The following is a 72,089-nucleotide window of genomic DNA, read 5'->3' as shown; positions in this document are numbered from 1 at the left end:
ATATGTAGATCTCTTGGACTTCCACTTTACATTACATTGATTACAAAAAGTATGGCCCATAGTGATGATGTGGTCGAGACGACTCATGAAACAACTCGACATGACACTACTGACATGTATTGGTTGACTGTGGTGTCCGTGTTGAGCTTCTATACTGCTGAGTGATGGTGTGCCCTTGGTGTAACATGTCTTCACCTCCACATGGAAAAGTGTGTGGGGTCTTCGATGGTCTTGGTCTTTGCTTGATGGTGCATGTGCATGTGTCCCTTTCGCTTACTGCTAAATGTTTTTCGTGCGCTCGTTCAACTACGAGCAAGCCTTCTAACATGCGATCCTTCTTCATCTCGTTCATTGTCACACCATGTTTCATCAATGTACCTATTCTTGCAATCACTCATGATGAGATGACATCAAAAATATCCTAGTCTAACACGATGCCTTGTTTTCTGTTTCAGTGCAGGTGACTGGGAGAGGGATAGGGCACTAAATCTACGTAGAGCACATCTCAGGAAAGGATGTTAGGCTCGAGAAAATTATCGAGAAAAACTATGCAGATGTCACTGGGAGGCAGATTTGTGTAATCTAAGAGAGCAGTGACAGCTATAGGGTAAAACTCAGCTGGGAAGTAGAATTTCACATTTTCCGGGAGGAAGACTGGGTAAGGTGTTGGGGAACTATTGGGCCAATCTACGCAATGTGTTAAGGGGAGCATTGGGTAGATCATCTAGCTGGGATATGCATAGTTTATCCGGGGAAGACAAAGTAGGTAGTAGGAGGCACTGGTAGGAAAATATGCACATTTTTCAAGAGGAGGACAGGATCAGGCCACAAGAGTTGTTGATTAGGACTACGCATTTCTAAGACACAATGATGGGAAGTCATTTCTGTGCAGTTTCTGGGATGAGTGCAGAGCTGGGCAGCAGAGAGGTTGCGAGTCAAAATCTGTGCAATTATTAGGAACAGTGCAGTGATAGGTAGTAGAGGCATGACTCACAAGCTCTACGCAATTTCTACAAACAGTGTAGGGCAAGCAGTTGGGAAACTTCTGTGTAGTTTTGGGAAATAGTGCAACCCCGAGGGACAATGTAGTTCAGATTTCCAGAAGACCAGAGGGAGATTGGATGAGAGATGTTGCAGGAAGTGTAGAGAGGATCAGACTCTAGGAAAATTTCTACGCTGTCCTGTGAGACAGTCAACTGGCTTATTTCCTGAATTGTGCAGTGCAGGCTTTCCAAAGGATAACCTTAAGTTATGCATAGTTCTGGTCAGTAGCACAGGGTCACTGAGAGCTGAGATTGCACAGTGCAACTCATTTGAGGTCCGGTTGAAGGAGGTTTGTTCGGTCGATAGATTTTCAGGAAAAAAATCGGTGTGGGAGCAAGTGAACTTGTGCATACATGACCTTGTGATAACACACTTAACATGACTCGATGACAAGACACCTGAAACCGACAAGACAAACATGTGCTCTATGAGACTGTCTGAAGGTTAAGAGAGATAAGTGTGACACTTGAGATATATCATTGAATGACTATGACAACACTTGCACGACAGTCCTTACAACTTTGTGTTTGAGTGTGGCGGTTGTTCGCATAGCTAAGATAACCCAAACACCCAAAGACAAACCTTTGATATTACCAGAACTAGGTCACAAGCATGAAATAGAGTCAACATGCCAAATACGACAGTTGGTCAAACAAGCAAAAAGGAAGCAAGACATGTACAGGAAACACATGAAATAACTTTGTGCTTGCAAACATGCATGTTATTGACGATAGAATGATATGAAAATTACAAGTCGTCATTCAAGCTATGCTAAGAGATGTACTTCAAAATATATTCTTTAATTACCATACTTACCCTCAAGATAATATGCATCCGACGAAGTTTGAATGAGGTCCCTATCTCTTGTCATAACTCGGTTACTTTGTCTTTCTCCTCAAATTATTAAGAGTAATTTAGCATGTCATCTTTCATTGTGGTCATTGAGAGATAGATCTGCACAGTTTCATTGGAGAGTGACTGTTGTTGGGATGATCTATGTAGATTTCCAGAGCAAGGCTAGGTTTCCTATTCTGTGCAATTTCTAGGAGAAGGGTTACTGGCCTGCTCTATGCAGTTTTCTAGAGCAAGGTTGGTTGCCTCCTCTGAGCAATTTTTGAGAACAAGGCAGATTGGATAGCTAGGAAAACACTGCACATTTTTTAGATGCAGGACACTACTACGAGATGGGGTCTTGGGAGGACTCCTCTGCACAGTTTCTAGATGAAGTGCAGCCTGGGAAACTAAGAGGAAATACTGTGCAGTTTCTCAATGCAAGGCACTACTACAGGATGGGTCTCGAGAGGACACATTTGTGTAGTTTCAGGTTGCAAGACAGACTGAGTAGTTGAGGGGCAATACTGCACAGTTTCTGATGATAGTGGGTTCCAACTAGGAAAGGACACTAGAGGAAATCATTGCACAGTTTTGGATGCCAAGGGAGGCTGGGGTCTCTGTGCATTGCATAACCCTAATAGGCAAGGGAAAAAGCTTGAGGGTTTTAGAAGAAAAGTGTGCAGTTTCGAAAAGCTAGGTGAGGCTAGGTTGCTCAAGAAACTGGCTAAGTGTGCAGTCAGTGAAAATGATGTAAACAACAATAGGACTTGACGATGATCACACACGAACACTTAATGATACAAAATAGACCATCTAGAATGTATAAAACATACTTTTCTCGATACAACAACCTTTGTGACAAGAGTGCATGAAGTGAGTGTGAAACATGCCTCTGTGATGAGAACAACCATATGCAGAAAGATTCCCCTTACAACATAACGTCATCTCCTTTGCATGACAAACAATAATCCCTATACCCAAAGATGACACATACTGCATGAGATGAGAACATGAAAAAATATTAAGATCAAGTAGGGGCGCTTGAGATCATCAACTTACCAACAAGTGACCAAGGAACGATCATTCACAAGATCCAAGGTAGGCTCAAAAATTTGCATGCGAGCCAAAATTTTGGAGGGTGGTTGTAGTCGGTACAACAAGTCCACAATGATAAGTCTCATAGAGATTATGGTGTAGATGTATAACTTCTCATGAATTTTTAATCAAAAACACAAGACATAAACCTACACTACTGCTTTGCGGAAGTTCATTCACAATTTAGAACAAAAAATTCATACATGCAATAAGAAATAAAACACATGCACACAATATTTTTCCTGGGGATAGAAATCTGCTAAAATCCCCAATGTCTACTTGCATTAATATGATGAATAGAGATGCATTACATTTGCTTTACTCAACTGAGCACAACTTGCAAGTGAATGACCTATCTCTCTGCTCACCGAGAAGTTCTAACCCAGACTTAGTCAATTTTTTCCTCTACTTGAGCCCCTATTTACTTGGGAAATTTCTTGAGGAATTAAGCCTCTATTATTTAGGAATTTATCCAAAATGGATTACGCGATTGCCAAGGATGATCATTTGACTGCATGCAACACCTATACACTCAAGACTAGTCTACAACCGATTTTACACTGCCTTAGAATCTCCACCACAGTCGGGGAACTCATATTATTTGCATGCACTGGCTACTTTCCACTGATTAATTAGTGAATGAATTCCCATTGTACAACTAACCTTCCACTAGTTCCTCCAATAGTTGGAAATAGTTTAACCAAAAATAACTTAAGATAACTGACCTTGATTGCTACAAATTAGAAATAACACATGCTTAAGTGAACTCTAACTCTTCCAACTCGAATTTACTAAGTAAACTAGGTGACACAAGCCATGTCACACAAGTTAACTACATCTTTGTTTTCTGTTGATGTGGTAATTTGAATTTTATCAATTTAATCAAGGAAAAATCAAATTGAAAATTTCTTGCTTCATTTTTCAACACCTCTCAATAAGAAAGGGATTATCAACCACCCCTATCTTGAACTTGTGGAACTTGAACATACCTATTGACACAACATTTGTCAAAATGTCAACATATAGTTCCTTTGTCAGAATATATTGTAGCAACATTAATAGCTTCTGCACACAATCTCGTAAATGGACATACCAGATATTTATATGCTTGTATCGATCGTGAAATACAAGATTCTTAGATAGCTTGATGCAACTATGATTATCACAGTTGGATCCATCATCTGACAATATAGTCCAACAAGTATCTTTCTCATCCAGATCACCTCACATGTTGCTTGAATTGCAATAATGTATTATGCTTATGCTGAGTTAAGTGCCACAAATCTTTGCTTCCTGTTGTACCAGAAAAAAGCAGTGAACCCAACCCTATGTAAATTCCCACCTTACCAACCATCAATAATATAAAAAAGTAAAGGTCACATTGAACACTAATACTCAATACACACACACACACACACACACACACAGATATATAATATGACTAACTTAGTTATCATGTAATCATGCACCTTCATCTATTTCAATATAAGAATATAACATAAGAATTCAGTGCTAACTTTACCCTAAAACCAATTCCAAAACGTCTTTCTCCTCAAGTCTAAAAGAAGATAGCATGTGCTCTTTCCATACTTATATGTGAGCACTAAGTAAGACTGGCAATAAACTCCACCATGATACCATGTGTGAGAATTAAGCTAGATCAACCTATTTGATCTCCTAGATTATTTTAAATAAGTTCCACTTATTGATTTTTGACATCATAACCACAAAAGTATGCCACAAGAACCTAAAATATTATGCTTCTATCACAAAAATCACATATAAGGGTATGAGTATTAACCTACTTGTAACATGATAAATGAAAGAGGAATATGCCTCTCTTAATAAGTAAATCTAATAAATATGATATGTTTATTGATCCATCAATTAAAATTTCAAAGTGGCATTGCTTCAATCATGAGACTCGTATAATGAATGTTGCAGTAGAAAAATCCACTCTTACAAATTCATAAGTATATTATTTTTAAAAAATAGCCAAATAAAATAATGGGCTTGCCAAAATTGGGAACAATAGTTTTCTACAGTCATTAAAGCATAGGACTGTACCCATAAATACATGCATCCTAGATGAAACTTATGATGCTAACTTGCACAATATCCTACAAAATTGATCACTATAAAATTGTTTCCAACAAGAACCCCCCTTTTACATGAAAGCTTCATATAATAAAAGGAGAAACTATCCTATTCTCTATTCACACTTAAACAACTTATTAAATTCATTTTTCCATTCATACAAAAACTTGCAGAAATATGAAGCTACATCCATTAAATAATCTCTTCATAAATTTCTAGTACATGAAATCTACAGTAAGTAAGACATTTAATCTAACAATTTAAATGAAGAAAAGCTACAACCATTGAGGCCTTTTGACAAAAACTTTACAAGCGTGCAATATAAGTCATTAAGCCCTTTTGACAAACAATTTGCAAGCATGAAATCTAAAGTCATTGAGGCATTTTGTCAAACACTTTGCAAGGGTGCAATCTACAGCCATTGAGGCATTTTGTCAAACACTTGGTAGTAATGAATTTGAGATTCTTCTTCAAGTTATTTATCTCATAAAATTCATAAACTAAAATTAAAATGTTGGCATATTAAAACAGGGATTTTCACCCAAAAAAAACTCGGCAACACGCAAACATGGTTGGGAGCAACAATTTGAAAAATTGCTAATATTTACGAATCTATTTCTGAATTTTTTGGAATGAAATCAAGGGTTACATGGCCCAATGGAACGAATACCCCTTGATGTACAACTGAATCACAATAAAAACGCTGAGAGATTCAATTCTTTAAAACAACAAAACTTTGGATCTCATTTACCACTTTTGTCAAACACATAGCATGCAAACTTTCATCTACAACTCTACATGAAGAAAGATAACCCAAAATTATGCTACTATGAGTTGTTCATTGAATTTATGAATTTCTATGTTCATTATATGAATTCTTGATAGAATTAATTAATCAAACATTTTACAACCTGCAAAGCTACTTCCCTTTACATAAGTTGACAAACTTATTGCATCCACTGCTACAATTTTTTTTTGTGTAAGCTTGGGAGTACTTCCCTTTTCTATTAGTTATCTATAATCATTTAACAAAATATATGTCTAATGACCTCAACCTGCCGAAAGGAAACCAGGCTTGTTGGCCATCGATCAGCTTCAAAATTTGTCTAAAATTTAAAGTTTGATCCTTATCGTCCATGCTATGGTGCTATATCTACTATATACTTAATGCTTGTAAAATAAATGTTATTTGTCATAATAAAAAAAATTAACTAATTGTCTCTCTATTTCAGTCATCAGATGATTCAATTGGAGCCGAGTCTTTAGCACTTGACCCAGGCACTTCGCTCTGCAACAGGGTCTGGATCTTCTTTTCCATCCTCTTAAAACAAAGGTTTTGGTGATATTGATGCACTTGTACTGACTGTATTTCCTTCTGAATATATTTTAAACTTGGTTCCTCTTGCCTGTCCCTCTCTGGTTCTTCTCTATCCCTAAATGTTATTATTTCCTAGCTAATAGTTTTTCATCACCCAGTACTGTTGTATGGTCTGCCTGAACAGAGTTTGGCGACCTCTAGTATGGCCCGGGTCGCTGAGTAATGGCTCCCATTCTGCCATTGCTCTTCATTTTCCACATGGGCATTTAACTCTACTTCCCACGATGCTATTATTGCCTTTACTTGTGCTTGGGTGCCTGCATGGTAGGCATGTAGTAAATTCTGCATGCTTTCCTCTCCCATCCTTCGACCCCTTTTTCTCTGTGTTTTCGTCTCTGATGCCTCCGAGCTCTTCATCTTCTGATCTGCCTTCTTTCCTGCTCATCTGCCTCCTTTTCTTCCCTATTTCCCTCCTTCTTTCACCATCTTTTCCTGTTGCAACTTCCTCCATCCCCTCCCCTCCCACAACCTCACCTGTTTTTGGTGCCAGAGCTTCGAAGACAGAAGAAAACTTGAATTAATGTTACCTATAATGTTAAAATGAATGTATTCATTAGAACCAATACGAAATTTTACCATAACAATTTGTCATTCCTTTTTAGTCTGTTTTTCAACATTTGAACTTCTAGTTTTCTTCTCAGCCGCAAAATTTCCCACAAATCGCAACCATTCAATTATCGCTTCTCACCCCCGCTCTATGTCTCCCCAGTTCCCCAGGGTCTCCACAGAGGTCTCCCACGTCTCTTGTAATATAGTTAGCTAAGGGTTAGCTTTCCGACTATAGGGGAGCTGGCCTGATTTTTGCAGTCATTCCGTCACAAGGACAGACCCTCTCAGTTTGCTACACTTCACCCCCTCCTCTTGGCTTTTCAGGGTTGTGCCCTCCTTTGAAGACCATTCTTCATTGATGCCTCTGAGCTATTCATCTTCTGATCTGCCTTCATTCCTGCTCATCTCCCTCCTTTTCTTCCCTTTTTCCCTCCTTCTTTCACCATCATTTCCTATTGCAACTTCCTCCATCCCCTCCCCTCCCACAACCTCAACTGTTTCTGGTGCCATAGCTTCGGAGACAGAAGAAAACTTGAATGAATGTTACCTGTAATGTTAAAATGAACGTATTCATTATAACCAATACGAAATTTTACCATAACATTTTGTCATTCCTTTTTAGTCTGTTTTTCAACATTTGAACTTCTAGTTTTCTTCTCAGCTGCATAATTTCCCACAAGTCGCAACCATTCAATTATCGCTTCTCGCCTCCGCACTATGCCCCCCCTAGTTCCCCGGGGTCTCCACAGAGGTCTCCCACCTCTCTTGTAATCTAATCAGCTAGGGGTTAGCTTTCCGATTATAGGGGAGCTGGCCCGATTTTTGCAGTCATTCCATCACAGGGACAGACCCTCTCAGTTTGCTACGCTTCACCCCCCTCCTCTTGGCTTTTCAAGGTTGTGCCCTCCTTTGAAGACCATTCCTTAATAGAATCATAGAGGTTTGTTTTACCTCCATCCATGCAATGTCCTTCACGTCAAGGATTTTCCCCTCCCTAACCCCCTGAACCTTTTTTCTTCCCCATTGGTGTAAGTATTCCCCCCAAAGCCAAACTATCCTAGCAGGTCCTATTTTCCAACTTCGGTTCCCTCCTCTCTCCCCCCACTTTTTCTGGAGGCAACTGGTTCCATGAAATCTAACAGAATCATCACAGCCTTTTCTCGGCTCTAGTCTGCAGAATTCCCTTGTGGCAGGAAGCATTATCTCCCCCCCAGGTTCTAGCTTCCCTCCAAGCCCTTCACAGGTTTCATATTCCTCCCCCCGCCCTTCATGGAATATAGTTAATTCACACCCTCACTATATTAATAGGAAATTATAATTGAAATCATGAAATGTTTCATCTCTTTCCACAATTACAAGACCAGACATTATATTCTTAAACCATGACCAGCAAATTCCTATTTCATTCAACACCTCTCTCCTTATTTGCCAGACTCTCCTCCAATTGCATGACATTGTTGCCAAATTGACACAGAGGGGATATTTGTTTACATACCAATTTTTGCTGACAAAGTCTAAATCGTGGCTGTCACGCCCTCTCGAGCACTGACTCAGCGTTCACCCACTGCTCCCTTCACTCATTCTCCCTCTATTATTTGCATGCATTCCCCCGGCTGCCTTGCCACCTTTCTTTTTTGTCTACTCACCCACCTGCCTATTCTGTTTACCAATGCGTCACACACTTGTCGCTTTTCCTTGTCCTCCTCCCCTTCCTTCATGTGAGGCCCTCGATAGAGGCACCCACTTCCCCTCTATTTAATGTCCTCTGTCAAGACCATACAATTTCCGGCTGCCTTAATTGTAACCCGTCTTCCCTCTTCGTTATCCTCACCTAGTTGTCTTGCCCACCATCCAGTGCTCCTTCCCATATTACGTCTGGTGCCAATGGCCCTGCACACCCTGATCGGGGGTTTTGACCTTCCTCCCTCTATTTTCTCATAATTTCATTAATGTTATTCATTCCTTCTGTTTGATTTATCTCTTCACCTAGTATGTCTAGGTTTCCTCCCGGTTTTCCACATCCCAGTTTGCTAAGAAGTTTGTTGCCACATTCCCCGATTGACGGACATGTGTCGGGATGAGGTAGTCTATCCCTTGTACCAGGATTCCTATTTCCTAGATGAGTAGTTTCGTTCTCCATATTTTGCTTATCTTTTCCCATTGAGTTCCCTATTGTAGTTTTTTAACTATGTCAATCACTAAAGTAGAGTCACCTTCCACCTCCATCTTCTAGAAATTTTCCCTTCGAGCAATTTCTAGGCCTTGTTTGAGCACATAGAGTTCTTATTCATTGTTTCTCTCTATTCCACAATCCATTTCAAACAGCTGGATTTTTTTTCTGTTGTGGTCTCTGAACACTCCTCATAGGCCTGCTTCTCCCATATTTCCTTTGGTTGCATCGTCAAAGTGTAGTTTTATAAAATCCTCCAGAGGAAAAGCGAATTAGGATAAGGATTTCCGAGGTGTATATTTCATCTTCTAAGTGTTTGGAATCAGTATTCGCGGGCTCATATTTAACATTTCCATTATTCGACTCTCCTGTGATGTGGTTTCCCAGTCTTCTAGGTTCCATTTCTTCGCTAGAATCATCTCCCAGATATTTTGTACTATCATTTCCCATACCTCCATTGCTATCTTTTTTCCCCTTTAAAAATTCTCTGATTCCTCTCTTTCCACACTACCCATAGGAGAAATCCTAAGGAGATGTTCCAGGCTCAATTCAAGATTGGACTCTAGTAGATTTTCTTTCTCCAGTTTTCCATTGTCTTTTTTGTACTTTATTGATCACTCTCTGTATGTCCGAAAATAATTTCATGATTCTGCGATAAGACATTACTGCACGTGCAGATATTCAAAAGGTGTTCCATCATTTCCATTTTTCTTCACATATGAAGCAAAACGGTGATCCCTACACCCCCCTTATCTATAATTGGTCCCATGTTAGGGCGCGGCCATGGAGGACCACCCATAGGAAGAAAGATACTTTCAACCATAGTTTATCCTTCCATATGCATTCCCATATGGGTAACCCTTGCTTTTTTTGGTGTTCTTCTTTCAGGTAATATCCTTCTTGGATAGTAAACATTTCTTTTCTTCTATATCCCCACCTTATAATATATGATCCTTTTGCTATCGCTATTCTTCTGGATTCCATCTCCTTATCATAGGAAGCCCTGAATGCTACAGTCATTAATACTTTCTGTCAATTAATTTGCAATAGAACAACAATAAAAACTTACATACAATAAACTACATCCATTGAGGAGTTTCTTCAAACATTTAGTGTGCAACCCTTTTTTAGAGATCTAAGTTTCAACCAACAACCCAATTCACAAGAAGCAAGAACCATGTATTAAATTGCTAAAAGGGACAATGAAATGTTATCAAACATAGAATATTAGCTTTAGATAATAGACATGACCTGCTATGGACAAAATTTCATTATAAGAAGAATTTGAAATCCTTGGCAACACATTCTTCTTTTAATTCCCTGCATGTAAATTCTCATACATAGCTGCCATGAAATTGTTAACTCATTGTGGGTTAGCTCATAAATAACTTTCTAAATATTTCATAAATATTCATAATTTTGTAATAATTTAAAGTAGCAATAATAAATTTAAAATCTCAACACTTTAAAACTAATAAGAAACCAAAATTTCAAGAGAATTTATAGATATACCTGATAATGTGTGTATATATAACTTGAAAAAGATGAGAGTATGCTCTAGCTCCAATTCCCTTACCAACTCATTGTGAACCATCTAGTTTTCCACCCAACCATATCCTAGGAGAACTTCTTCCCCTAGAAACCCCGAGCTATAAGAGCTTCCAAGCAGTACCAAAATATAGTAGTAGAGAGATATACAAGGAAAACTGAGGAAGATAAGTTTAACTTCCTCTCAATACCACTCATGGACAACTCCACCAATTAGAACTACTTAGTAATTTAGTTTAGGAATTTCATGTTCATTTCAACAACATTTGGCTACTCTCCAAGACTCTCCCTCTCACAATCCTCTTCAAGTCTCTCTAACCATTCATATTACAATGCACCCTCTCCTAATTGAGAATACATGAGACACATATATAGGAGGAGAAACAAATTCTTGTCATAAAGGAGGAGTAATATGCATGAATTGTATGCCATATAGAGGGGTGTAACTCATACCATTAAGAAGAGGTATGCATGCCTTAGTTAAGGAGAGTGTAACTTATGCATTAAAGAAAGCATAAGAGGAATCTTTTATGACATGTCTTTAATGAGTGTAAGAGGAATATGTCATTTTTCATGAGTGCATAAAAGAGTGTAATGTATTATTAAAAGAGAGAGAAATTTACATAGATCCATGAGAGTCATCAAGGAGAGGTGTGAAGTGATTGAGGATATGAAAGTGACTTGTAATTCCCTTTTAATAATAATATCACAGTATCATAAAACATAATAATAATAATATTAATGATATTGAGGATTAAGTCGAGATTGAACCATTAGGATTGACTAATGATAAGTTAAGTGATTTTCCTTCAAATATACTTGATTACCCATTGATTGAAGATGATTTACTATTTTTGGAAAGTCATACTTGATATGTTAGACATGACATTCTATTTTTAGAAAGCCACTCTAGAATTGTTAGAAATGAGATTTTATTAAGAAAAGTCAGCTCGAAGCTACCCATGAGTGGTATTTTTCTTCCGGAGAATAGGGATTTTTCATCCCTGTTGCATACATCTCCATGCCTTAGTAGATTGAGGACTCCACACCCTGATCTACTCCAATGATCCAAGATTCCACACCTTGATCTTTTAAATATTTAAGACTTCACGTCCCAATCCTTTTATTATAGATCCAAGGCTCCACATCTTTATCTTTCATGGATTTAGGACTCTCCACCCTAATCCTTTTATTATAGATCCAAGACTCCACGTCATTATCTTTCATAGATTTAGGACTTAACAGCCTAATTTCCATGGCTTATCATCTACTATACTTTAAAACTCCACGCTTCAACTTAAGGTACTAATTGTGAGCTTATACCCATCTAATGGTTCATTGGTATGGCCTTGTTCCAAGACCTTCAAACATCACAATCTCATAGATCAAAGGAATCAAATGAATTTCATAATTGACTTATTCACATTTTACCAAAGATTTTTCATGACTTCCACAGTGATTTTGGTTATGGGGAAATGACTTCCAGAACCATTTATAATTTGAATATCCATGCTTTCAAATAACCACATCCCCTGTCACATCCTGCTCAATACAAGATTAAGCATATATATCATAAAAGTCTTGTATCATGACTTCCACAGCCATTTATAATTTGAGCATCCTTGTTTGCAAATAACCATGTCACCTACCACATCTTGCTTAATACAAGATTAAGCATATATAGTCATACAAATCATGTATCGTGAGTTCCATAGATTTATAATTTGAGCATCCTTGTTTGCAAATAACCAGGTCCCCTGCCACATCCTTCTTAGTACAAGATTATGCATATATAATCATACAAATCATATATCATCCATAAATAATAATTAACCATATGTTCCACATAACCATGATCATACATGGATCTATGTGTCTCAATCCTAGATGACTATCCATGTCATGCATTTATGTACAAACTAGGATACCAAAAGAGAAAACATCAATAATATGCTCTTAACCAAAATCAGTTCTTATACACACAACCATAGATATTATCATAAGCACATAGCAACCAGGTGACCCAAACTAGGTCTATAGTATATAAAAATGTACATAAGTTTGTCATTCATAATCTTATATCATTACATCAAAATCGCCCTCTCTAAGTGTCACAAGACTAACCTTGCCAAGGTGGGACACTACACACTGGAAATTCCATGTTGTATTCTATTGGTTTGATGGACTCCCTTCCTAATCTGCATCTGTAAAGCTACATAGCTTCACTCCCTCTGTTCATCTGTACCATAGTACAAACTGGGTAGTGCCTTTGAGGTAATGTAAAACATGCTTAGTTTCCTTCCAAAATAATTTGGTTGTCTTAGCCATAGCTTGGATCAGTTGCTTGACTTCATAGGACATATTTGGTCATGTGTTCACAAGATACATTAGTGAACCCACTAGCTATTGATAAATGGTAGCATCCAATTCCTCACTCGAAGTGGCATCCTCCTTCCTACAATTGGTAGTTAGAGGTGTCTCCATGGGTTTACAACTCTACATGTGGAATCTCTATAGTATCTCATCTGCATTCTTTCCTTGAGACACAAATAGTTCCCCATCGCCTTGTCATACCTCCAACCCAAGGAAGTAGTGCATGACACCCATGTCCTCCATTTCAAATTCCCTTGCAAGGTCCTCCTTGTAAGATCTGATCAACTACTCATCACTATTTAAAATAAAATCATCAACATATAAGACAATAATACACAATTTACCTTCTACCAAGATATGGTAGAGGATTGCATCATCAAATTCTCTTTTGGTTAAGCCCAAACTGGTGAGATAATTATCGATCATGGTGTACCAAGCACATGGTGCTTGTTTGAGAACACACAATTCTTGCCTGAGTATGCACACATCAAACTCCTAATCAAAAGTCTCAAAGCCTTCTGTTTGCTCGATGTACACCTCCTCCTCAATAACTTCATTGATAAATGTTGTTTTTATATCCATCTGGTGGATCTTCCACCCCATTTGTGTAGCCAATGCAAGAATTGATATAATGGATGAGTACCTTTCTATAGAAGCAAAGGTCACCTCATAGTCAATTCCCTCGACTTGAGAGTACCCCTTGGCCAAAAATCTTTCCTTGTACTTCTCTATGCCTCCATCTACTTCTTGCTTCACCTTGAATATCCATCTTGAACCCACTATTGTTTATCTGCTGGTCTTGGGACCACTTCTCAAACATTTTTCTTTACAATGGAATCATATTATTCTACCATTACGTCAATCCATATAGGTTTCTCTACTACTTCCTTGAAAGAGGATGGCTCAATCTCTACAAGCTTAGTCATTAGAGCCATGTATCTAGTGATCCCAAATATGGTTGTTTAATGAAATGTGAATTAATTAACATTAGAAAGTGTAAATAAATGAATTATTAAAAACATGATTAAGCACACAAGCATGAAGAACTGATAGATATTTTGCAGTAAAATGGAACAACAAACACATGTAAATAAAAGCGACACAAGAATTGTTAACGGAGTTTAGCTATCTTCAAGCCTACATCTCCATGCCCTAGTATTCAACGAGGGTGCCTTTATATTAAATATTCAAATCCATAAAATTACATAAAAGTTACATCAAAAGGATCTCTGACTGGTCCAACTGTGTTCTGCTCGGCCTCAAAATTCCAATGCAACTGATGTCTCAGAAAAATACCTCCTACAACTCCCAGAATAAGCTTGCAAAGTTTCTCCTCCAAGTCTTCAAAGCTGCTCCAAAACTCTTCTGCTACATAGAATGTTACAATTCCTCTCAAGGAGCCATGCTCACCTCTCCTCTCCTACATCTCATAAAATTACACATATATATATTATGTTGGTGACTAAACCCTAATGGAAAGCATAGAAATGGATTTAATTTCATATGTATTTGTTATAACCATATAACTATATATGGTGTATTATAACATATAGTTTTAATATAGCCAAAAAATAGCATTGAACCAGTGGCCAACAAACTAACCGTGGCATAAAAAACTAACTCTGGCGATGAATATTGGTCACATGTATTGTGTTGGAGTGGTGGTTCATGGAAATAATGTTAACTTCGGTGGTTTGCGTGGCATGAGATGTTAACATGTGACCGAACGACTCCCAATGTTTTTGGTGGCAGTGACCTGTATACCAACTCTGTGGTGGTTTCGCTAACCATTTGTGCAAATGGTTTAACACTTTGTAATATTAACCTCCACCATAGTTTGTAACATATGGTTTGTAATATATTCCGTTGCCATGGTTTAAACATAGGTTTATAACCCATATCACATTTGCGCCATTCCACTACATAGTTTTTACATAGGTTTTTGTAAATAATAATACTATGACATTTTAATATATATGCCATCACCATGTATATAAAAAAATCACCTTTTAACCCATTCAACCCAATATTTCACCTTGCAACCAAACTGGAGATGTTGCACCTGCAACTGAAACTGAGCTTTGTACTTGTTGACTGTGAATGCCATGTTGAGTAGTAAAAATGCCACATGAACCAGTTCGTCATAAACTTCAACAAGTAGTTTCTCATTCATCCAGAGACCATATGAGCCGGTTCAAGTTGAATTGGGATCATCTCTGCGAGCTCTACGCAATGGCGTTGCTTCCACTCGAAGCCAATAACTTTTACTTTTAGGATTTTTATAGATCCTTAATCAATTTCAGATCATTTCCTCCCCGCTGAGACCTCTTGTACCACCAAAAGGGTTAATTTCCATAAAACAAATGTGGGTTCCATTTTCCCACTTGGCCAGTATTTGTCCACCTTGTTCTGAACCTGTACACTTTACTCATCCATGCAATCATCAGCAAAACACACAAGCTGCAAAATATATCAAGTCCTTTTTCACCCACATCTACATTCATATTTGCCGCAAATATCCATGCACCACTAAACAGTAAGAAACCCATTAACAACATTGAAAGTATTGACATAGCTGAAACCATACCCTGCTTTCCCTTCATAGCTGAAACAAAATTCAACTTATCATGTTGCAACTCTTGTTGATGTACAATTTTAGATACCTTAAGCATGTATTTATGTTTGTGATTAATTTTAATGATATTTTGCTTAGGTTCTTTAGATTGTACAGGGACATATTTTTAGGCATAAACTACTTGTTTTAAATGTTCAACTATAAAAAGAGATTCATCTTCTTTTGTGTGATGAGAATGTACAACATATTCAATTCCTTGTTTGAACAAGTGATATTGATTATGTTCCCTATAAAAGATTAGTTTCGTGTCATATAAATACATGCTACCCAAGACCATCCCACATGTATCTATTTTTACCACATCACACATCACCTTATCCTTAAATTGAGAACTTATTTCAAATGGTAACATGCATTACTCAGTCACTCGTAATTTATGATTTCTTTTCATCCAAATTAAAGTATACAGTTTACGATGCTTTATGGTTTTCAATCCCAATTTCTTAACCACCTTTTCTGAAATTAGATTATCCTGAGATCCACTATCTAACAATGTGTTGATCTTTGTATGTTTCATAATAACCCTTATATGAAATAACTTGCGTCTAGAACTATTACAATCATTACCTTCATGATATTTACTGTTCATAACCAATGATGTGATTTGTGCCTCATCGCCTGAATCTAACCCTAGGTCCATTGGTTTCGTTGCTGCCGCAACCTTTTGCTTCCCTTTTTTGGTCAACTTCGGTTTCATTTCAAGATGAAATTTCCAATAGTGGTCTTCATCATGGCCCTCTTTCTTGCAATTTTTACAAGAGAGATTTTTGAACCTCCTTCTTGCAGAAGTTTTCTTTCTTTGCTTTCCCTTTCCCCTTGCTCTCCATTCTAGTTTTCGATTCTGATGATACTAAAACTCCTAATTTACCTGATTCAATGTAATTTTCTTGTAATTCCACTTCATCCAGGTTAGTAGGACTGAACATAAATATAATATTACGAATATACTCAGGTAATCCTCTTATTAATTTCATTAGAGTTTCTTGAGTATACAAAGGAATATCTTGCATCAACGCCTTCTTATGAAACTCATCTATATATTCCTGCACTGAATGACCTTTCCTAAATTTTAATCCTTTCCATTCTATTAAAGCTTTCTCCTTATATCCCAATGGATAGAATTTCTTTCTAAGTGCAGTAAAAAAATTAAACCATGATGGAAAAATCTTATTGATATGCTGAGTACCTTTCTGTAACTTACTCTGCCACTAGATCAATGTTGTGCCTGCTAAATGAAGCGATGCTAGTCTGATATTAACTTCACCTTCAGTGATCCGTTGCATGCTACAGTATACCTCCATTTACCTAACCCAATTTTCAAGTTTCTTGGCATCAACTTCTCCATTGTACATGGGTAACTTGAACTTAACATCGATCTTCAACATCGGTTTCAAAGTTTTATATGGATTCAAGAGAGAAGTGATATGTTCTTTTTTATCACTTTCACCTTCTTTTCCAGATTGTGATGGTTGTCCCTCTTCGTCTTTAGGTTTTTCATCTTCATGTTTTGATTTCTTAAAATCTCGATGCATTTCTTCGACCATGGCTCACAAGGTCATGAAATCATCCAAGAAGCCCGCATCAGATCCAAAAGGATGTTCACAACTTACTTCTTCATCCATCTCTTCTCCTCGAGTTGTCCTGCTTCTCGAACCAACTTCTAGATGTCCTTCAACAAGTTCTCCTTCACCAAGATTTTATTTTCTCTTGGTGATCATGCACACATACAAATCACAATTATCAATAACCTTGCTCTGATACCAAATGATCCCAAATTTGATCATTTATTGAAATGTGAATTGCTTAACGTTAGAAAGTGCAAATACATGAATTATTAAAAACACCATTAAGCACACAAGCATGAAGAACTAATAGATATTTTGTAGTAAAATGGAATAAAAAACACATGTAAAGAAAAGCAACACAAGAATTGTTAACGGAGTATGGCTATCTTCAAGTCTACATAAAAGTTACATCAAAAGGATCTCTAACTAGTCCAACTATGTTCTGCTCAGCCTCAGAATACCAATGCAACTGACGACTCAGAAAAATACCTCCTACAACTCCCTGAATAAGCTTGCAAAGTTTTGCCTCCAAGTCTTCAAAGCTGCTCCAAAACTCTTATGCTGCATAGAATTTTACAATTCCTCTCAAGGAGCCAAGCTCATGTCTCCTCTCCTACATCGCATAAAATTACACACACACACACACACACACACACATATATATTATGTTGGTGACTAAACCCTAATGGAAAACATAGCAATGAATTTAATTTCATATGTATTTGTTATAACCATATAACTATATATGGTGCATTATAACATATAGTTTTAATATAGCCAAAACATAGCATTGGACCGACAGCCAACAAACTAACCGTGGGATAATAAACAAACTTTAGCAGGGATGATTGGTCACATGTATTGTGTTGGTGTGGTGGTTCCATGGTAGTAGCATTAACTCCGACAAATTTTGTGGCATGAGATGTTACCATGTGATAGAATGGCTCCCAACGTTTTCAATGGCAGTGACCTCTAAACCAACTCCGCAGTGGTTTCGCTAACCATCTGTGAAAATGGTTTAAAACTTTGTAATATTAAGCTCTGCCATATTTTGTAACATATGGTTTGTAATATATTATGTTGCCATGGTTTAAACATAGGTTTATAACCCATATCACATTTGTGTCATTCCGCTACATAGTTTTTACATAGGTTTTTGTAAATAATAATACTATGAAATTTTGATATATATGTCATCACCATGTATATAAAAAAAGTCGCCTTTTAACCCATCCAACCCAATATTTTGCCTTGCAACCAAAATAGAGATGTTGCACCTGCAACTAAAACTGAGTTTTGGACCTACTGACTATGAATGCCATGTTAAGCAGTAAAAGCGCCACATGCATCGGTTCGTCGCAAACTTCAACATGCAGTTTCTCATTCATCTAGAGGCCAAAAGAGCTCATTCAAGTTACATTGGGATAATTTCCATGATCTATACGTAATGGCGTTGCTTCCACTCGAATCCAATAAATTTGAATTTTAGGCTTTTTATAGATCCTTAATCAATTTCAAATCATCTAGTGTAGTGAACAGGTGACATTCACTACCTGTGAAAATTTGAAGGAGCACCCACATTCCCCCTCGCATCCTACACAATTCTCTCAACTTCCTTGGCTCTTTTTCAGCCTTCTCTAGATGGTTCTCCTTGAGTGACTATCTCAACTCTCTGCTCCTAAATTTGTGGCTACTCCACAACTTCTTGAGGCTTCTCATTTGGAGCTAAAATCTCCTCTTCTGGTGGGATCTGAATCTCTCTCTCAAAAGAGAACTACATGGTTTCCTCCTCATCAAGCATTACATACCTTCACATAATTATCATTATGAGAGATGGAAAGTACACACAATAGTTGTGTAGAGTTTCTGTGTAACCCACAAATACCCCCAATTCTATTGTCAGCTCAAGCGTCTTCCTTCATTCTTTGGAGACATGGCAGTAAACAAAGGCTCAAAGAATGTTGAAGTGCGACACATCGAGTTTTCTCCCAAAGAAATCCTCCTCCAGTGTAATCATGCCAAAATCTGATGAGGCCTTCGGTTCTAAAAATAGACTGTTGTGTTACATGCCCCAGCCCACAAATGCAGAGGTAGGCCTTGGTCATGCAACACCGCCCTCACTTCACCCAAAATGCTACGATTCTTTCTCTTAGCCACCTCATTCTGCTATGGGTTGTGGGGTGCTATCAACTCTCGTCGAATGCCTTCTTTCGCACAAAAATTCTTGAATTCATTCGACACGTACTCACCTCCATTATTTCTCTTGAGAATCTTCACATTCTTGCCAATTTATTTCTCAACCAGTGCCTTGAATTATACGAACTTAGAGGATGTCTCATCTTTCTTCCACATGAAGAAGATCCAACACTTGCTTGAGAAGTCATCTATAAAAATTACAAAATATTTGTGTCTGACAGTGGAGTCTATCAAGAAAGGTCCACAGAAATTAGAGTGGATCCTTTTGAAGACTGCAGGTGCTTTGTTATTCCAATCATGGAATGTGTATTTTGTGTACTTCCCCAAGGTACACCCTCTGCATACATCTTTCTAATTAAGCAGTCCTTTGGGGAGGCCAATGCTTATCTGTTGCATAATCTTCAAGGCACCATAATACAAATGACCAAGTCTTTTGTGCCAAAGTTCACTGACATCACAACCTGGTGCTTTCAACACCTTAATGTTTAATACAACACAATCTTCCACATCTAGCTTATACATGTTCTTCACACGAACCCCAATTTGATTCACCTGTCTTTTGGCTACGTGTCTCATGAATGGCTTTCCTTTCCTAAAGATCACATCATAACCACGGTCTTCCAAAATTGCAACAAAGATGAGATTTTTCTTTAGGCCAAAAATGAACATGACATCATTTAGCTCGAGAGGGTGGCCTAGTTGTGTTGTAGCTTCTGTCATCCCCCAACTCAATGTGCATATATAAATCTTTCTCTTCTAGGTCAATGAAAAATCTCTACACTCTATCATGTGGAACAATGCACCTAAGTCCAAGTACTACACACTCCCTATCACTGTGTTGACCATGCATGTGGTAAGGGTAAAGTCAAGCTCAAATTGTGAAGCCAAGGCTTCACCTATTGTGCCTCCTAAGGTTTTCTTGGTTACCTTTTTGTGTGGACACTTTGTGGCATAGTGCCCAAATTCATGACAATGAAAGCATTTAATTTTGGATAAATATTTCTTCTTTCCTCCTTAGTTAGACTCTGGCATAGATTGATATTTATTCCCTTTTCCTTTCTTTCCCTTTCCAACCAATGTAAATTTTTCTTCATCCTTTCCATTAGATGAATTCCCATCTCGGGTATTTCACCATATTTCCTCCTATACCAAATCAGACCATAAGAATTCCAAATTTGGTAGTTTCTCCCTCACGTTCACCAAATCTTGGTAGTTATGCCAGCTCTTAGGAAGGCCTAAAAGGGCTAGGCTTACCAAGTCATCTTCTACAACATTAACACCAAGTTCACCATGACATTGTGTGAACCTGCTCATATACTGCAAAATAATGTCATCCTTTTGCATCTTGATATTTTGAGGTTTAACCTTGAGCTCCAGCGTCCTATGGTCACTAATATTCTCAAACAATTATATTAGTGTTTTCCACGTTGCAAATGGAGTTTCTTTCCGATGGATATTGGAGACAATTTGATCCCTTATTCCCTCCAATATTATTCTCCTCACCTTGGCTACATCTTTCTTCCACTCAGAAAGGTTCTGGGCATCAAATTTCATTCGTTTTGTAACATATGTCTTCATGTATTCTAGTAATCCATTGTCATCCAATACTACCTCCATGCTATCATTCCATCTAATGAAATTAGAGTTTCCTTCCAAGGCATACTCTAGCCTCAGTCCATTGAAGGTCATCTTCTCATATCTAAAGAGATCTTACTGCACTGAACTTCAAAGTTGATTCTCCTTAGAATCAACTTCGAAATTTTTTCCCTAATGTGAATCCTACTCTGATACCATGTAGAAATTATGGTGTATATTTGCAACTTCTCATGAAGTTTTAATCAAAATCACAAGACAAAAACCTACTCTACTGCTTTGCAGAAGTTAATTCACAATTTAGAACAAAAAATTAAGACATGCAATAAGAAATAACACACATGCATGCAATAGTTTTCTTGGGGAAAGCAATTTGCTAAAAACCCCAATGCATACTTGCATTAATTTGATGAATAAAGAGGTATTACAATTTCTTTTCTCAACTGAGCACAACCTGCAAGTGAATAACCTATCTCTTTGCTCACTGAGAATCTTTGACCCAAAATTAGCCAATTTTTGCCTCTTCTTGAGCCCATATTTCCTTGCGTAATTTCTTGAGAAATTTGGCCCCTATTATTTAGGATTTTCTCCAAAATGGATCTCACAATTTCCAAGGTCAGTCAGTTAACTGCATGGAATACCTGTACATTCAATACTAGTCTACAACTGATGTTACACTACCTTGGAATCTCCATCATAGCTGGGGAACTAAAATTCTCTGCATGCACTATCTATTTTGGGCTAACTTATTAATTGACTTGATAATCATTGAATTTGACTAAAGTTCCACTGCACAACTGGCCTTCCACTAGTTCCCCCAAAAGTTGGAACTAGTTTAACTAAAAACAACTTGAGATAAATGACCTTGATTGCTACAAATTAGCAATCACACATGCTTAACTGAACTCTGACTCCTCCAACTCAAATTTACTATGTAATTGGGTGACACAAGCAATTTCACACAAGTAAACTATATCCAAGTTTTCTTTTTTCTGATGTGGAAATTCAAATTTTCTCAATTTAATCAAGGCAAAATCAAATTGAGAATTTCCTGCTGCATTTTTCAACCCTTAAAGACATATACTTTAGGTATCGACGATGGCTTGATGTTGAAATATTTTTCAGGTTCTCACTGAGAATACCTAGAGGCACCACTACAATTTTAGTTGGAAAGAGTGGAAGTGGAAAGTCCACAGTGATAAGTCTCATAGAGATATTTTACGATCCACAAGCTGGTGAAGTGGTTATATACAATTTCAATATTAAGCACAAATTCAACTTCAATGGGTAAGACAAAAAACTAGACTTGTAAACCCAAAACATATCCTCTTTGCATGCACTATTAAAAATAATAGTGTGTACGATAAAGATGGAGCTACACCAGAGGAAATACATGTTGTTGCTGAGATTGCTAATGCAGAAACATTTATAAGCAAGATGTCACATGTTTTTCTTTTTTTTACATATAGATCTTTGATTATTTGTAACTTTCATCATTGTGTAATATGTATTTCTTTTCAAATGAATATTGCATATGTTGATGATTATAGTTGTTATTTCCAAGGTTTTGATACAATGGTAGGGGAGCATGGCACCCAATTATCTCAAGATCAAAAGCAAAGGATTGTGAATTCATGGGATGTTTTAAAAGACCCATGAATTCTTCTCCTTGATGAAGCCACTAGTGCCTTGGATGTAGAATATGAAAATCTGGTTCAAGAAGCTCCTAATAGAATTATGATAAATAGAAAATCATTTATTGTTGCTCATCATATGACCACTATAAAAAATGTTGATATGATTTCTGTGGTTAAGCATGGTACCATTGCTAAAAATGGTAAAATTGTACATTGCATAAATTTTTTCACCTTTATAAATAGAGAATAAATAAGAAATTTAATAACTAAATAAGTTCTTCCCACATTGTTCCAATTATTTTAACATGTGTGGCTATGAAGTTTGTAAAATGGCTCTTCTAAACTTCTCATGTCACTAGTTTTAAGTTTTAACTCAAGTTTGGTGACAAGTTTACTGACAAGATTCTTCTTGGTTCCCCATGCCAATCTATTAATGAATACGAGAAATGTAATATCCAAGTCCACAATCTCGGCTCATCGAGATCCATTCTGGTGCATATTCACAACTTATAAATCTTTAGAAGGTGCATCAATCAAAATACCAACATTCAAATGATCATGTTCAACTCGAAATACATTTCGATAATTCAAAATATATTAGCAAGGCTGAGATTTGGAGGTCAACTCTTAGGTCTATAATCAATGAGTCATTTGGAGTTGGTGGTAGTCACTGCTCCATTTTGTTTCCATTTTTCTTCCCCTGTGAAGAGAGTCTTTAGGATGTATAAGATGGTCAACATAATCTCATAAAATATGTTCCTCTTTTACACTTACCATCTCTCAACAAGCCAAAGGATCCAATGCTCATATTGGATCCATTGTAGCAATTGTGAATTGGTGTTCACTACCTCCTTTTTATCTCTTGTTTTTAAGTATCATAGGTATCTTATACAAGCCAACACATAATCTTTGTAAATATTTTAGTTTCTAGTCACTCATGATTGTAGTTTTGGTAGCTACATCCCTCTTTGTGACACCATTATAATTGTACCACTTTGTTGTTGTCGGTGGCAGTCTTATGAGACACATTTGATCGTTGACATTTCAAAAATTTGTTTACCATGAGATTGGATGGTTTGATAATAGTGAGAAATTAAAGTGAGTAGCTAGAGAAATCAAATACTAAGAGTGAATTTATGTGAATACCTAGTTTGATATAGGTTGGTCATGGCCAAGACACAAAAGTGACTAGGAATATGGATACCTATCTCAAAATCAAGTTGGTATTATGCACAAAATTCCTCTAATCTGAACTATTACAGGGACATTTTTTCTAGCATAAGCTGCTTCTTTTAAATGCTCAACTATAAAAAGAAATTCATATGCTTTTGTGTGATGAGAATGTACAACACATTCAATTCCTTGTTTGAACAAGTGATATTGATTATGTTCCCTATAAAGGATCGGTTTCCTATCATATAAATACGGGCTACCGAAGACCATCCCACAAGTATCTAGTTTTACCACATCACACATCACCTTATCCTCAAATTGAGAAGTTATTTCAAATGGTAACATGCATTACTTAGTCACTTGTAATTTATGATTTCTTTTCATCCAAATTAAAGTATATGTTTTATGATGCTTTATGCTTTTCAATCCCAATTGCTTAACCACTTTTTCTAAAACTAGATTAACTTGAGATCCACTATCTAACAATGTGTCGATCTTTGTATGTTTCATAATAACCCTTATATGAAATAACTTGTGTCTGGAACTATTACAATCATTACCTTCATCAGATTTACTGTTCATGACCAATGATGTGATTTGTGCCTTGTCGCTTGAATCTGACCCTAGGTCCATTGGTTTCGTTGCTTCCACACCTTTTGCTTCCCTTTTCTGATCCACTTCGGTTTCATTTTAGGATGCAATTTCCAACAGTGGTCTTCATCATGGCCCTCTTTCTTGCAATTTTTACAAGAGATATTTTCAACCTCATTCTTGCTGAAGTTTTCTTTGTTCACATTCCCTTTTCCCTTGCTCTCCATTCTAGTTGTCGATTCTGATGATACCCTAACTCCTAACTTACCTTCTTCAATGTAATTTTCTTGCACTTCCACTTTATCCAGGTTAGTAGGACTGAACATAAATATAGTATTATGAATATACTTAGGTAATCCTATTATGAATTTCATTATAGTTTCTTGAGCATATAAAGGAATATCTAGCATCATTGCCTTATTACAAAACTCATTTGTATATTCCTGCACTGAATGACCTTTTCTAAATTTTAATCCTTGCCATTCTATTAAAGCTTTCTCCTAATATCCCAATGGATAGGATTTTTTTCTAAGTGAATTAATAAAATTAAACCATGATGGAAAAATCTTACCAATATGTTGAGTACCTTTTTGTAACTTACTCTGCCACCAGATCAATGTTGTACCTGCTAAATGAAGTGATGCTAATCTGATTTTGACTTCATCTTCAGTGATCCATTGCATGCTACAGTATACCTCCAGTTGCCTAACTTAGCTGTCAAGCTTCTTGGCATCAACTTCTCCATTGTACATGGGTAACTCGAACTTAACATCAAGCTTCAACAATGGTTTTGAAGTTTTAGATGTATTCAAGAGAGAAGTGATATGTTCTTTTTGATCGCTTTCACCTTGTTTTCCAGATTGTGATGGTTGTCCCTCCTCGTCTTTAGGTTATCCATCTTCATCTTTTTCTTTCTTAAAATCTCGATACATTTCTTCGACCATAGCTTGCAAGGTCATGAAAGCATCCGCAAAGCTTGCATCAGATCCGAAAGGATGTTCACAACTCACTTCTTTAGCCATCTCTTCTCCTCGAGTTGTCTTTTTTCTCGAGCCAATGTCTGGATGTCCTTCAACAAGTTCTCCTTCACCAAGATTTGATTTTCTCCTGGTGATCATGCACACTTACAAATCACAATTATCAATAACCTTGCTTCGATACCAAATGATCCCAAATCTAATCGTTTATTGAAATGTGAATTGCTTAATATTAGAAAGTGTAAATACATGAATTATTAAAAACACCATTAAGCACACAAGCATGAAAAACTGATAGATATTTTGCAGTAAAATGGAACAACAAACACATGTAAAGAAAAGTGACACAAGAATTGTTAACGGAGTTTGGCTATCTTCAAGCCTTCATCTCTGGGCCCTAGTATTCAATGGGGACACCTTTATATTAAATATTTAGAACCATAAAATTACATAAAAGTTACATCAAAAGGATCTTTGATTGGTTCAACTATGTTCTACTCAGCCTCAAAATTCCAACTCAACTGACAGCTCAGAAAAAGACCTCATACAACTCCCCAAATAAGCTTGCAAAGTTTCGCCCCCAAGTCTTCAAAGCTACTCCAAAACTCTTATGCTGCAAAGAATGTTACAATTCCTCTCAAGGATCCAAGCTCATCTCTCCTCTCCTACATCGCATAAAATTACACACACACACACACACATATATTATGTTGGTGACTAAACCCTAATGGAAAACATAGCAATGGATTTAATTTCATATGTATTTGTTATAACCATATAACTATATATGGTGCATTATAACATATAGTTTTAATATAGCCAAAACATAGCATTGGACCAGAGGTCAACTAACTAACCATGGCATAACAAAATAACTCTAGAGGTGATGATTGGTCACATGTATTATGTTGGAGTGGTGGTTTCATGGCAGTAGCATTAACTCTGGTGGTTTCCATGGCATGAGATGTTACCATGTGATAGAATGGCTCGCAACGTTTTCAATGGTGGTGACTTGTAAACCAAATCCGTGGTGGTTTTGCTAACCATCTCTGCAAATGGTTTAAAACTTTGTAATATTAAGCTCCGTCATATTTTGTAACATATGGTTTGTAATATATTATGTTTCCATGGTTTAAACATAGGTTTATAACCCATATCACATTTGGTCATTCTGCTACATAGTTTTTACATAGGTTTTTGTAAATAATAGTACTATGAAATTTTGATATATATATCATCACCATGTACATAAAAAAAATTTCCTTTTAACCCATTCAACCCAATATTTCACCTTGCAACCAAATTGGAGATGTTGCACCTGCAACTGAAACTCAGCTTTGGACCTGCTGACTATGAATGCCATGTTGAGCAGTAAAAAATGCCACATGCATCGGTTCATCACAAACTTCAACAAGTAGTTTCTCATTCATCTAGAGGCCAAATGCACTCATTCAAGTTGCATTGGGATAATTTCCGCAATCTATACGTAATGGCATTGTTTCCACTCGAATCAAGGAACTTTTAATTTTAGGATTTTTATAGATCCTTAATCAATTTTAAATCATCTAGTGGAGTGAACAAGTGACCTTCTCTACCTGTGAAAATTTGAAGGAGCACCCACATTCCCCTTCGCATCCTACACAATTCTCTCAACTTCCTTGGTTCCTTTTTGGCCTTCTCCAGATGGTTGTCTTTGAGTGATTATCTCCACTCTCTACTCCTCAATTTGTGGCTACTCCACAACTTCTTGAGGCTTCTCATTTGGAGCTAAAATCTCCTCTTCTGGTGGGATCTTAAGCTCTCTCTCAAAAGAGAACTACATGGTTTTCTCCTCATCAAAATTTACATACCTTCACATAATTATCATTATGAGGGATGGAAAGTACACACAGTAGTTGTGTGGAGTTTCTGTGTAACCCACAAATACCCCCAATTCTATTGTCGACTCAAGCTTCTTCCTTGATTCTTTGGAGACATGGCAGTAAAAAAAGGCTCCAAGAATCCTGAAGTGTGACACATCCAGTTTTCTCCCAAAGAAATCCTCCTCCAGTGTAATCATGCCCAAATTTGATGAGTACTTCATTTCTACAAATAGACTATTGTGTTACATTACGTAACCCACAAATTTAGAGGTAGGCCTTGGTCATGCAAAATTGCCCTCACTTCTCCCACAATTCTACGATTCTTTCTCGTAGCCACCCCATTTTGCTATGGGTTATGGGGTGCTATCAACTCTCGTCGAATGCCTTCTTTTTCACAAAAATTCTTGAATTCATTCGACATGTACTCACCTCCATTATTTCTCCTGAGAGCCTTCACAATCTAGCCAATTTATTTCTCAACTAGTGCCTTGAATTCTATGAACTTAAAGAATGTATCATCTTTCTTCCACATGAAGAAGATCCAACACTTGCTTGAGAAGTCATCAATAAAAATAACAAAATATTTGTGTCTGGCATTGGAGACTGTCAAGAAAGGTCCACAGACATTAGAGTGGATCCTTTCCAAGACTGCATGTGCTTTATTATCCCAATCATGGAATGTGTATTTTGTGTACTTCCCCAATGTATATCCTTTGCATACATCTTGCTAATTAAGCACTCCTTTGGGGAGGCCAATGGTTATTTGTTTCATAATATTCAAGGCACCATGATGCAAATGACCAAGTCTTTTGTGCCAAATTTTACCGATATCACAACCCCATGCATTCCCCACCTTAATGCTTAATACAACACAGTCTTCCACATCTAACTTATACATATTCTTCATACCAACCCCGATTTGCTTCACCTATCTCATGGCTACATGTCTCAAGAATGTCTTTCCTTTCCTAAATATCACATTAGAACCACAGTCTTCCAAAATTGCAACAAAGATGAGATATTTTTTTAGGCCCAAAATGAACATGACATCATTCAACCTAAGAGGGGAGCCCAGTCGTGTTGTACCTTCTATCATCCCCCAACTAAATATGCATTTGTAAATATTTCTCTTATAGGTCACTGAAAAAATCTTTACACTTTGTCATGTGGAATGATGCACCTAAGTCCAAATACTACACACTTCCTATCACCATGTTGACCATGCATGCGATAAGGGTAAAGTCAAACTCAAATTGTGAAGCCAAGGCTTCACCTATTGTTCCTCCTAATGTTTTCTTGGTTACCTTTCAGTGTGGACACTTCGTGGAATAGTGCCCAAATTCATGACAATGAAAGCATTTAATTTCAGATAAATATTTCTTCTTTCCTCCTTAGCTAGAATCTAGCATAGATTGATATTTATTCCATTTTCCTTTCTTTCCCCTTCCAACCAATGTAAATTTTTCTTCATCCTTTCCATTGGATGAAGTCCCATCTTGGGTATTTCATCTTATTTCCTCCTATACCAAATCAGACCATAAGCATTCCCAATTCGGTAGTTTCTACCTCACGTTCACCGAATCTTGGTAGTTATGCTAGCTCTTGGGAAGGCCTAAAAGGTGTAGGCTCACCAAGTCATCTTATACAACATTAACATGAATTTCACAATGACATTGTGTGAACCTTCTCATATACTATGGAATAATGTCATTCTTTTGCATCTTGATATTTCGAAGTTTAACCATGAATGCCAATTTCTTGTGGTCACTAATATTCTCGAACAATTCTATCAATGTTTTCCACGTTGTGAATGGAGTTTATTTCACATGGATATTGGACACAATGTGATCCCTTATTCCCTCCAATTTTATTCTCCTCAACTTGGGTACATATTTCTTCCACCGAGAAAGGTTTTGGGCATCGGATTTCACTAGTTTTGCAACATATGTCTTGATGTATTCTAGAAATCCATTGTCATCCAATACTACCTCCATGCAATGATTCCATGCGATGAAATTAGAGTTTCCTTCCAAGGCATACTCTAGCCTCAGTCCATTGAAGATCATCTTCTCCTACCTAAGGAGATCCTGCTGCACTGAACTTCAAATTTGATTCTCCTTAGAAACAACTTTGAAATTTTTGCTCTAATGTGAATCCTACTCTGATACCATGTAGAAATTATGGTGTATATTTGCAACTTCTCATGAATTTTTAATCAAAATCACAAGACAAAAACCTACTCTACTACTTTGTAGAAGTTAATTCACAATTTAGAACAAAAGATTAAGACATGCAATAAGAAATAACACACATGCACACAATAGTTTTTTCTGGGAAAGAAATCTGCTAAAATCCCTAATGCCTGCTTGCATTAATATGATGAATAGAGATGTATTACAATTTATTTTCTCAACTAAGCAGAAAATGCAAGTGAATAACCTATCTCTTTTCCCACTAAGAAGCTCTGACCTAAAATTAGCCATTTTTTGCCTCTGCTTGAGCCCATATTTTGTTGCGCAATTTCTTGAGAAATTTGCCCCCTATTATTTAGGATTTTCTCCAAAATGGAATGCGTAATTTCCAAGGTTGATCACTTGACTGCATGGAATACCTGTACACTTAATACTAGTCTACAACTGATGTTACGCTGCCTTGGAATCTCCACCACAGCTGGGGAACTCGAATTCTCTACATGCACTATCTATTTTGGGCTAACTTATTGATTAACTAGATGATCACTAAGTTTGACTGGAGTCCCACCACACAACTGGCCTTCCACTAGTTCCCCCAATAGTCGGAACTAGTTTAACTGAAAACAACTTGAGATAACTGACCTTGATTGCTACAAATTAGCAATCACACATGCTTAACTAAACTCTAACTCCTCCAACTCAAATTTACTAAGTAATTGGGTGACAGAAACCACGTCACACAAGTAAACTACATCCAAGTTTTTTTCTGATGTGGAAATTCAAATTTTCTCAATTTAATCAAGGCAAAATCAAATTGATAATTTCTCGCTGCATTTCTCAACACTTATAGACATATACTTCAGGTATCGAGCATGGCTTGATGTTGAAATATTTTTTGGGTTCTCATTGAGAATACCTAAAGGCACCACTACAACCTTAGTTGGAAAGAGTGGAAGTGGAAAGTCCACAATGATAAGTCTCATTGAGATATTTTATGATCCACAAGATGGTCAAGTGGTTATATACAATTCCAATATTAAGCACAAATTCAACTTCAATGGGTATGACAAAAAACTGGACTTGTAAACCAAGAACATATCCTCTTTGCATGCACGATTAAAAGTAATAGTGTGTACAATAAAGATGGTGCTACACTAGAGGAAATACATGTTGTTTCTGAGCTTGCTAATGCAACAAAATTTATAAGCAAGATGTCACATGTTTTTCTTTTTTCTTTTTTATATAGATCTTTGATTATTTGTAACTTTCATCTTTGTGTAATATGTATTTCTTTTCAAATGGATATTGCATATGTTGATGATTATAGTTGTTATTTCCAGGGTTTTGATACAATGGTAGGGGAGCATGGCACCCAATTATCTCAAGCTAAAGAACAATGGATTGTGATTGCGAGGGATGTTTTAAAAGACCCATGAATTATTCTCCTTGATGAAGCCACTAGTGCCTTGGATGTAGAATATGAAAATGTGGTTCAGGAAGCTCCTAATAGAATTATGATAAATAGAAAAACATTTATTGTTGCTCATCATATGACCACTATAAAAAATGTTGATATGATTGCTATGGTTAAGCATGGTACCATTGTTGAAAATGGTAAAATTGTACATTGCATAAATTTTTTAACCTTCATAAATAGAGAATAAATAATCAATTTAATAACTAAATAAGTTCTTCCCACATTGTTCCAGTTATTTTAACATGTGTGGCTATGAAGTTTGTAAAATGGCTCTTCTAAACTTCTCATGTCACTAGTTTTAAGTTTTAACTCAAGTTTGGTGACAAGTTTACTGACAAGATTATTCTTAGTTCCCCATGCCAATCTATTAATGAATATGAGAAATGTAATATCCAAGTCCAAAATCTTGGCTCATCAAGATCCCTTATGGTGCATATTCACAAATTATAAAACTTCAGAAGGTGCATCAATAAAAATACCAACATTCAAATGATCATGTTCAACTTGAAATACATTTCGATAATTCAAAATATATTAGCAATGTTGAGATTTGGAGGTCAACTCTTAGGTCTATAATCAATGAGTCATTTGGAGTTGCTAGCAGTCACTGCTCCATTTTGTTTCCATTTTCCTTCCCTTATGAAGAGGTTCTTTAGGATGTATAAGATGGTCAACATAATTTCATAAAATATGTTCCTCTTTTACACTTACCATCTCTCAACAAGCCAAAGGTTCCAATGCTCATATTGGATCCATTGTAGCAATTGTGAATGGGTGTTCACTGCCTCCTCTTTATCTCTTGTTTTTAAGTATCATAGGTATCTTATACAAGCCTACACATAATCTTTGTAAATATTTTAGTTTCTAGTCACTCATTACTGTATTTTTGGTAGCTACATCTCTCCTTGTGACACCATTATAATTGTATTGCTTTGTTGTTGCCGGTGGCAGTGTTATGAGACACATTCGATCATTGACATTTCAAAAATTTGTTTACCATGAGATTGGATGGTTTGATCATAGTGAGAAATTAAAGTGAGTAGCTAGAGAAATCGAATACTAAGAGTGAATTTATGTGGATACCTAGTTTGATATAGGTTGGTCATGGCCAAGACACAAAAGTGACTAGGAATATGGATACCTATCTCAAAATCAAGTTGGTCTTATGCACAAAATTCCCCTAATCTGAACTATTACGGGGACATATCTTCTAGCATAAGCTGCTTGTTTTAATTGTTCAACTATAAAAAGAGATTCATCTACTTTTGTGTGATGAGAATGTACAACATATTTAATTCCTTGTTTGAACAAGTGATATTGATTATGTTACATATAAAAGATTAGTTTCCTGTCATATAAATACGGCCTACCCAAGACCATCCCACATGTATCTAGTTTTACCACATCACACATCACCTTATCCTTAAATTGACAAGTTATTTCAAACGGTAACATGCATTACTCAGTCACTCGTAATTTATGATTTCTTTTCATCCAAATTAAAGTATACGGTTTACGATGCTTTATGGTTTTGAATCCCAATTGCTTAACCACTTTTTCTGAAATTAAATTAACTTGAAATCCAATATCTAACAATGTGTCGATCTTTGTATGTTTCATAATAACCCTTATATGAAATAGCTTGCATCTGGAACTATTACAATCATTACCTTCATCAGCTTTATTGTTCATAACCAATGATGTGATTTGTGCCTTGTTACCTGAATCTGACCCTAGGTCCATTGGTTTCGTTGTTGCCACAACATTTTGCTTCCCTTTTCTGATCCATTTCAGTTTCATTTCAGGATTCAATTTCCAACAGTAGTCTTCAGTGGCCCTCTTTCTTGCAATTTTTACAAGAGATATTTTCAACCTCCTTCTTGCTGAAGTTTTCTTTCTTCACTTTCCCTTTTCCCTTGCTCTCCATTCTAGTTGTCAATTCTGATGATACCCCAACTCCTAACTTACCTTCTTCAATGTAATTTTCTTGTACTTCCACTTCATCTAGGTTAGTAGGATTGGACATAAATATAGTATTATGAATATACTCAGGTAATCCTCTTATAAATTTCAATAGAGTTTCTTGAGTATAGAAAGGAATATCTAGCATCACCACCTTCTTACGAAACTCTTCTGTATATCCCTGCATTGAATGACCTTTCTTAAGCTTTAATCCTTGCCATTATATTAAAGCTTTCTCCTTATATCCCAATGGATAGAATTTCTTTCTAAGTGTAGTAATAAAATTAAACTGTGATGGAAAAATCTTACCGATATGCTGAGTACGTTTCTGCAATTTACTTTGCCACCAGATCAATGATGTGCCTGCTAAATGAAGCGATGCTAGTCTGATTTTGACTTCATCTTCAGTGATCCGTTGCATGCTACAATATACCTCCATTTTCCTAACCCAGTTTTCAAGTTTCTTAGCATCAACTTCTCCATTGTACATGGGTAACTTGAACTTAACATTAAGCTTCAACAACAGTTTCAAAGTTTTAGATGGATTCAAGAGAGAAGTGATAGGTTCTTTTTGATCAGTTTCACCTTCTTTTCTAGATTATGATGGTTGTCCCTCTTCGTCTTTCTGTTTTCATCTTCATCTTTTTCTCTCTTAAAATTTCGATACATTTCTTCGACCATGGCTTGCAAGGTCATGAAAGCATTAACGAAGCCTGCATCAAATCCAAAAGGATGTTCACAGCTTACTTCCTTAGCCATCTCTTCTCCTCGAGTTGTCTTTCTTCTCGAGCCAACTTCTAGATGTCCTTCAACAAGTTCTCCTTCACCAAGATTTGATTTTCTCCTAGTGATCATGCACACTTATAAATCATAATTATCAATAACCTTGCTTCGATACCAAATGATCCCAAATCTGATCGTTTATTGAAATGTGAATTTCTTAATGTTAGAAAGTGTAAATACATGAATTATTAAAAACACCATTAAGCACACAAGCACGAAGAACTGATAGATATTTTGTAGTAAAATGGAACAACAAACACATGTAAAGAAAAGCGACACAAGAATTGTTAACAGAGTTTGGCTATCTTCAAGCCTACATCTATGGGCCCTGGTATTCAATGGGGATGCCTTCATATTAAATATTCAAAGCCATAAAATTACATCAAATTTACATGAAAATGATCTTTTACTGGTCCAACTATGTTCTTCCTGGCCTCAGAATTCCAATGCAACTAGCGGCTCAGAAAAAGACCTCCTACAACTCCCTGAATAAGCTTTCAAAATTTCACCTCCAAGTTTTCAAACCTACTCCAAAACTCTTATGCTGCATAGAATGTTACAATTCCTCTCAAGAAGCCAAGCTCACCTCTCCTCTCCTACATTGCATAAAATTACACACAAACATCTATATATATATATTATGTTGGTGACTAAACCGTAATGGAAAACATAGCAATGGATTTAATTTCAGATGTATTTGTTATAACCATATAACTATAAATGGTGCATTATAACATATAGTTTAGGGTTTAGGGTGATCTGTAAAGAAACTCCGCAATGGTTTCGCTAACCATTTGCCCAAATGGTTTAAAAAATTGTAATATTAAGCTCCACCATATTTTGTAACATATGGTTTGTAATATATTCTATTGCCATCGTTTAAACATAGGTTTTTAACCCATATCATATTTGCATCATTCTGCTACATAGTTTTTACATGGGTTTTTGTAAATAATAATACTATGAAATTTTGATATATATGTCATCACCATGTATATAAAACAAATCGCCTTTTAACCCATTCAACCCAATATTTCACCTTGCAACCAAACTTGAGATGTTGCACTCGCAAATGAAACTAAGCTTTTGACCTGCTGATTATGAATGCCATGTCAACCAGTAAAAATGCCACATGCATCGGTTCATCACAAACTTCAACAAGCAATTTCTCATTCATCTAGAGGCCAAATGTGCTCATTCAAGCTGCATTGGGATCATTTCTGAGATCTATACGTAATGGCATTGCTTCCACTCGAATCCAGTAACTTTGAATTTTAGGCTTTTTATAGATCCTTAATCAATTTCAAATCATCTAGTGCAGTGAACACGTGACCTTCTCTACCTGTGAAAATTTGAAGGAGCACCCACATTCCCCCCCGCATCCTACACAATTCTCTCAACTTCCTTTGTTCTTTTTTGGCCTTCTCCAGACGATTTTCCTTGAGTGACTGTCTCCACTCTCTACTCCTCAATTTGTGGCTACTCCACAACTTCTTGAGGCTCCTCATTTGGAGCTAAAATCTCCTCTTCTGGTGGGATCTGAAGCTCTCTCTCAAAAGAGAACTGCATGGTTTTCTCCTCATCAAACTTTACATACCTTCACATAATTATCATTATGAGGGATGGAAAGTACACACATGTGTGGAGTTTCTTTGTAACCCAAAAATACGCCAAATTCTATTGTCAACTCAAGCTTCCTCCTTGATTCTTTGGAGACATGGCAGTAAACAAAGGCTCCAAGAATCCTGAAGTGTGACACATCTAGTTTTCTCCCAAAGAAAACCTCCCCCAGTGTAATCATGCCCAAATCTGATGAGGACTTTGGTTCTACAAATAGACTATTGTGTTACATGCCTCAGCCCACAAATGCAGAGGTAGGCCTTGGTCATGCAACATCGCCTCACTTCTCCAACAATGCTACGATTATTTCTCTTAGCCACCCCATTTTGCTATGGGTTGTGGGGTGCTATCAACTCCCATTAAATGCCTACTTTTGCACAAAAATATTGAATTCATTCGACACGTACTCCTTTTGGGAGGCCAATGGTTATTTGTTGCATAATATTCAAGGAACCATGATGCAAATGGCCAAGTATTTTGTGCCAAAGTTCACCGACATCACAACCCCGTGCTTTCCCCACCTTAATGCTTAATACAACACAGTGTTCTACATCTAGCTTATACATGTTCTTCATACGAATCTTGATTTGCTTCACCTGTCTCGTGGCTATGTGTTTCAAGAATGTCTTTCCTTTACTAAAGATCACATCATAACCATGGTCTTCCATAATTGCAACAAAGATGAGTTTTTTCTTTAGGCCCAAAATGAACATGACATCAATCAGCCCAAGAGGGGAGCCCAGTCATGTTGTACCTTCAGTCATCCCCCAACTCAATGTGCATCTATAAATCTTTCTCTTCTAGGTCACTGAAAAATCTCTACACTCTGTCGTGTGGAACGATGCACCTGAGTCCAAGTACTACACACTCCCTATCACTGTGTTGACCATGCATGCGATAAGGGTAAATTCAAACTTGAATTGTGAAGTCAAAGCTTCACCAATTGTGCCCCCTAAGGTTTTCTTGGTTACATTTTTGTGTGGACACTTCATGGCATAGTGCCCAAATTCATGACAATGAAAGCATTTAATTTTGGATAAATATTTCTTCTTTCCTCCTTAGCTATAATCTAGCATAGATTGATATTTATTCCCTTTTCCTTTCTTTACCTTTCCAACCAATGTAAATTTTTATTCATCCTTTCCATTGGATGAAGTCCCATCTCGGGTATTTCACCTTATTTCCTCCTATACCAAATCAAACCATAAGCATTCCCAATTTGGTAGTTTCTCCCTCACGTTCATCGAATCTTGGTAGTTATTCCAGCTCTTGGGAAGGCTTAAAAGGGCTAGGCTTACCAAGTCATCTTCTACAACATTAACACAAAGTTCACCATGACATTGTGTGAACCTTCTCATGTACTACGTAATAATGTCATTCTTTTGCATCTTGATATTTCAGAGTTTAACCTTGAGCGCCAACTTCCTGTGGTCACTAATATTCTCAAACAATTCTATCAGTGCTTTCCACGTTGCGATTGGAGTTTCTTTCCCATGGATATTGGAGACAATGTGATCCCTTATTTCCTCCAATATTATTCTCCTCACCTTGGCTACATCTTTCTTCCACTGAGAAAGGTTTTGGGCATCAAATTTCACTAGTTTTGCAACATATGTCTTGATGTATTCTAGCAATCCATTGTCATCCAATACTACCTCCATGCTATCCTTCCATGCGATGAAATTAGAGTTTCCTTCCAAGGCATACTCTAGCCTCAGTCCATTGAAGGTCATCTTCTCATATCTAAAGGGATCCTGCTACACTGAACTTCAAATTTGATTCTCCTTAGAAACAAATTCGAAATTTTGGCTCTAATGTGAATCCTACTCTGATACCATGTAGAAATTATGGTGTATATTTGCAACTTCTCATGAAGTTTTAATCAAAATCACAAGACACAAACCTACTCTACTGCTTTGCAGAAGTTAATTCACAATTTAGAACAAAAACTTCAGACATGCAATAAGAAATAACACACATGCACAGAATAGTTTTCCTGGGGAAAGCAATCTTCTAAAAACCCCAATGCCTTCTTGCATTAACCCAGTGAATAGAGATGTATTACAATTTCTTTTCTCAACTAACCTACAAGTGAATAACCTATCTCTTTGCTCATTGAGAAGATCTGACCCAAAATTAGCCAATTTTCGCCTCTGCTTGAGCCGATATTTCCTTGTGCAATTTCCAAGGTCGATCATTTGACTATATGGAATACCTATACACTCAATACCAGTCTACAACTGATCTTACACTGCCTTGGAATCTCCACCAAAAATGGGGAACATGAATTCTCTACATGCACTATCTATTTTGGGCTAACTTATTAATTAAATAGATGATCACTGAGTTTGACTGAAGTCCCACTGCACAACTGGCCTTCCACTAGTTCCCCCAATAGTTGGAACTAGTTTAACTGAAAACAACTTGAGATAACTGACCTTGATTGCTACAAATTAGCAATCACACATGCTTAACTGAACTCTAACTCCTCCAACTCAAATTTACTAGGTAATTGGGTGACACAAGACATGTCACACAAGTAAACTACATCCAAGTTTTTTTTTCTGATGTGGAAATTCGATTTTTCTCAATTTAATCAAGACAAAATCAAATTCAGAATTTCTCGCTGCATTTCTCAACACTTATAGACATATACTTCAGGCATTGAGCATGGCTTGATGTTGAAATATTTTTTGGGTTCTCATTAAGAATACCTAGAGGCACCACTACAACTTTAGTTGGAAAGAGTGGAAGTGGAAAGTCCACAATGATAAGTCTCATAGAGATATTTTATGATCCACAAGCTGGTGAAGTGGCTATATACAATTTCAATACTAAGCGCAAATTCAACTTCGATGGGTAAGACAAAAAACTGGACTTGTAAACGAAGAACATATCCTCTTTGCATGCACTGTTAAAATAATAGTGTGTACGATAAAGATGGAGCTACACTAGAGGAAATACACGTTGTTGCTGAGCTTGCTAATGCAACAAAATTTATAAGCAAGATGTCACATGTTTTTCTCTTTTTCATATAGATCTTTGATTATTTATAACTTTCATCATTGTGGAATATGTATTTCTTTTCAAATGGATATTCCATATGTTGATGATTATAGTTGTTATTTCCAGGGTTTTGATACAATGGTAGGGTAGCATGGCACCCAATTATCTCAAGCTAAAGAACAATGGATTGTGATTGCGAGGGATGTTTTAAAAGACCCATGAATTCTTCTCCTTGATGAATCCACTAGTGCCTTGGATGTAGAATATGAAAATGTGGTTCAGGAAGCTCCTAATAGAATTATGATAAATAGAAAAACATTTATTACTGCCCATCATATGACCACTATAAAAAATGTTGATATGATTACTATGGTTAAGCATGGTACCATTGTTGAAAATGGTAAAATTGTACATTGCATAAATTTTTTAACCTTCATAAATAGAGAATAAATAAGCAATTTAATAACTAAATAAGTTCTTCCCACATTGTTCCAGTTATTTTAACATGTGTGGCTATGAAGTTTGTAAAATGGCTCTTCTAAACTTCTCATGTCACTAGTTTTAAGTTTTAACTCAAGTTTGGTGACAAGTTTACTGACAAGATTATTCTTAGTTCCCCATGCCAATCTATTAATGAATATGAGAAATGTAATATCCAAGTCCAAAATCTCGGCTCATCAAGATCCCTTATGGTGCATATTCACAAATTATAAATCTTCAGAAGGTCCATCAATAAAAATACCAACATTCAAATGATCATGTTCAACTTGAAATACATTTTGATAATTCAAAATATATTTGCAAGGTTGAGATTTGGAGGTCAACTCTTAGGTCTATAATCAATGAGTCATTTGGAGTTGCTAGCAGTCACTGCTCCATTTTGTTTCCATTTTCCTTCCCTTATGAAGAGATTCTTTAGGATGTATAAGATGGTCAACATAATTTCATAAAATAAGTTCCTCTTTTACACTTACCATCTCTCAACAAGCTAAAGGCTCCAATGCTCATATTGGATCCATTGTAGCAATTGTGAATGGGTGTTCACTGCCTCCTCTTTATCTCTTGTTTTTAAGTATCATAGGTATCTTATACAAGCCTACACATAATCTTTGTAAATATTTTAGTTTCTAGTCACTCATTACTGTATTTTTGGTAGCTACATCTCTCCTTGTGACACCATTATAATTGTATTGCTTTGTTGTTGCCGGTGGCAGTGTTATGAGACACATTCAATCATTGACATTTCAAAAATTTGTTTACCATGAGATTGGATGGTTTGATCATAGTGAGAAATTAAAGTGAGTAGCTAGAGAAATCAAATACTAAGAGTGAATTTATGTGAATACCTAGTTTGATATAGGTTGGTCATGGCCAAGACACAAAAGTGACTAGGAATATGGATACCTATCTCAAAATCAAGTTGGTCTTATGCACAAAATTCCCCTAATCTGAACTATTACGGGGACATATTTTCTAGCATAAGCTGCTTGTTTTAACTGTTCAACTATAAAAAGAGATTCATCTACTTTTGTGTGATGAGAATGTACAACATATTTAATTCCTTCTTTGAACAAGTGATATTTATTATGTTCCATATAAAAGATCAGTTTCCTGTCATATAAATACGGCCTACCCAAGACCATCCCACATGTATCTAGTTTTACCACATCACACATCACCTTATCCTTAAATTGACAAGTTATTTCAAACGGTAACAAGCATTACTCAGTCACTCGTAATTTATGATTTCTTTTCATCCAAATTAAAGTATATGGTTTACGATGCTTTATGGTTTTTAATCCCAATTGCTTAATCACTTTTTCTGAAATTAAATTAACTTGAAATCCAATATCTAACAATGTGTCGATCTTTTTATGTTTCATAATAACCCTTATATGAAATAGCTTGCATCTGGAACTATTACAATCATTACCTTCATCATCTTTATTTTTCATAACCAATGATGTGATTTGTGCCTTGTTGCCTGAATCTGACCCTAGGTCCATTGGTTTCGTTGCTGCCACAACATTTTGCTTCCCTTTTCTGATCCACTTCATTTTCATTTCAGGATTAAATTTCCAACAGTAGTCTTCAATGGCCCTCTTTCTTGCAATTTTTACAAGAGATATTTTCAACCTCCTTCTTGCTGAAGTTTTCTTTCTTCACTTTCCCTTTTCCCTTGCTCTCCATTCTAGTTGACAATTCTGATGATACCCCAACTCCTAACTTACCTTCTTCAATGTAATTTTCTTGTACTTCCACTTCATCTAGGTTAGTAGGATTGGACATAAATATAGTATTATGAATATACTCAGGTAATTCTCTTATAAATTTCATTAGAGTTTCTTGAGTATAGAAAGGAATATCTAGCATCAACACCTTCTTACGAAACTCTTCTATATATTCCTGCATTGAATGACCTTTCTTAAGTTTTAATCCTTGCCATTCTATTAAAGCTTTCTCCTTATATCCCAATGGATAGAATTTCCTTCTAAGTGTAGTAATAAAATTAAACCATGATGGAAAAATCTTACCGATATGCTGAGTACGTTTCTGCAATTTACTTTGCCACTAGATCAATGATGTGCCTGCTAAATGAAGCGATGCTAGTCTGATTTTGACTTCATCTTCAGTGATCCGTTGCATGCTACAATATACCTCCATTTTCCTAACCCAGTTGTCAAGTTTCTTAGCATCAACTTCTCCATTGTACATGGGTAACTTGAACTTAACATTAAGCTTCAACAACAGTTTCAAAGTTTTAGATGGATTCAAGAGAGGTGTGATCGGTTCTTTTTTATCAGTTTCACCTTATTTTCTAGATTGTCATGGTTGTCCCTCTTCGTCTTTATGTTTTTCATCTTCATATTTTTCTTTCTTAAAATTTCGATACATTTCTTCGACCATGGCTTGCAAGGTCATGAAAGCATTAACGAAGCCTGCATCAAATCCAAAAGGATGTTCACAGCTTACTTCTTTAGCCATCTCTTCTCCTTGAGTTGTCTTTCTTCTCGAGCCAACTTCTGGATGTCCTTCAACAAGTTCTCCTTCACCAAGATTTGATTTTCTCCTAGTGATCATGCACACTTATAAATCATAATTATCAATAACCTTGCTTCGATACCAAATGATCCCAAATCTGATCGTTTATTGAAATGTGAATTGCTTAATTTTAGAAAGTGTAAATACATGAATTATTAAAAACACCATTAAGCACACAATCACGAAGAACTGATAGATATTTTGTAGTAAAATGGAACAACAAACACATGTAAAGAAAAGCGACACAAGAATTGTTAACGGAGTTTGGCTATCTTCAAGCCTACATTTATGGGCCCTGGTATTCAATAGGGACGCCTTCATATTAAATATTCAAAGCCATAAAATTACATCAAATTTACATGAAAATGATCTTTTACTGGTCCAACTATGTTCTTCTTGGCCTCAGAATTCCAATGCAACTGGCGGCTCAGAAAAAGACCTCCTACAACTCCCCGAATAAGCTTTCAAAATTTCGCCTCCAAGTTTTCAAACCTACTCCAAAACTCTTATGCTGCATAGAATGTTACAATTCCTCTCAAGAAGCCAAGCTCACCTCTCCTCTCCTACATCGCATAAAATTACACACACACACACACACACACAGATATATCTATATATATATATATATATATATATATATAATATATATATATATATATATATATATATATATATATATATATATATATATATATATATATATATATATATATATATATATATATTATAACCATATAACTATAAATGGTGCATTATAACATATAGTTTAGGGTTTAGGGTGATCTGTAAAGAAACTCCGCGGTGGTTTCGCTAACCATCTACCCAAATGGTTTAAAAATTTGTAATATTAAGCTCCACCATATTTTGTAACATATGGTTTGTAATATATTCTATTGCCATCGTTTAAACATAGGTTTGTAACCCATATCATACTTGCATCATTCTGCTACATAGTTTTTACATGGGTTTTTGTAAATAATAATTCTATGAAATTTTGATATATATGTCATCACCATGTATATAAAACAAATCGCCTTTTAACCCATTCAACCCAATATTTCACCTTGCAACCAAATTTGAGATGTTGCACCCGCAAATGAAACTAAGCTTTTGACCTGCTGATTATGAATGCCATGTCAACCAGTAAAAATGCCACATGCATCGGTTCATCACAAACTTTAACAAGCAGTTTCTCATTCATCTAGAGGCCAAATGTGCTCATTCAAGCTGCATTGGGATCATTTCTGAGATCTATACGTAATGGCATTGCTTCCACTCGAATCCAGTAACTTTGAATTTTAGGCTTTTTATAGATCCTTAATCAATTTCAAATCATCTAGTGTAGTGAACACGTGACCTTCTCTACCTGTGAAAATTTGAAGGAGCACCCACATTCCCCCTCGCATCCTACACAATTCTCTCAACTTCCTTTGTTCTTTTTCGGCCTTCTCCAGATGGTTTTCCTTGAGTGACTGTCTCCACTCTCTACTCCTCAATTTGTGGCTACTCCACAACTTCTTGAGGCTCCTCATTTGGAGCTAAAATCTCCTCTTCTAGTGGGATCTGAAGCTCTCTCTCAAAAGAGAACTGCATGGTTTTCTCCTCATCAAACTTTACATACCTTCACATAATTATCATTATGAGGGATGGAAAGTACACACATGTGTGGAATTTCTTTGTAACCCACAAATACGCCAAATTCTATTGTCAACTCAAGCTTCCTCCTTGATTCTTTGGAGACATGGCAGTAAACAAAGGCTCCAAGAATCCTGAAGTGTGACACATCTAGTTTTCTCCCAAAGAAAGCCTCCTCCAGTGTAATTATGCCCAAATCTGATGAGGACTTTGGTTCTACAAATAGACTATTGTGTTACATGCCTCAGCCCACAAATGCAGAGGTAGGCCTTGGTCATGCAACATCGCCTCACTTCTCCCACAATGCTACGATTATTTCTCTTAGCCACCCCATTTTTCTATGGGTTGTGGCGTGCTATCAACGCACATTAAATGCCTACTTTTGCACAAAAATATTGAATTCATTCGACACGTACTCCTTTGGGGAGGCCAATGGTTATTTGTTGCATAATATTCAAGGCACCATGATGCAAATGGCCAAGTATTTTGTGCCAAAGTTCACCGAAATCACAACCCCGTGCTTTCCCCACCTTAATGCTTAATACAACACAGTGTTCTACATCTAGCTTATACATGTTCTTCATACGAATCTTGATTTGCTTCACCTGTCTCATGGCTATGTGTCTCGAGAATGTCTTTCCTTTACTAAAGATCACATCATAACCATGGTCTTCCATAATTGCAACAAAGATGAGATTTTTCTTTAGGCCCAAAATGAACATGACATCAATCAGCCCAAGAGGGGAGCGCAGTCATGTTGTACCTTCAGTCATCCCCCAACTCAATGTGCATCTATAAATCTTTCTCTTCTAGGTCACTGAAAAATCTCTACACTCTGTCGTGTGGAACGATGCACCTGAGTCCAAGTACTACACACTCCCTATCACTGTGTTGACCATGCATGCGATAAGGGTAAATTCAAACTTGAATTGTGAAGTCAAAGCTTCACCAATTGTGCCCCCTAAGGTTTTCTTGGTTACATTTTTGTGTGGACACTTCATGGCATAGTGCCCAAATTCATGACAATGAAAGCATTTAATTTTGGATAAATATTTCTTCTTTCCTCCTTAGCTATAATCTAGCATAGATTGATATTTATTCCCTTTTCCTTTCTTTACCTTTCCAACCAATGTAAATTTTTATTCATCCTTTCCATTGGATGAAGTCCCATCTCGGGTATTTCACCTTATTTCCTCCTATACCGAATCAAACCATAAGCATTCCCAATTTGGTAGTTTCTCCCTCACGTTCATCGAATCTTGGTAGTTATTCCAGCTCTTGGGAAGGCTTAAAAGGGCAAGGTTTACCAAGTCATCTTCTACAACATTAACACAAAGTTCACCATGACATTATGTGAACCTTCTCATGTATTGCGGAATAATGTCATTCTTTTGCATCTTGATATTTCAGAGTTTAACCTTGAGCACCAACTTCCTGTGGTTACTAATATTCTCAAATAATTCTATCAGTGCTTTCCACGTTGCGATTGGAGTTTCTTTCCCATGGATATTGGAGACAATGTGATCCCTTATTTCCTCCAATATTATTCTCCTCACCTTGGCTACATCTTTCTTCCACTGAGAAAGGTTTTGGGCATCAAATTTCACTAGTTTTGCAACATATGTCTTGATGTATTCTAGCAATCCATTGTCATCCAATACTACCTCCATGCTATCATTCCATGCGATGAAATTAGAGTTTCCTTCCAAGGCATACTCTAGCCTCAGTCCATTGAAGGTCATCTTCTCATATCTAAAGGGATCCTGCTACATTGAACTTCAAATTTGATTCTCCTTAGAAACAAATTCGAAATTTTGGCTCTAATGTGAATCCTACTCTGATACCATGTAGAAATTATGGTGTATATTTACAGCTTCTCATGAATTTTTAATCAAAATCACAAGACACAAACCTACTCTACTGCTTTGCAGAAGTTAATTCAAAATTTAGAACAAAAAATTCAGGCATGCAATAAGAAATAACACACATGCACACAATGGTTTTCCTAGGGAAAGCAATCTTCTAAAAACCCCAATGCCTTCTTGCATTAACCCAATGAATAGAGATGTATTACAATTTCTTTTCTCAACTGAGCACAACCTACAAGTGAATAACCTATCTCTTTGCTCATTGAGAAGATTTGACCCAAAATTAGCCAATTTTCTCCTCTGCTTGAGCCGATATTTCCTTGCGCAATTTCCAAGGTCGATCATTTGACTGTATGGAATACCTATACACTCAATACCAGTCTACAACTGATCTTACACTGCCTTGGAATATCCACCACAAATGGGGAACATGAATTCTCTACATGCACTATCTATTTTGGGCTAACTTATTAATTAAATAGATGATCACTAAGTTTGACTGAAGTCCCACTGCACAACTGGCCTTCCACTAGTTCCCCCAATAGTTGGAACTAGTTTAACTGAAAACAACTTGAGATAACTGACCTTGATTGCTACAAATTAGCAATCACACATGCTTAACTGAACTCTAACTCCTCCAACTCAAATTTACTAGGTAATTGGGTGACACAAGACATGTCACACAAGTAAACTACATCCAAGTTTTTTTCTGATGTGGAAATTCGATTTTTCTCAATTTAATCAAGACAAAATCAAATTGAGAATTTCTCGCTGCATTTCTCAACACTTATAGACATATACTTCAGGTATTGAGCATGGCTTTATGTTGAAATATTTTTTGGGTTCTCACTAAGAATACCTAGAGGCACCACTACAACTTTAGTTGGAAAGAGTGGAAGTGGAAAGTCCACAATGATAAGTCTCATAGAGATATTTTATGATCCACAAGCTGGTGAAGTGGCTATGTACAACTTCAATACTAAGCGCAAATTCAACTTCAATGGGTAAGACAAAAAACTGGACTTGTAAACGAAAAACATATCCTCTTTGCATGCACTGTTAAAATAATAGTGTGTACGATAAAGATGGAGCTACACTAGAGGAAATACACGTTGTTGCTGAGCTTGCTAATGCAACAAAATTTATAAGCAAGATGTCACATGTTTTTCTTTTTTCATATAGATCTTTGATTATTTATAACTTTCATCATTGTGGAATATGTATTTCTTTTCAAATGGATATTGCATATGTTGATGGTTATAGTTGTTATTTCCAGGGTTTTGATACAATGGTAGGGGAGCATGGCACCCAATTATCGCGAGATCAAAAACAAAGGATTGTGATTGCAAGGGATGTTTTAAAAGACCCATGAATTCTTCTCCTTAATGAATCCACTAGTGCCTTGGATGTAGAATATGAAAACGTGGTTCAAGAAGCTCCTAATAGAATTATGATAAGTAGAAAAAAATTATTGTTGCTCATCATATGACCACTGTAAAAAATGTTGATATGATTGCTATGGTAAAGCATGGTACCATTGATGAAAATGTTAAAATTATACATTGCATAAATTTTTTCACCTTTATAAAGAGAGAATAAATAAGAAATTTAATTACTAAATGAGTTCTTCCCACATTGTTCCAGTTATTTTAACATGTGTGGCTATGAACTTTGTGAAATTTCTCTTCTAAACTTCTCATGTCACCAATTTTAAGTTTTAAGTCAAGTTTGGTGACAAGTTTGCTGAAAATATTCTTCTTTGTAACCCATGCCAATCTATTAATGAATACGAGAAATGTAATATCCAAGTCTAGAATCTCAGCTCATCAAATTCTATTCTGGTGCATATTCACAACTTATAAATCTTCAGAAGGTGCGTCAATCGAAAGACCAACATTCAAATGATCATTTTCAACTCAAAATACATTTCGATAATTCAAATTATATTGGCAAGGTTGAGATTTGGAGGTCAACTCTTACATCTATAGTCAATGGGTCATTTGAAGTTGGTGGTAGGCACTGCTCCATTTTGTTTCCATTTTCCTTTCCCTATGAAGAGAGTCTTTAGGATGTATAATATGGTCAACATAATCTCATAAAATATGTTCCTCTTTTATACTTACCATCTCTCAATAAGCCAAAGGCTCCAATGCTCATATTGGATCCATTGTAGTAATTGTGAATCGATGTTCACTGCCTCCTTTTTATCTCTTGTTTTTAAGTATCATAGGTATCTTATACAAGACTACACATAATCTTTGTAAAGATTTTAGTTTCTAGTCACTCATTATTGTAGTTTTGGTAGCTACATCCCTCCTTGTGACACCATTATAATTGTACTGCTTTGTTGTTGTCAGTGGTAGTCTTATGAGAAACATTCGACCATTGACATTTCAAAAATTTGTTTACCATGAGATTGGATGGTTTGATCATAGTGAGAAATTAAAGTGAGTAGCTAGAGAAATCGAATACTAAGGGTGAATTTATGTGAATACCTAGTTTAATATAGGTTGGTCATGGCCAAGACACAAAAGTGACTAGGAATATGGATACCTATCTCAAAATCAAGTTGGTCTTATGCACAAAATTCCCCTAATCTGAATATGAGGCTTCAAATATAGATAATTACATAAAAAAATTCCCCCCCCCCCCCCCTAATGCTAAGTATGGGCCATGGACAATGTAATAAAGATCTCACATATAAACCCCCCCAAAACACCTTATTTCCTGCACAAATATTTCAAAACCTAACAAAGGTTTCCATGAGTAGAGGTAAAGAATAAATATATACTAAAACATGTTCATCAGCTAAAAGTAAAAAGAGTGGATCAAGTTTTCCCTGAAAATATAGTTGTCAACCAAAAGGAGCTAGAGTCATAATATGGAAAAACACAATCCATTGTAATAGGTTGAGACTTCTTCATGGAAGAACCATCTATCAAAAACTGGTGGGGATAGATCCTCGAGACCTATATAGGAGGAAGCATGTAGTTCCCCCTCAAGAATACGTGGTCATAGGATCACATATGTCAAAATGAACCAATAGTCAAGAATCATGCCTCCCATCACAATAAAGCAATGCATCCATTATAAAATCACCAACTCCTATAACATAAAAAATCCAAATATGGTGGGGTCAATAGTGATATCATCACAACATGGAACATGTGAGGCACAATATGAAAATTGCACTATCATATTTGTATTGTAAAAATATTCTATCAGGTCCAAATTCGAAGAATAGTGTAGAGGAATCCTCCATAAATTCTTCCAAGATCATCATAGAGGAAGCCTTCATAAATTCTTCCAAATATTTTTTAAAATACCTAAGGAAAAACTTATCAAAAGAAATGTTTTAAACCCTAGAAGATAGATGATCCAAAAACCCTAGTTCCGAGCCATAAGGGCAATGCCACTATCAAACAATCTTTAGATTGGTGACAAATTAATTTGATCAGAAGCCCCAGTTCCTTGGTTAGAAAAAATCTGTAATGCCACCACCCAAAAGCTTCATACAATTATTGCAAAAATAAGGGACAAAAATGATCTAAAACTATGGTTCCACAATCACCAAATAGTGATTCCACTAGTCAAAAGTCATAGATTTTCTAGTGGAAAATTTCCTAAAATAGAACAACAGTGAACACTAATTAAAGGCACTTCAATATAGTGCAAGTAGATGCATAAAATAGGCTTAAATAGCTTGAAATAAGTTTCCAAAACTAGTCCCTCTGAGTCAGAAAATAAATCTCTTAATATCAATGCCCTATTTGGATAGAATGGTAAAAACCATGGGTGGAAAGGGTGGGAGGGGATCATCTTCGATCTAAAAGGAAATCATGAAACTAAATTTGAGTGGGGACTATGGAAGCTACTAATAATCACGCTGAGACATTGTCACTTTGTCAAGGCCTTCAGACTTGAGATTCAAGAAGGATTAATAGCATTCTAGTTATATAAAACTCAACAATCATTATCGGGGATATGCGATACTTTACAACCCCAAGGACTACAACTTAGCAGGATCATGCTCATAAATCAAAAGAAATCATGGAGGTTCTATTCAATAGATTATTTTCATGTGCTAAGGGCACAAAATAGCAAAGTGGACCGATTGGATAATCATTTAGCTCTTCTAGATGAGGAAAAACAAAGACAAAAGGGGGGATAATATCTTCATCCCATATCCCATAGAATAATTGATATTATCTATAATTCAATAGAAAATGTTAAATTGCAATGAAGGACACAAATAGAGACAAGGTGGGTATTAATAAACCACAATCGTTGAGTACTCTCTCATATATCACTTGCAATGGCATTGTAGGACCTTAAATGGAATAAAATGTTTCAGGATATTCCAAGTGCAATTATTTTGGTCTATTTTGTTTTAGAATGTGCTGGGTTCAAGGACAGTAGTGGCTTCCTAGAGATAAACCCCTCCCTTTAGTTTCTATTTTTTTGGGTCACTAAGATTTTTTCTATGCCTATATTTTGGCAGACTTGTTGCCAAATTTGGGATCTACCATTCTATAATAGAGGATCATTTCAAGTCTGGAGTTGTGCCTTTTCAAGCTCATTTCATGAAAATTTTGGAGGTTTTGGAGGATGGCTTGACAAAGTAACTAAAGTCAGTCATTTTCATTTGAGCCATCAAATTCAAATCATGCTTTGATGTAAAATTAACATGTCCTCGTTGGCAATTAGGTATCTATTTCAAATATGAATAATAACATTTCTAATGAATTTGAAGCTCAAAATTCCAAACATGAAGAATTACAAGAGGTTGTGAAAAATTGGAAAAGAAAAATGAGAAGCATGAAGCTAGGTATGGTATGCTTTACCAATTGGTCCTAGGCGTCACTAGTTCTCAGTATTTGGGTTCACTCGAGGATATCAACTAGTCTACTCCAGTTATTTCAAAAGATGAAAAAATTGTTCATCAAGCTCTAGGAGATTTGATCAAGGAACATGTGGACCAAGAGTTTCAATTATTAACATATTGAAGGAAAGAAGCGAATAACAAGATTTATTTTTTTTTCCCGAATTTAGGTTTATTTATGTTTTGTAAGGTATATATGATAATAAGCCAGTTTCTTAGGATCTATACTAGCAAAACTCTCTGTCATATCTTTATGGAAGTTACAATGGCCCAATATATAAGAAACAATTTAAATTTTTGGAAACTTTTTGAAAGAATGGCTTTATGGAAAGCCCCTTTTTGTTTGCATTATTATGTTGTATGGTGTGACTGAAACAATGTTATATTTAAATTATAACCATTCTAGTTTTAAGAAATTACCACTAGGGGCATCTTAGAAGGCAACACTAGTAAAATAATTGAGTGTTGGCTAGGTTGGATTTAAGCTAAACCTAAAAACACAATAATAATGATACAAAGTGAAGTCAACCTTGGCCTCAAGTAAATATTACAACATCATTTCAGCAATAAAGTTATTCTTTTTTACTTGAGACAACCATACCCATACCCATAACAATATTTGAAAGTTAAATTCACCATCAAAAGAGATCCCAACACAATATATATGTGCCCATAGCTTAAAGAATAAGGATATTTTATTAGTGATCAAAATGATATTACAATTTTTCAAATGATAGCAGAGTTTATACACAACTCAAAGGAACTTTCCTCAAGAGAGGTTATGGACCCACTACAATCATTAGGTCAACATTTGTTGTATGGGTATAAAATAATTGAGTGTTGACTATGTTGGCTTTAAGCTAAACCTTGTAACACAATAATAGTTATTACAAAGTGAAGTCAACCTTGGACTCAAGTAAAACATACAACATCATCTCAACAGTGATGTTAATAAAATTTTACCTCCTCAAGGGGTTTCTTATGGATAGTAGGATAATTATATACTGCAATGTCAATTTACCTTTTGAGATTATTCTACATATGGTGAAATCTAATTTTAAGGGCATAAATCTAATAAGTCTAATTAATCAAAACTTTGAATATCCCTATCTAGTCTTCCAACTTCAGATCTTATAAATTTTCATAATTTTTTGTTCTCAAAAGTCTAGGACCTTTTTAGGGACGGTGAACTAGAGAGTGACCCAAGCCACTGGCAGGACCAGTATGAGCGAAATTGTATGTGGCTACACAATCATGATCAAAAGTTCATATAGATATGGTGCAAGCATCCCAAGCCAAGGAGAACACATGGGTGACTAGCAAGCATGGAGTCAAGTTTAAGCCCTAACCTTTGACGGTTAAATCCGAAAATGCAGTCATTACCCATGCATAAGAAGATATCAGGGTACCATTATGGAAAGATAATATTCTCCTAAGGAATTATAAAGAAACTATGTTTTAATTCCCTACCCAATGTACATTGGTAAAATTCCTTTTTTGATCCAATAACGATGACCAAACCACGACATTTCGAATTTAACAATGATATTCAGGTTGTGGCAGTTGTTTTCGTAATTGAAGTAATCCAAAATTTATTGATTCTACAAAGGGTGTGTTCAAACTTTAGTCTCTCATAAATGCCATACAAGTATTGGTTTTTTATGAACCCAATACATTAATTTTCATACAAATAATATTCTTACACCTAAGAATCAATACAAAGAGTGAATAAATAGGACTTACAGGCTCCATCCACATTCTTTTTTCTGGTAAAGTAGTAGTTGCCAGATTTGTCAATCGCAACCAGGGTGTTGGGTCATAGCCAATGCACAATCCTTTGATACCAAATTTGGAATGGCTTCTTTCTACTCTCTACATCATAATTTTTTTTTAGGGGTGCCATGGAGCTCCACCTCCCACAAAAGACACATCCAGTACATGTTTGTAGCCCAAAAAGCTGTAAAAATCAATGTCGTAATTTGTTTCATTTAAAAAACAAAGGATTCTCACATAGGCACCAGAGCTAGGCAATTTTCTAATAAATATACTTAGAATAAATAAATAGGACTTAAAAGCTCCATCCACATCCTTTGTTAGGGTGAAGTAGCAGTTTCTTGACTTATCAATCCCGACCAGGGTGTTGGGTTGTAATGAACCCACGATCTTTGATACCACTTCGCCATGACTTCTTTCTAATTTCTACAACATATTGTTTGCCAGGGGTGCCCTGGAGCTCCACCTCCCACGGAATATACATTTGAATACATCTTTGCACCACAAAGAGCTATAAAAATTAGTACCCTGAATTTTTTATATAAGAAACAAAGGATTCCCACATAAGCACCAGGGCTAAGAAATTGTCTAAGAAAAACGCTTCTCAAGGAAATGTTCATTTACATATTATTTGATGTTCTTTCATTAGATGTCATTCCCCATATACTTTTACCTTTTGATCCATTACTAATGTCGAACGATTGAGTAAAGCTCAACATCCACCATTTATGTTTATTATGCATGCCAAAGGACAACCCACATTTAGTAAAACCTTACAGAATTCCATTTTAGGAATTAAAACATGGAAATTACAAGGAAAATGAAATAGCTATTTACAAGACTTGGGAAGACTATTTGCAACTACTAATGGTAAGAACCCCTCATTCAAGCCATTAATTTCCTTCATCCAAGAGAATGTATTTAAAAAAATCACAACCCGTGATAAGCACACCCTTATTATTCCCAAAGCCTTTGTTCGAGCACAGTATCAGATATTTCCCATAGCCATAGGCCCTAAATTATGCACTGAGCTATCATAAATTAGGATTCTACCCTACTTTTGGTACCTCCACCTACCCTCGAATGACCAGACTCATGTTCAACCTCTCCAGAGCATTCTAGAGTAGCAGGGTTTCTTCATCATAAAAAACCTTGAAATCAAAAGTCCTGATGGTTTGAACTATCTATGCTCAGATAAGTGGCCTCAGCCAGTTCCTTGTCGACCATGTCCCTGCGTTGGGTCAGGGACACTAGTTTCATTGGTGGGATCCTGGTTCCATTAATCTCCACCCATGGAGGGCACGAACTCACCCAACCATAGAAGAAATGTATCTCAAACCATCCTCAGGCTCTCGATAGAGGTGCAATGAGTTTCTTCTTTAGAAACACACCAATATTATGAACCAGAGGTTGACCATGGCATTGGGAGGAATTGTTTTTTTACACATAATAAATGCATCTCAAACCATCCTCAAGCTCTCGACAGAGGTGCAATGAGTTTCTTCTTCAGAAACACACCAACATTATGAGCCATAGGTTGACCATGGCATTGGGAGGCTTATTTTTTACACATACCAGTCCATGCCCTAATCAGCCCTATAAGAATGATGAATCCCGTAGACCGTTCAAATTGTTCTGAATCAAAGTTGCAAACATTCTCTCACAGATGTTAAGCGCACAAGGAGGAACAAGAAGGAGATATTCTATGGAATTTTAACTAGTGGTATTGGCTTTGAAAAGGTTTTTTGTTGTTTTATTTTTAATTTCAAATCGGTAAAACTTTTTTTGTGTTGGGGAATTCCAAAAATTAGAAAAAGCTTATTATACAAAAATTTGATGGTGCCTATCTACAATGACATCCAGATATCGAAGGCACATGAACATCCAGTTTGAAACGTAATGTAGACATTGAATATATAAACTTGGAAATTTCCGTCTTACACAATTTTACAATCTTGTAGATCAATTCACACACACACACACACACATATATATATATCTATATATATAATCATGAATTAAATTTGTAAATGTAACAAAATAGAACACAAAGATCTAAATCCTCAGAAGAAAAATGCTCAACTTCGGTCCTCTAGTACCATTAGGATTCATGACATAAAAGCCCTTAGAATCTATGGAGCCCACGACTCTCTCAAACCTGCCTCTCATGTACATGAGTTCCCACTTCGATCCCTCTTCCAATGGAAGCACCCCAACGCCGATGGAAATGGCTTGGACTATGCCCCAAAAATTGGGAATCAGTCTTGGTATAGTTTCTCCTCATGGAATGACATGTCTTTCGGTTGTTTGCAATACTTGGTCCGGATCGGTTCCTAAAAAAATATCCCCCTGCCAGCCGTCCTTTCGAATTCCAAAGCAATTTTCATAAGCCCAGATGCCATTTCCTTCACAAAAGGGTTTGCAAGCTATTTTTTATTTAAAATAATTAAAAGCTAAATTAGTTGAGACAAAACAAATTTTTAAAAACGAAATGATATTTTCGTCTTAAATAAATGTCTCAAAACATCTTTTCATGTAGTAGTGATATATGATATGTATGTTTTGTGTTTATGATAGCAATTGCAACCATCATAACTTAGTTTTCAAACCAATAATGGAGATAATGATCACTAGTAGCAATTGCAGGTTGATTCATCTCTATTATTTAAGGAAAAGCATGCCACTTAGAATTAACACTTTCACTCCTACTAGATGCCTCTAAGTCTTCAACCCATTTCCTTATGTTAGAGGAAGCAGTTTTAGAGCATACTATATCTATCTATCTATCTATCTATCTATCTATCTATCTATCTATCTATCTATCTATATATATATATATATATATATATATATATATATATATATATATATATATATATATATATATATATATATATATATATATATATATATATACATCTTTTCATGTAGTAGTGATATATGATATGTATGTTTTGTGTTTATGATAGCAATTGCAACCATCATAACTTAGTTTTCAAACCAATAATGGAGATAATGATCACTAGTAGCAATTGCAGGTTGATTCATCTCTATTATTTAAGGAAAAGCATGCCACTTAGAATTAACACTTTCACTCCTACTAGATGCCTCTAAGTCTTTAACCCATTTCCTTATGTTAGAGGAAGCAGTTTTAGAGCATACTATATCTATCTATCTATCTATCTATCTATCTATCTATCTATATATATATATATATATATATATATATATATATATATATATATATATATAATTATAATTATAATTATAATTATAATTATAATTTTTATATGTTTATTAATTATATGTATGAATCATTATTATTTTAATTTATTTTAACGTGATAAACTTACTATGATTTTAAAAAACTGTTTGTAATAAAAAATTATAATATAACAAATTAATAAATTAAATTGAATTAATTTATTATTTGTTAATTTTTATTAATTTTTTTAATAAAATTGATATTATTATTATTATTATTAAATGCAACATTTCATTTTACAAATAATACAATTTTTCTCTTATATTAAATCTATGTTAAAATGTTTATACTCATTTACTAACACTAAAATATTTTCTCTTTGAGAGAACTTCTAATATAATTAAATTATTATAAAAATTATGTATAAAAGAAAAATAATATAACCATTATAATTATAATTTAATTTTAAGATTATATTTAACATTAAATTGAATTTTTTTTTTTTTTTTTTTTTTATAGTTCAACTTATCAATATCAATAAGAAGTGGAAGGTGATTGTTGGGATTGGTAGTAGAGTGGAAAAGATGAACCCTAACCAGGTTGCCGCCTCCATGTTTTTGCCCGCCGTCTGGCCTCGAGGCGGATCTGTCGACGTATGGAATGACGAGCTCCTGGTTAACCTCACTTATGCCACTCCTGCCTTCGGAGAGGCGCATTCCATCCACGATTTTCCGGTATTTTCTAACTCCAATACGCTTGTTTTCCCTCATATACTGAAAACCCCCTTCAGCTGTTCAGCCCTCGACCCTGCAGCCGACAGATCGGGGACCTATGCAGATGCTCGTCGCGCCATCCAACCCCATCAGAGCGAAAATGAAGCGGCTAAGAAGGATCACGCAAAATATTCTCTTGTCCATCCTCAAGCAGCGGCCCCCAGGAAGAATTTCTCTGCTCTAAAAGGAAGCCCATTCTTGGCAGTGCTTTATCTGTTTTACCAGAACAGCCATAACCCTGCTCTAGATCTGCAAAATTCTTCAAGCTTTCTGGATCTGCCTGGATGGATCAACCGGAAGCCCTCCTGGGTGGAGCGCATTGACAGACTCTTTAATCTTTGGACCCTCCCCTCCTCTCCTCTCATTCCCCTACGGCAAGTTCAGGAGGAGAAGGCCCTTCAAAGATCCAGCTCTCTATCATCGGAGATTTGTAAGTGCAGGAGAAGGGTAGGAGGAGCCAGATCAGAACCAGATCTGCATAAAGATTCACAGGTTTTCCAGATCCAAGTCAATCTCCTGGGCAAGACAACCATGCAATGGGTACGCGCAACGGATCAGGTGCAGGACCTTTTGCAAAATCTTGAAGGTCGGCTAGGAATCCCCTCAGCTTGCCTCAGACTGATATACAAGGGTAAGCAACTCATGAATACCCTTCCTCTCTCTTATTACAACATTCAGAAGGATGCCTCTATTGTAGCTACTTTTCGTTTGAGAGGGGGTTCCTTCAGGCAGACCTCCTCTGCCCCTTCTTTCTCTTTTAAAGATGCTGTCCGCAAAGATTCTGCCCACACTCAGCCCTCTTCAACAGCAGGCCATCCATTTGAGGCTCCAAAGCCTTTTTTGGTAGATAAATCAGAGGACATTCCTTCCATCAATCTCACCCATGCAGGGATTGATGAGAGCCAACAACTTTTTGCAGAATCCGCACTTGTTTGCAGATTCAATGGGCTATGGCCTCGCACTGCAGATTTATACCAATGGATTCATACCTATTGGACGAAAAAAAGCCAGATATATTTATGCTCAAAAGGATTCTTCATTGTGGTTTTTGACCGAAATGAAGATTACCAGAAAGCCTTAACAGGAGGCCCTTGGTTTTGGGGCTCGGCTGGGCTCTTTCTTACTCCTTGGTTTCCAGACTTCGACCCTTCTACAGCTGTTATCACCAAGATTCCCATTTGGGTCAGGCTCCCGAACCTTCCAGCGCATCTATGGCATATCTCGGTCTTCATAGCAATTGCAGAATCTTTAGGAAGCTACCTGGCTGTAGATTCTTCTCGGAGGGAAAATGGGCTATACACATATGGGAGAATCTGTGCGGAAATAGATATAAGCAAAGGACTGCCGGATCAGATTAATCTCAAGCATGGAGATTTCCATTGGACTCAAACATTGGATTACGAGAATACAGCCTTCCGTTGCCGCCATTGTCATCAAACAGGACACCTCCAGAGTACCTGTCCCCTGCACCTCGACAAAAAGAAGATTCCAAAGCGCAAGCCCAAGTCCAAAAGCTGGAATCCCTGTGCGCCCCCTCCCCCTATGGACGAATCAGATTCCTCCAGTTCGGATGAGGAGGAAATTGATGCAGATGGGCAGAATATTGAGATTCCGCTGGATGCTCCCTTGGACGATCCGGCAAACCCCTCGGTCTCTCAGATATCCCAGAAACGTTCTCATATCTCTTCATCCTCAGATTCTGAGAAGGATATTTCGCTGCCAGAGCAGAACAGTCTTCAACTTGTTTCGGCCCAGCCAAACTCCACTGACTGGGTCAAAGTAAGCAAGAAAAAAGGAAAAAAAAGTCGTGTGACGGTAACAACCCCCGCAGGGTAGTTCTCTCTGCTCAGTTACAGCTCTTTGTTATTCCATGCTCTCTTTAGCTCTCTCCTGTTTCTTCGCCAAGGAGCAAGGTGGAGCCTATCTCCCTGGGCTCCCTTGCTTTTCTGCTTCGCTTGCTTGCAAGCTTGATTGTACTATACTCTTCTTTTTCTTAATAGATTTAGTCTTTACTCAGAAAAAAAAAAATTGAAACTTTTTTCTTATAAGGCACTTGCTTTGATGGAGAGAAGTTGACTATGCTCTACATACTCTCCGTTTGATTAGACATTTTAACCTTATAAAAACATTGTAGTTTAGATATTTAAAATATTGATTTTTTTACTCACACTTATTTCACAATCCAAATATCCTAAAAATTTAATAAGATATTGAATTCACACACATTTAAAAATATAATTTTGATAACAAAAATGGACAATCTCACAGATAATTTATCACCAAATTAACTTAAAACAATACCAAAAGCAAACATTATTACACTAACTATATCTTCGTTTAAATACGTTAAAGCTTCGAATTGATGTTTTGTTTCTCTCTATTGTAATGCATGTAGGAATACGCAATTTACTAAAAAAATCACAAACAAAAACGACGCAATCTACAACTGAATTTGTAGTTTCTGAATCGAAAGGTCTTAAAAACTGTATTCTGTTGTTTTAAAGTTTATAAGTTTGACTAGTAAACTTTTGGGGTTTTAAATATTTGAGAATTTTTCAAAATACTAAACTTATATATACAATACAAAAAAATATTTTAAATTTAGAAAGAATAAAAATATTTTAAATTTAGAAAGAATAAAAATTTCACAAAAATTATATTGTTGAATTTCATTATTAATTTAAAAGTTCATATTATTGCACTATAAGACATACTGACGTTTTTCAGTTTTAAAATGTCTGCGTCGCTTTCGAGTTTCAACGCTCCATATTTCGGAGAAGTTTGTGGTGCGAGAGTGAAACCCTAACACAGGCTCCGCACACCGACATGAAACTCGCTCTCTGCTCGCTTTGGTGTAATTATGACAGCTACATGGACGGACCTCGGTGCGGCCAGCGCCTTTGCAGAGCTTAATCATATAATGACTGCAGAAGCTTGATCATATAATCAGAGCAGAAGCTTAAAGAAACAAAATTCGACTGTCTCGGCATCATTTAGAGCTAACGATATTCATTATTAATTCGCCTGTCCTAAGGGCCACGGCCTTGAAGTTTCTGGAATAAATATATTTAGGATTAAGTCATATAATTGTGCTTATCAAGATTCTTGAGTAAAAGGTGGGAGAAACCCCAAAACCATTGCCAGATTTAAGCATTTTTTTTTGTTTAAGTTAAATCTTCACCCTGGTCGTTCCTGCAGTAGCGGTAGTAGGCGTGCAACATGTGTCCTATATTTGCCAGAAAGCGTAGCAGATACTCCCGAAATCTATGAGCACCAATCGCATTGAAGAAGAAAAGACTCGAAAGCGAAATGCATCAAAGTTTTCGTGAGCGCCATTAAAGACATAGAATATTAACGGCCGAGACTTGCGAGGACGCAAAGACCGGGCAATACTGTTCACTGACATCAAATCCAGGGCAAGCGTGGGAATTTTCAGTCAATTCTTTGCGTGTTCCGTCTATTTTGGTGTAAATTAATGCATTTCTGACAGTAGTAGCCGGCATGGAGCTGTGCGTAATGTTGCGGAGAAAAGGAGCGCCAGATTCACAGAAGTTCAGTATTTTGGAGTTGTTTAACGAGGCAGAGGAGCAGATTGGTCAAAAGTGGTTGGAATCTGGGGCAAAAAAAATTTCAAAAAAGTCTTACAGAGGGAGTATTTGAATTTTATTTTTGAATGTGAAAATAGATTCAGCACATCAAAAACGTCTAAGACACTTAAAATACGTCTAAGACACTTAAAATTTTGAAGTTTAACAACTATAAAATACGTCTAAGACACTTAAAATTTTGAAGTTTAACAACTATAACTTGGATTTACAAAAATCCTGGCCGGATTTCCTCTAAAGATGACCAGAATTTCCATAACTTTCCCGATAACTCCTTACACTAAGCGATTTTGCATTCCTTTATTTGGATATTGCATTTAATTACTGAAAACAGCATCATTACCTAGAGCGCTCCACTTTTCGCCTACTGATGCGGAGAAAAGGAGCGCCAGATTCACAGAAGTTCGGTATTTGAATTTTGCATTCCTTTATTTGGATATTGCATTTAATTACTGAAAACGGTCACGGCTGTTTTTGCGTTTTTGACCAGTTTTTTTGGTTACCACAAAACTTTTAAAGACCTGATCACTGATTATGTGCGAACCGGAGGTCACTGATTATAAATTGCGATCGGGACACAAGTTCATGGGATTAGAGGGTCCAGCACTGTGGACTGTAGAAGAAGACAAGAAGCTGTCGCTTTCATTTTGAACAATTGTTACAGCTTTCCGCGCACCGTGACAAAGATTGGCAGTATGCTCATTCCATTACCATTTCCCTGTTGTATTTCCATTTCAAGCTGAAATATCAGATGCATGAATTTGAATTTCGACGCGAAAGCTGCAGGTTGAGATGGAAAGTTATTGTCCGTCGTGATTTGAATCAGATAAGAGAAGGAAATCTTATTATTGAGCTCCATTCCCAGCTGGGCAATTAGATCCAACTCATTGTATTTGGCGGTTTAAAATTTAAATTGGAAACGTGAAATGAAATACAATGCATCTATTGATCGCGAGTTCGATTCTTGCTACGGCGAAATAGGTAAGCGCCATTCATAACAGTTCTGATGCGCTGAGTTTGATCAGGTGTCCAAGTCCCAAATCGAACTCTTTGTCATAAAGATGTATTGAAAGAAATCATTTCAAATGAAATATATAAAAAAATTATTAAGGATTGATATGCGTTAGTCAAGATTAATAAAATATATATATATATTTTAATAAAATATTGGAAATGGATTGATATGATGTTAATTTTAAATAAGGATTTAATATGTGTTTAAGATTAAAATAATTAGAGATTATTTTAAATAAAAATTTAATATGAGCATTTGTTGAGTGTAAATTTTTTTATAAATATATATTATTTAAATATTTTGTATAGTTAATTTTTTTTTTTTTTAATTTAAACTTACAATTTTTATTTGAGTAAAATTTCAACTTTGATGACTGAAAAATGAAAACTTCTCAATCTAATAGCAAATTCTAAACTTCAAACAGTTTTGTTATACAAACAAAAATTAAAATCATCTTCAAAATAAGAAAACTTGCTGTTTAAAAAAATTAAATCATCTCCCAAAATAAAAAAAAATGATGTTAAAAAATAACATCTTTGTTAAAAGTTAAAATATAAATATAATTAATTTGAAACTATAATATTAACCACAAAGACTATTATAACGAAAAGTTTAAATCCAGCTTTTCGAGAAGGAGATAACAACTATAATTTTTATTTTATAAAATTTAAAATTCCAATATTTTTTTTAGATAGACCTCCACACACATTATAACGAAAAGTTTAAATCCAACTTTTCGTAAAAAAGATAGCAATTATAATTTTTATTTTATAAAATTTAAAATTCCAATAATTTTTAGATAGACATCTACACACGTTAAAGTTTAACTTAATAATAGTGTAAATAAAATTAATTTACTTATAAAAATAATACTGATTTTTATTTTTTATTTTTATTTTTTTTAATTTTAGGCTAGTTTATAAGTATATTCATTTAAGAGTTCATAAAGCTTAAAGTTGTTATAATATTATTTGTTGAAGGTTCAAAGTTATTATACTATTATTTATCAAGGCATTATAATTTATTATATTATTAGTGATAATTTGAATATGGATGAGAAAAATAATAATCATTCCATTAAACCACTCTAAATAACTCCAATTGACAATATTCTATTTTAAAACATACATTAGCATTGTAATATAAAAAATGTAAAGTTTTAAAAATAATTGAGTTTCATTGTGATATAATAGTATATGTAAAGATGATTGTAGTTATAGTTGTAATTACATATATTTTGAAATAGAGCTTTTTAATTTTTTATTTAATTATTAATAGTTATTAGGTGGATGATAAGAATTTAACATCCATGGAATATTCTAAATGGATTGATATGCGCGGTCTAAGATTAAAATTAGCATAGGTATATTTTAAATAAGGATTTAACATGAGTTTAAGATTAAAATAATTAGAGATTCATTTTAAATAAGGATTTAACATGAGCAGAGAGGGATTCAATTTTTGTTGAGCGTAAATTTTTTATAAATAGATATTATTTAAATATTTTGTATAGTTAATTTTTTTTTTTAGACTTACAATTTTTAACTTTGATGACTGGAAATTAAAAACCTCTCAACTCAATAACAAATTCTAAACTTCAAACATATTTATTATACAAACAAAAATTAAAATCATCTCCAAAATAAAAAAAATTGCTGTTTAAAAAAATATTAATTCATTTCCCAAAATAAAAAAAATGGTGTTCAAGAAAATCTTTGTTAAAAGTAAAAATAGAAATATAATTAATTTGAAACTATAATATTAACCACAAAGACTATTATAACGAAAAGTTTAAATCCAACTTTTCGAGAAGAAGATAACAATTATAATTTTTATTTTATAAAATTTAAAATTCCAATATTTTTTTAGATAGACATCCACACACATTATAACGAAAAGTTTAAATCCAACTTTTCGTAAAGTAGATAGCAATTATAATTTTTATTTTATAAAATTTAAAATTCCAATCATTTTTAGTTAGACACCTACACACGTTAAAGTTTAACTTATAGACATCTACACACGTTAAAGTTTAACTTAATAATAGTGTAAATAAAATTAATTAACTTATAAAAATAATACTGATTTTTTTTTCTTTAGGCTAGTTTATAAATATATTCATTTAAGAGCTTAAAGTTGTTATAATATTATTTGTCGAAGGTCCGAAGTTATTATACTATTATTTATCAAGGTATTATAATTTATTATATTATTTGTGATAATTTAAATATGGATGAGAAAAATAATAATCATTCCATTAAACCACTCTAGATAACCCCAATTGACAATATTCTATTTTAAAACATACATTAGCATTGTAATATAAAAAATGTAAAGTTTTAAAAATAATTGAGTTTCATTGTGACATAATAGTATATGTAAAGATGATTGTAGTTATAGTTGTAATTACATATATTTTGAAATAGAGCTTTCTAATTTTTTATTTAATTATCAATAGTTATTAGGTGGATGATAAGAATTTAACATCCATGGAATATTCTACTATATTTTTAGTAAAAATAATAGAGTAAATGTTAAGATTGATTATAAAAGTAGTTGATTTTTTTCAGTGTTCCACGGGGACTTGCCCCCCCCCCTAGGGGTCTAGTTTCCTCGCTCCCCCGCGCTCCGGGGACTTGGGGACGAGTAGGGGACGTTTCCCCACGCTCCCAAAATGGAGGAAACTCGGGGGCACGTGCCAGGGAAACGTTTCCCTTCCCTGAGGGGACGTTTCCCCACGCTCCCAAAAAAATGGCCTTGCATATAGTTTATGATTTAATAGACCTAAAGTGGTACAAAGTTACTCATGTTCTCTATGGGGATAACGTCTTGTGCTGTCTTTTGGTTTCAACAAGCGTTATTTTAGAGGGTCAGTATCATGGAAATTTGCTGGACCATATAGCACGTACATGAATTTTCCCTTTTAAAACTTCTCCTTTTTTTCTCAAGTGATGGCTGGATTACAGTGGGGAGCTAATTGGAGTGACAAGCAAAGAATATGAGACATTCAGTTTGTGTTTTTAATTTGCATGACATTTGACATACAAACTATGGAAGCAGCACCTATGTCACGTGGGAAATAATTGGGTGGACTATAGACTAACATGCGTTTACTGCAAGCATGACAAAATACTATGGGCAACAAGAAATCTCAGGAACTGTCGTTATATATGAATTTATACAGTTACAAAATTTACACAGAGCATAGTGGCTCAGCTTGAATTCTCAAGTCTGAAAATTATTTTCACCCCTGAAATACACTGCTAGTTTGAAGTTTGAACTGCATGGCATTGCTCTAATAAGGTAGACAAATTATCCATGCCATCGTTGGTCACCCAAGTTGGTTCGCAGATGGTCATCCTGCAGTCAATGTCATTTGATAGTAAACTGTCAGAAACTCTTTCATGTGATCTTCTCATCTCTCCTGGAACTAAAACTCTTCTTTCAGCATATGGTGTACTGTCTATATTATATATAATATAACAAAATTTCTAGTTGTTGGATCCAATACAGCTGGACAACCCATTGTAGTTGCCCCTTCTACTACCAATGCTGTGTTCCTGATCTGTTCATTTACCTTTTCACAGAATTCAGTGGCTACCTTATCAAGCTGAAGCTCTCCCTCTGTCTGACTAAAATCTAAATTAGAATTTGACCAAGCTGAATTAGAATTTTAAATTTATTATTTTATATGATATTATAAATTTGGATAATGTCAAATGATATTCATATCAATGATCATGCTTTGCAGCTTTTCAATTCAAACCAAATTGTCATAGTGGACTCAATTAATAAATTATACTTTATATTTATAAATTTTTAAGACCCTGACGCTCCCCACGTTTCCTAAAAAATGGTAGGGAGCTTTTGCATAGGCCGCTCCCACGCCCCCTCGCTCCCTCGCCCCCTCGTCCCGGAACCTTGGTGGAACATTGATTTTTTTCTAATTAAATTAATTAATACTTGTAAGACATAAATTAGTTAGTTTAAAGGTGGTTTTGTTTTAGTGGAGTATCTTGTTCAAATTTAATGAGAATTAAGATATTGATTTTAAATTAATAGTAATTTAAAGATTATTAAAAAATTGATTTGAAGGCTTTTTCGATGAGGTCATAGCTGCAATTAATTGTAACCATGAAAAAGAAGACTACAACTAATGATATCACTTTTAAAATAAAGTAAAAATAACCATTAAAATAGAGTAAAAATAACCATTAAAAATGGTTTATTTTTTATTTTAAATCTAAAAAATTATAATTATAATTAATTATATATATCTATCTATATATATATTAAAGACACCAGGCTTGGTTAAACCATTGGGAGATCGACTAGAATGTTGCATTGCAAAACATTAATAACATTAAAAATATTGTTACTTTTAAGTTCAAAGAAAAAATGTGGTGTGAGAAAGATTTAGTAGCAAAAAGAAAATTAAGATATTATAAGGAGGTCATCAACCCCACCCTAGAAGATCAAAAGTATTTCTTTGTTTTAAGTAGCTCAAAGAAGAAAATTAATATAGCCAAGATTAGAATGAACTCTCATGAGCTCCATACTGAAATGGGGTGTTGGGCAGTTCCTAAAACACTATGGATGGAAAGGTTCTGCCATCTCTGTGAGAAATGGAAAGGTTCTGCCATCTCTATGAGAATACGAACATGGAGGATGAAAATCACTTCCTCTTAGAGTGCCCCGCGTACAACCATATTAGATCTCAGTTTCAAAATCTTTGTTATAATACTGACCTTCCTAGCCTTTTACGTCTTTGGGTAGTTCCTAAAACACCATGGATGGAAAGGTTCTACCATCTCTGTGACAATACAAACATCGAGGATGAAAATCACTTCCTCTTAGAGTGCCACGCATAGAACCACGTTAGATCTCAATTTCAAAATCTTTGTTGCAATATTGACCTTCCTAGCCTTTTACGTTTTCAAAATTACAATGAGCTTGGGAGGCTTCTCTCCAAGATTTTTGAGCATAGGAATAAAATCTTAAATCAAACTAAATAATTCGTTTCTTTAGATCCGATAGACCAAAGTTTGGTCTCAGTGGACGTTAACCATCATCATCATCATGATCATCACAAAAGAAATTATCATATATATATATATATATATATATATATATATATATATATATATAGTTTCTACTTTTGCAAATTTCAAACATGACTTTATTTTTACTAAATATGTATAAAGAAACCTATCATCAAAATTAATAATATCTAGCTATTTACATTGACTAAAAAGAAAATTATTTTATAATCATTGCACTTTGTTTTGTATAGTCTCAGCAAGCCTAATAAAAATAAAGAAATAAAATTATTTTAACGAGGCTAAAGATAGCTTATGGGACAAATTGTTTCTTCATCTGCTTGATATATTTGACCATTTTCTGTGAAGCCTCACAATAAATGCTCCCAGTTTCTCGACAAACCCCTCGCTAAATAGATTATCCCAAGAGCTAGCTGTCAATATATCTACATAACTTTCCCTGTTGTTTTTGAAGGCCTCACATTCTAAAATGAAATGTTTTTCTGTTTTCACTTTTCTGGAAGAACAAAAAATGCATACTCTTTCCTCCCACACTTCTTTTTGCCTTTTCGAGCGCCCTGTTTCACAAGGGAGTTGATGAGAATTAGTCTTTAAGTGAACAATAAGAATTTTGGCTCTCCAAGAGATATTGACCTCTATGTATGCTTTTGGTTGATGACTATGACTGGGATTAAACACTTCAATGTAGTAATTTTTCTTTCTTCCTAGCTCCTTATCCCAAGTACATTTATGGAACTTATCCATAACAAAAGCTTTTATCTCTTTGTTGTTTATGAGACACGTGTTCAAGAAAATACCCCATTTAACCATTTGTTATTTTGCTACATCCAAGTCTTTTTTTGTTGCACAATATGTCATTAAAGACAACCTTAGGCCATCTACCCTCTTCCATTTGCTGACTTTTTTGCTTCAATAGGAGTTACCCTTGTTTCACTTACCAAGATAGCACAAGGAACTGCCCTTTTAATCTTGAATTTTTTTGTACTCAAATAATGAATAATATAGTTAAGGGTATGCATTTCCTAATAATGATCATTTACCAATACAAATTAAATAACATCAATCCATAATAAGTATAAAAAACGTCAGGATATATCTCACATTGCTAAATTTAAAAGAAAATCATAAAAATCAACTAAATTATAACTTTATTATTATTATTATTATTATAAAACTAAGATTTTTAATTTGTAAATAGGCTTTGTTACAAATCATGGATGAATACTATGAGCCAATATCATGGCTTATCAATATAATATGCTCAAAACATCATAATTCATTTCATATAATACTTGTTCATATGATACTTTTTTAAATTAATCAATCTAACTAAAAATTTAAAAAAGGCATAACTATTCTTGATTTGTAAATATTACTAACACTATTCTAAATTATTTCTTTAACATCAAATCTTTACTATTTATCTAATAATTATTAATAATTAAATTAAAATGGTGAAAACCATATAATTATTAAAATATCTATAACTTCTCATTCTAGTTTTTTCAAATAAATTTACTTATTATACCTCTCCACAAGCATGGTATAAAGTTTTGCTTTTGACTGAGTACTAGTTTGTCTTTGAGAAAAAATTTATGTGGCTTATCCATAGTTTAACATTTTTGTTATTTTTTATTATTATTTAAATTTATTTATTTGCAAGGTGATTGGTTGAGGTCTTATTATGAGTTGTTTAGTTACTAATTTTTTTTTAATCGTATTTTGTTTTTATTTAACTTTTTTTATTTTATTTTTTTTAGCTATTTCCATCCTCATGAATTATAATTATAATGAAAACATATTTTAATAAATTTAATTATATATAAATAATAAAACACAAATATACATAAAATAAACATAAACATAAACATATATATTAAAGTGTATATATGTTAATATAAACAATATTAGTTAATTATATTTCTTAATTTTTGATGATGACATTCACTAATAGAGAATAATTTTATTAAAAAAAAATTGTGATACAGTTTTTCTTTTTATTATTTTTTAGTTTAATTAAGATATATTTAAACTAAGTAGCATGTACTAGGTACTATGTAGTCCTTCTCTATAACTTGATTTTTGAAACTTCATTCCTTATTGTGAGGACTGGATTTCAATTTTCGAAAATATGCCTCCCTTTCAAGATTCAACCATTTATAATCTTGAAAAGTTTGTGCCAAAGTTGTGAATGAGAAATTTTCTTTTGGACATGAAACCTAAAGTGACTCTTCTCTCTGTAATAAAGTTTGTGTAAAATCCATTCATAAAATAAAGGAATCGTAACAGAACGATACTAAACTATCTGATCCCATTAAAAGAAAGTAATACTCTGAGACTCCTTATGAACTAGACATTACTAAGTCCAATACCAATTTGAAGCAGGGGCTTCCTCCAAAGGAGAAAATGAAGCTTGCTATGCAATTTCTATGTCTTCTATGATGAATACACGAACTCTTACACAAACTCGTACATGAACATTTAGATCTTCATGCAATAATGCTCTTCAATGGCTTCTTGCTAACACGAGAAAAACGTTCCTCGATCCTCGGTGAACCTTCGGCGAACCTCAAATGAACCTCTCCTCTCACATAATATTTAAAAAAGCATAACAAAACATAAAATCCTATGAATCCAAGGTACTTTGAAAGAGACTTTCAAAGTGATTGTCAGGAGTGCATGGAGTGTAATGGAATGGAGTGTTTTCACCTTCCCTGTAAGACTATTGCAGATCTAAAAAAAATTCTCCGATGATCACATATTAGGCTACTTCATGAGAGGACATCATCATTGGTTAGTCTTAACCAAAGTAAACCATCAGATTATCCTTGGGAAAATAATGATTGTCCGAAGGATTTATACAAAAGCATGGAAGACTAGTGGAGCATACCATCATAATAATGGCCGATTCCCTGGTACAAATCCATTGGGAACATAACTTGAAAGACTCTGAGGGTTCTTGAGGGCTTCTCCTAAAAAGAATCCACGGTGTACAGTAATGTCTTGTCACTTGACTTTGATAGTATAATATTTATGAATTTTTTTGGTTCTATTGCTTCCCTCATTCCAAATCAGACTGATGTCATGAAAAATTTCTCTGAATGCTTCATTTGTAAGGTCAGAAAACATCATTGAATTATTATACATCATATCATGTATCAAAGTGTTGGACTTAGGGTAAATATTTCTTTCTGGTACAAGGTGTTGTAAATCCTTACGAGGTTGTAGATTTGCATCCATTACTTTGGTGTTTCTTAATTTCCTAGTGGGTTTCTATTTCTTAGCATAGATTGGCCATGTGGTGCTATCTGGTATATTTCTAAGTTCTTCTTGATATGTTTTAGGGTCCCATTCAATGACAATAACCATTAGATGATTTTCCCTTTTTAGATACTCTTGACTCAAAAAATCTGGTAGACAGTTTCTTTCTCCCTTTATATGCTTGACATCAAAATAAAAATTTGCAAATGGAGCTTGCCGTCTGGAAAACTTGGATTCTCCAGGCTTTTTGATGTCTTTTATTAACACTTTCTTTAAAGAAGAAGCATGAATTCTGAGAAGAAACTTTTTATGTATGAGGTTGATGTCAAATTTTTCTATACAATTCCATGTCGAGTTTATCTCCTCTTCAATTGTAGAATAGTTTTGTTATGCTTGGTTCCATGTGCCTAAAGTAAACTGTATAACTTGTTCTTCTCCTTCTTTAGTTTGCTTGAGAATACCTCCCCATCCAATGTTGCTGGCGTCACTTTCTAAAAATTTTGGCAAATCCTCATCTGCAAGGTAGAGAATAGGTAAAGTTTTTACCTTAGATTTTATTTTTCTGATGGCATTGGTATGTTCTGAAGTCCAAGGCATTGGATCTTTTTTCAATCTTTGATTTAACAATTTTCTATCATGGGCACATCCTTCATAGAAATTGCTAACATAGTTCAAACAGCGTAGGAATCTCTGCAATTGTGTTTTATTTGTGATCATGTTTGGAAATTTATCAGTAAATTCAAGTGCAAGCTTTTGTAATGTGATTTGGCCATCCTCAATAGTATGTCCTAGGAATTTGATCTTTGTTTGAAACAATTCCATTTTCTTCTTGCTTAGTACGAGCCCACTTCTCTTGACTACCTGTGTAAAAATCTGTACATGTTTGAAATGTTCTTCTACCAACTTAGAGAAGATTAATACATCATCACTATATACAATAATCCAATCAAAGTATGGCTGGAAAACCTGGTCCATGACCTTTTGAAATTTGGATGGTGCATGTTTTAGGCCAAAGGGCATGACATTCCACTCATAATGACCAGCAAGAATGTTGAAGGCAGTTTTGAATCTATCTTCTTCTTTTACCACAACCTGCCAAAGCCCATATTTCATATCAAATTTGGAGAAAACCTTAGCTCCTGCTATTCGGCTTATTAAGATTCCTTTGTGGGGAATAGGATATGTATAATCTTTTAGTACATAATTTATAGGTTTGTAATTTATGACTAATCTGGGAATACCTCTAATCTGTTCTAAGTGTTTATTTACATAGAACCCGTAGCATTTCCACAAACTACTAGATTCTCTCATCAATCCTCTTTTTAAGAGATTTGATATTTTGTTTTGGCACAAAGTTCTGTATTCGTTGTTCATAGGTATGGCTCGGATTTTGCATGATTTTCCATCATATTCTTGTTTGAACGGCAATGAAAATCTATGTTTCTTTCTATGCCAGAAAGCATTTGGGTTTTCAGAACAACAATCCTTTTCTAATTGCTCTCTGAGCTCTAAGATTTTTTGTTGTACCTTTGGGGATTGTAGTTGTTCTTTTATTCTGAGAGAGGACTTGAAGTCTTTTAATTCTCCCAATTTTCTTTCTGTCAGATTAACTTCCTACATAGTCTGAACCATGGTGGATATTCTTGGTGTTGAAATAAAAGGCAATGTGATGGTTTGTAAGAAACCTTTGTTATCAGGGACATATATAAAATAACCAGCTTTGCCATCCCGTAATCTGGCCGATCCATGTGGTTCAACAACAACAAGAAAAATATTGCCTAAAATATAGTCAATTGGAATATTTCCGACTGCAAACTTCATTTTCATACAATATTTTGAAAAACAAAGAGTTGCACTAGAGAATTCATATTGAAAATCTTGTGTACCTACCCCATTGACTTTCCTATATGCAGGTGTCCAGTATTTGGCTGGGATCACTTTTTGTTTAAAACATTGATGTTTTCACTTGAATCTATTAATGTTCTAAGAGTGAAGTTTTCTCCTTGTATATTAACATTTAATAGTACATGGTGATGCTGATACTGAATGGTCATGATGTTCATATTTCCAAATATTATGCCACTATTTTGCATATCTTCAAAAATCTCGACATTAGGATTTTCTACTGGTTCTTGCCATTTTCCTTTTTCTATCTGAGATATTTTTGCTTTCAACTCAACTATTTCCTTTTTTAAATGATGAATCTCATGACTGACTTCTCTTAGAGTCAAAGACATCGATCTTGTTAGTTTTTTGTTTCTTTGAAAGGTTTTTGTGTCTTTCTCATAAGAAGATTCAACAAACAGTGCTTTAGAAATAGTACCTTTTGGGGAATTACCAAGATCTCTTTATCTGATTTGTGAAAAGGTTTCTAGAAGTTTTTCTTTCATTTCTTCTTCTGCAAGCATCTTGATTCCTGCTAGAACTTTTGATTCATCATCATCAATAGTGTGTGCCATACACACTTTCTCTTTGGCTGGTGCCTTTTCTGTCTCAGTTTCTGAATTAAAGTCTAAGTCTGCCTCAGAAGGGCTACAGTTGCACTCATTAGTATCTGTGCAATTTCACTGTTAGACATTCACTTGTTCTTCACTATGTTCAGAATCAGATAAAATCGAATCAGATGATTCTGACGAACTAGAACAATTTTGCTTCATTGGGTGTAATTCTTCCTTGAAGTGGATTCTAGGTCTTCTAGAGGCATATTCTTGTGTCTTTTCGCCTCTATTTTTTCTTGACTCTCTTCGTTGAGGACATTTTTTTGTAGTATGTCCAATTTGTCCACATAACCAACATGTAATCATATTTTTTCTTTGAGACTTAAGATAGATATCTTTGGGCTCATATGTTAGGCCCCTATAATACTAGTGATTCCCCCATTACTATTGTCATTGTATGCCTTATTGTTATTAATGTGCCCCTATTGTCCCCATATTGTTATTAGTATGCCCCATAGAAACTCACTATTGTTATTTTTCTGCCCTTATGTTATTACTATTATGTCGGCTTGATTATATTATGACCCCTTAGACTCCTATATAGAGGGAGTTTAGTCATTTGTATCATCCAAGAATTGTTCATTCGTGTAATGTGAAGGAGGTTGCCCCCTCAAAGAGGCTAAATTCTAAGCCGTTGATCTATCTTTTCTATATTTTTTGTGAGTTGATTTCCTAACTTTTGGTATCAAAGCTTTAGATTCTAGGGTTTCGTTGCTCCAAACAGGTCATCATGGAATTTTCGCTATAACTTTTTTTCCTGCGACATATCAGAAGCTAAAAAAAAAACTTGTTTGAGCCGAAATCGTTCAGAACTTCGGGTCTGAATTTCAGAGCTTGTCTCACTACATTTGCAGAGATATGATTTGAGGAAGTTAGGGTTTTTGTAGACTCCCGAATTACATTCCAAACAGGTGACCTGGGGAAAATCATCATAACTTTTGTTTTGAGCATCATATTGAAATTTCGTAAGAAGCTTCAAGAAGAGGACGACCTGTAGTTTTCTATGTATCAGTTTCAGGCACTAAGGTCGAAATAGTGACACATGGCACATCATACAAGTTCGCTCTACTGAACTAGTTTATAATCAAGTCACCATGGGAGATTTGGCATAAATA

Source organism: Pinus tabuliformis, chromosome X, assembly GCF_031772625.1.
Source record: "Pinus tabuliformis cultivar Carrire ecotype Pingquan chromosome X, CPIR1, whole genome shotgun sequence".
In the NCBI taxonomy this organism is placed as follows: Eukaryota; Viridiplantae; Streptophyta; class Pinopsida; order Pinales; family Pinaceae; genus Pinus; species Pinus tabuliformis.
The sequence above is the reverse complement of the archived record's forward strand: the minus strand, read 5'-3'. Positions refer to the sequence as shown.